The sequence below is a fragment of the Pangasianodon hypophthalmus genome, chromosome 19 (genome assembly GCF_027358585.1).
Source record: "Pangasianodon hypophthalmus isolate fPanHyp1 chromosome 19, fPanHyp1.pri, whole genome shotgun sequence".
Classification (NCBI taxonomy): Eukaryota; Metazoa; Chordata; class Actinopteri; order Siluriformes; family Pangasiidae; genus Pangasianodon; species Pangasianodon hypophthalmus.
Genome location: NC_069728.1, coordinates 4,221,287 through 4,293,375, shown reverse-complemented (window position 1 = coordinate 4,293,375; position 72,089 = coordinate 4,221,287). Strand labels below are relative to the sequence as shown.

The following is a 72,089-nucleotide window of genomic DNA, read 5'->3' as shown; positions in this document are numbered from 1 at the left end:
TAATATATATACTTTATTTTACTAACAAAATCAGTCACACATTAAAAGGAAACATAAAGTAATAGTGTGTCTGTTTTATTTAGAGGGTTTTAAACATCCCTCTGGGCCACTTGGCTTTGCAGCTACACCCCAGCATGGTTACGGCAGAGTCCACAGTACACAAGAACAGACCCAGCAGACCCACGTGCCCAAAAGCTCCACGCTTCCTTTTCTCAGGCACTGTTGAAGAAAAAACAGAAGCAGCAGAATTTTGGTTTATTATATATTGTATGTAAATATGTACCAACATCAACTGATCACATCTTGCTTATTGTTTAACCATTTATAACCTTGTACAATAGTATTACAATATTACGTTACTACATAAAACATTACCTGTTTTTAACGGAAAAGGGCATGCATCAGCAATTGAACACCATTTAGTGTCAACAGACCTCAGTGAGTGATCAGTTTTGGGGAGTTGCAATTCCTTGGCAGGGTCTTTGTTTTGTTTAAATAGAATTATACCACGGTGCTGTTAAATGCTCAATTCTGATTGGTTGGAATGTTTTCTATAACAGCACGGCACAGATAGTAGGTCTGCCAGCAAGGTTTTTCGTATTTATGGAAGGAGTTTCCAGTGTCAGGGCTTTTGTAAGGAGCTGTTTAAAACGCTATAACATAAGTCATAACAGGAACTAACTTGCCTTGTGGGCTTTCCACAACATGAAATGTAATCACACACATTTTATATATATATATATATATATATATATATATATATATATATATATATATATATATATATAAAACTCATATGAAAATAATAATGTGCCATTGTTTAATTAATAGAAATTGAATTGTTGGCAAATTGCTGTGGTACAAGAGGAATTCCGGGATGATCTGGGATAAACAACTTTGGGGTGGAAACTGCGTCACATCACTACATCATTGATTTTTGTGACCAGAGTTTTGGTATCTGGGCCTGAAGCAGTAAGAGCTTGGATACTATTACTTGTTATAATAAGGGAATGACTACAAAACCTAACACATTAAATACCTTGTTATAAATTACAGCTTTATTTTGTCCTAAGGGTATGCAAGGATTCCCATTTGAATGTAAATAACAATGATAAGAGAAAAAAAAATTAGCTACTGACCTCCAGAGGAGTATCCATATGCATACACTGCTCTACCAGCAATCCAGATTATTCCCAAAACACTGGCCAGACGCTAACACAAACACACAGAGAACATGCACAGAGAAGTATATAAATACAATATAACTATTAGCTACAGCAAAAGTCCATATTGTAAGTTTTGTATGTGATTGTACTCACTGGATGGGATATCCCTCCAGCAGCCAAGAAGAACAGGAAGGAAGGCAAGGCCTCAACACTGCAAAGGGAACAGCGAAAAAAAACCCCACTCAGACTGATCCAAACACTGCTGTGGGTTATGAACAGTGCTCTATTGCTTCTCTTACCAAACCACACTGCTTACTGCTGAAGGGGTAGTATTAAATGTTGCTCTATTAATATTACATGGGCTGCTGAGGAACATACGTATTCTGGTGAACTCTCTGGATGCAGTTGAAGATATGGCCAGTCTCTGGGTCATCGCTGTACATCCTGGGATACTAGAGACAGGAAAAGAAGCAGTATGATTTCCTGTGTGTTTTAATAACTTCAACAGTTTTATTGTAAACCAAGGTTGGTCTTGTAATGACAATAGCTTTTATATTTACATTTATTTGGAAGATCGATTCATCCAAAGTGAGGCTAGCCTATGTACTGTGATTAAAGTGCAAGATTATGTTATTTGCATATGACTACCTTTAACACATGAGCAGGGTCCTACAATTTATGTCACTTATTTTTGATGCTAACCCTGTGCATGTTCACGCTAACAAGCAACAAGTCACGCTTAATTGTAGTTTGTCTTTTGTGGGAATGTAGCGACCACTACTGTAGCGCTGTCCGGAGTTTCTTGTTTTTTTTAGTTCAGATGAGAAATGGTCATAGCTAACTAATTAAACAGAAATTAACTAAAGTGCTAATCATTGTGAAAAGTGGTTGTTTGATTTACATGTTACATGCTAGGCTTCGAGTAACAGTTTGCTATCAGGATTTCTCAGTTTATTGTCTAGTCTAAAGTGATTTATGTACAATTTTATGCTCATGACTTACAAACCACCCTTGTTTACAAGAACACAAAGTCAAAAAGGTAAAACTGGACACCAGTGGCTTCTATGGGGATGCCACCACCACCAAGTCTAATCTTTCATGTTACTAATGTGTATGCCAGAAATACCTTTAAAATATACTTCAAACAGAAAGGAAGCAACTTAAGAAAAAACTATTTCAGACATTTGACCTTGCTGTGACCTTGACCCTGTTTGGATCAATTCCAAAATATGATCAGTTGATCGGGTTACAATGATAGTTCCAGGTAAATTCTACAAACTTTCAAACACTCGTTCACAAGACATCACACTAATGAGAATTTTTGAGTTTTGTGTCATGACTGACTGAGCTACCATTTGCTAGCTAGCTGACACTGGCTAATCCATCATGTTAGTCAAAGTAATGCAAGTAGCTAATGTAATGTACAAACTGAAAATATACTTGATAACAGCAATTCACATTTACACTCAATACAACTTATTTTTTTTGGGAAAAATATCAGTGCTCTCCATGATTTTCGTCTAACTCGGACACCCATCTAAATGGAGAAGTGCATTTTCATGATCCGCTAATTCTGTTGGTGGAGTCCATTTAAAAAGAAATGACTTGCTAACCTACAGTAGCTACCTACATGAACAAGACGTTCACATAATTTACTTCAATATGATGTGATCTGGGCAATTTTAATATCCAAACTAAATCAATATTATGACGTCTAGCTAGCGAAGTCATTTTTCATTGTCCCTTCAAGGTGTTTCAGTTATCTTGCAGCTAGCTAAGTAGCTAGTTAACAAGCTAGTTTTGGAATCACAATGAGTCTGACATGGGTCAGTTAGAACAATTTACACCAGAACAAGTTGTCAACACTATAAATCTTTGGTACAAAGTTTGAAAGATGTGAAATGAAGTTTGCTGGGCTATAGTCTCAGTAAGAGCTTCGGGTGTGTGCTGGAAAGCTTGTGTGCGTTAATGAGGCTGGAATGTCATTTCAGCCCACCTCCAAAACTGCCAATCACCTCATTAAACACGCCCTTTTAATTATCATCAAATAACCCCTATAAAATGCTGTTATCATAAGGAAAAAATATTGGGCAAGATATCAGGGTCAGTGAACTTGTTTAAAAAAAAAAAAAAAAAGACAGAACACTCTCCTGAAAATAATTTGTGGAGATTTAACTTAAAATGTAAGTTTAGCTTGTTTTCCATTCACTTACGTGGGTATGGACAAGGGTTAACAAAAAAAATCTGAAAATGTAATTATTAAATCTGAAATTGTGAACATTGGAAAACTATTTGAATATACAAGGAAAGGTGAATTTTAAAATGTGAATGTCTGAACACAGATTAAAAACTACTGTGAATTTCATGCATCCATCCATTCTCTGTACCGCTTATGCTACACAGGGTCACGGGGAGCCTGGAGCCTAAACCAGGGGAATGGGGGGGACAGGACGGGGGACACCCTGGACCACAGACAATCTGGAAATCAGCCTGCAACGCATGTCTTTGGACTGGGGGAGAAGACTGGAGTACCTGGAGGAAACCCCTGAAGCACAGGGAGAAAATGCAAACTCCATGCACACAGGGCAAAAGTGGGAATCAAACTCCCAATCCTGGAGGTGCGAGGCAACAGTGCTAGTCACTAACCCATCATGCCCTCCACTGTCAAGTTCAAGGACATTGAAAACAAATAAATACAGCTGTGTGGTTTTCAAAGCAATATATTTCAATGCTGTGAATTTAATAGTGTTTGGATTTTATTATTAAGAATTCAGTGGCTTTTAGTATTCATATCATGTCTTTATTTATTTATTTTGCTTCCATATTCGACTTCCTTGCTGCTCTCACGCCTTAACAAGCCAACAATACTCGCTAACAATCGCAAAGGATTTTGGGTAAGAGACTGCTACTGAGTTTGGAGAGGGCGCATTATGAGCTTCTTTACCAATGACAAATCGGACACGGCGCAAACGCCAAGTGCGCCATTTGGGACTGGGGTAATAATATACTATTTTGAGAATATTATTAATTATAATACTATTTTGCTATTGTATAGTCTGAAAACAGAGTGTAGGAGATCCAGTTCAATCATAAAAATCCCAGTAGTCCAAAAGAACAGAAAAGAAAAACAAACAAACAAGTGCTAGAACTCTAGATAAATGTGATTTATTCTCTCACCTGCACATTGTATTTTATGCGAGCCTTCACCACAGCATAAGCCAGATAGTTGAGCTGGATAATCGAGGCTGCTCCAGTCAGCAGCACAAAGCCATAATCCTTCGATAAAACCGCCATGCTCTCAACTCAAGCTGAACAAAAACACCTGGATGATCTATACATATTAACACAGTAACAGTGACAGACTTCAAACAGAAATAACTCTTAAAACTGTGACCAGGATGTAACAAAGTCAAAGATCATCGAACTTAAACTCCAGGTACAATACACCTGTGCTAAAGTCTCTTTAATCATCAATAATAATGATAATGATAAATTTGGAAGACCAGAGAAAGCCTACCTATGCCAGCTCACCTGACGCAGCCGTGTAGTTATGCAGAACCAGTTGTGTGGCTAACAACAGGAGAAGCCTGAGTCTGGTTTCTCTTTGCAATTTCTTATCTGAATTCTCTGTTCCACCTTAAATTATTGCAGCTCTCACACACCGCCTGTAGAGGGCACTCATTAGTCTTTTCCAAATGGCATTTCCTTGGCAATGAATCTAGTTTTTGGTTGTTAGTACAATTTTACACAAAAAAAGATAAAAATTTTCCTTAATGATATTGGCCAATATTCAGCCTAGTTTCTGAGGGTTTAAAACATCTCAGGCCACCAAAATTGTTTTGTTTTTGTCTTGTTTTGATAGTTTATGTACTATCTTGTGCCATCTGCACATGTTTGCACTGTGCACTTTATGTAAATATATGTAATGTCTGCTGTAGTTCTGTGTTTTGTTTTTATGTAACACCATGGTCCTGGAGGAACGTTGTTTCGTTTCACTGTGTACTAATTAGCTGTATATGGTTGAAATGACAATAAAAGCCACTTAACTTGACAAAATCACACCACAATCTAAAGTCAGAATGACTTCCTAAAATAGGATTTTATCTCCAATCTGGTCAAGTCTTCTTCTCCCTTAAAAGTATCCCAGTACGTGGCATAAAACGACTAATTATCCTATATGAGTCAGTGTTAGAGAGACCACTGAGATCCTAAATGAGTCAGTGTTAGAGAGACCACTGAGATCCTAAATGAGTCAATCTTCAGACTACTGGTTCAGAGATTAAAACATCTTAAGCCACCAAAACCAAAGGGACTTCCTAAAACAGCATAATTTGTCTACAGTCTGTCCCAAAGTCTTCTTCACTTTTTAAAGTATCCTAATGCGTGGCATAAAATGCCTAATTATCCTATATAGGACAATGTTTGAGAGACCACTGAGACCACTAGTTGAGAGGTTAAAACATCTGGGACCTCCAAAATCTCATCACAATCTGAAAGAATATCACTATGGGATAATTTGTCTCTGCAGTCTAACCCATTTTTTTTTCTTCACCCTTAAAAGGATCATAATACATTATTTAAAATGTCTAATTTTCCATTATTAGTCCATTTTTGTGTTCATAACATCCGTAGAATGACATTCTGATAGTTTCACCTAGCAAAAATCAACAGACAAATCTACATTCATTCATCAGTTCTAAAACATAAAATACTCTAAGAAAATAAAATGATGTAGCATCAGTAAATACAATATTTTCTGCCCATGAGGAGAATGTGGAGCAAATGGTAGATACTTTTGCAGAGCCAACATTGGTTGTTTAGACTTTAGACTTTGTCACATCACAGATTACTCAGTTTATCCAGCATAAAAAGTATGATGGTTAGTTAACAGTTAATGACCACAATAAACCCAATTTTCAGTGTGATGGATGCAGAGACTGGTTATAACCAGCATGTGTTGGATATCAGAGCATAGAGGGCACATGTAATTTCTCCAAGGCATTTTCCCTATTGTTCAGTAGCCTCCAAAGTGCAGAAAAAAAAAATCTATGAAAGCAAGAAGTGATTACAGTATGATGACTGTGATAATGAAGGTCAAGACGATAATGATGATAATGGTCAGGAAGAAGTTAATGATGATGTATTACCTCTTGATGACAAGAAATGATAGGAAGTTGCATTGCATTTTCTGTTTTCCATATCCAGAGCTGAACTGGATACCAGAATACCCAGAGAAGATCTGGCTTTTGGATTCTTATGGGTGACTGGACTGACATCATTGCAGAGAAAACTGACCAAGTCAACAAATTTTACGTTCTGACATTTAAATAATTTTGAATAATTCTCTGTAACAAAAAACAATTAACTCTTACTGTCAAAGAAAGGGCAAATTTCATGATTGCACAAAATACACGTTAGAGGTCAGTGTGCAGGCCACTGAGTAAATCAAACATTCCAAGTATGTTTACAATTAAACCAATAACTTGGTGGGTTTCGTCCAATGCACCATGCACCTCATGGAAAATCTCACTTATAGAAAGATAAAATACGCCTCATCGCTGTCAGTTATTCAAAAATATTTCAGTGTTCAAAAATGGGAAAATCACGCCTTGCAACTCAGAATATTCAAAACAAAGCAAAGCCACCAGGAACCAAAACAGCTTACAATATATCAGTCTTGAGTCCTCTTGTGACACATATGTATGTATACAGATGCACCTGGTTGATGTAAAATATTCAAAACATGCCTGCTTTACCTGGATTCGAAAGGAAGTGTTGTATCTAAACTGCAGGACTAAGCACGCAATATCCTGTATTATGCACTGTGCATTTCAGCTAAATCCACAATGCAGAAAAAATTGCGGATACTCAGAAATGTTCATTTCTTATCAAAGAACTCCAGAGAACTGTTCCAGATCCTTCTACAGCCACAAATGGTAGAACTGGACTTTAGCTGAGTATTCGTGCAGTCAAACAATTAAATGTGAGGAAAGAAGTAAACATAGACGAAAAAATACAAAAACAAAATACAAATTACATGTTCACACTAAACCCTATTAAATTTGCTTTATTATGAGGTTCCTCTGTGTGTGTAATTGTGACTAGCAATGTAATTTGCTATGTTACTTATTATTACTTATACTTCTCCACTTGCTATAATTAGGCTAATGAGAAAATTGATATTGAATTTGATTATTTAACTGCAAATCCACCATTTTCAGGTTATTAAAATGTTACACTCCTATCAGATGTGAGTGTAATCATACATGTACATTAATGATTAAATTGATGAATTGATGAAACTGGAAACATTTGATCATATGCAGATCTGAATGAAACGTTTTGATCATACACAACTTGGAATGAATAAGGAACACTGAGTTGTTAATGGCTCAGTGTGATGAATATTTGAAAATATGGAAGAACATGAGAATATTGAATGGTTTGTTTGGGAATATTAGGCTTAAATACAACTCTTTAGGATAAACTTTGGGTCAAGTTTCAGATAAATTATCCAGTATTTTTTAGGAAATCCCTTTGTTTCAGATTATGCTGAGATTTTGGTGGTCCAAAATGTTTTAAACCTCAAACACAAAGCTAAACACGTCAATGAAAACATTGACATTAAAGAAAATTAAGCATTTTATACAATATAATATGATCTATTTAATGGCGAAAACTTCCCAATTGGCCAATTGGCTGATTCAATACACACCACACAGATTAAATAAGACTAATGAGTGTCATATCTGCAGTCATTTAAGGTGGAACAGTACATTCAAATAAGGAACCAACTTCAGTTTAAAAAAAAATAAAAAAAACACAAGGAATTGGGCGTGACTCACAGGACTTGTTTTATCACAAAGCCCAGTCTAACCCAGGTAATGCTAACATGTCTGAAACCTTATAGTTTTGATTAGAAGTTAATCATAAACTAAGCCACTCATCTCATTATGAAGATCTTATTTGAGCATCAAACAGCGTAAAGCTGCTCAGAGCCTGTGTTATTGATCTGTTAGCTCAGTTTGCAGTTTAACCTTTGTTTGCTGGAGTAAAGGTTGAATGATGGATTAAGCAAACACCGGCCCATTCACTACTGTGTGTGTACTTTGATATAAAATGCATACAGGTGTGTGGCTGTCATGTTTAATTAATTTTAATACGCTGTCCATTTTTCATTAAACAAAATATGCTCTTAAGGGTCATGGAAGGTAATAATATTACCCTTAACATATTACTCAATGATTTGGGGAATATGCATTTCCATTAAGAATTTTTGTGATTTGTGTATTTTTTACATCAACACTATAGTGTCCATGCTTTTTTGGTTTATTTTAGGGACATTTGTACAAAATTTGCTAAATAGCTACACCCATAGTTAATTTAACTTCAATTTGACACAGACACCTATATAATTATAAGCTACATTACATTTTATGATTGTAAGTTAATACATTACAGCATTGTGGTAGATGATTTATTGAGAATATTTCACATCATGGGGCTATTTTCTGTCTGTCCTTTAAAGGATGTTAAAGTTTCAGTTCAGTGTTTCCTCTAGTTGATGCTATTCTCAACAAAAATCTGTAATGCACAATACTGAATCAAAGCAGATTTTTACTAATCAGACCTCTTTTTTCTATCAGACCTTTTTTTGGATACTTCCCTAATGTTTCCAGCATTTTACAAGGGCACCACCTTCCCCTTCCCCCTTCATCTATAATCTGGATGACATGTCATCCATCACCACACACCTCATTAGGCCTGAAATTTAGCAGCCGGTCATTTGGATAGCTACAATTAATAAGCAATTTTGCACCTGCAACAACATACACTTATATGATCTCTCACAATCACCTTGGCAAAGCCATGTTGTCACATTTGAGGCTTGAGCAGAGAAGAGTGCTAGTTTTAGGTCCACATGCACAGAGTTTCATCAAACTACACTGTATTTGAAGTGTGTTTGAGTGTACATAAACAGTCTAGTGTATGCTGCAAGGAAATAAGAAGACAGTTAGGAACCAACCAGTTAAACTAAAGAACTTTTTAAGAATAATATTATTATTAAATAATAAGTACTAATATTAAATGAAGCCTATTCCTCAGTCCTGTCCAAAATATTTTTTTAATCATGTAGTACAAATAGTAATGAATTCAGACATAATGTTACACACACACTACCATGGGTCACTGCTGGGCTGAGAATGATCCACCAATATCTGGTTCTTTTTCATTAATAAAGAGGTAAAGGGGAACTGACAAACTGTATGGAAAGAGATGGATTATAGTTAGTAACTGTATACCTACAAAATGACCTACAGTATATGGTAGGTGTGTATAATAAAATGGCCAATGAGGATATTTCTAAAGTCTCACTGAAACTACTGTATATCGTATTCTATATTAGAATCTCTTTCTCTCTTTTTTTTTAATTTCATTAATTTTTTATAGTTACATATGCATCCTGGTTATTTGGGGTCTCTGGTTAGTGCTTTGGCCTTTTTTTGGAATAATTTTTTACTTTATGCTTGCACCTGCGAACTAATGCTAGCTGAGCAGAACATTATAAAATGTTACGCTGCACTCTGACCAGACATGAGTGTAATCATACCACAATCAGGTAGTTTTTGTATTAACTTCAAGACAAATTCAAGACAAAACTAGAAAAAGGAAAAAGGAAAGTCCAATTTAAATGCATATTATGAGGAGGTGTAGAGACCACACCCTCAAAACTGAGGTGTTGTAACAGCAGAGGCTTGTGATCATAATTTTGGTGGGGCAGGACAGTATTAATAACTACATAGCCTCAAACCAAATTAAGTAAAGAGGCTATCACACCAGACAACTGAGAGTTGACAACATAGTCATCCAGGATACATTCTAGCAGCTCATTTTGAGAGGTTTTAGACATAACTTTGTTCAGCTTTATAGAGTAGGCCAAAATGAACACAAAAGACTTGAAACTTGAAAAATAATAATAATAAAAATAATTGTGGCCTTGGAAAAGGGAGACTTTTTTCCTAATTTTTGTATGGGAAGGTCACCGTGGTGCACACACATTTCCAACAGACTACGTAATCTCCTCTTCCCTCTCCCAAATTTTGCAATATATCTTACATCACAGACACACAGTCTGCACTTTGATCCATTCATTTTCTGTACTGCTTATCCTGCACAGGGTCACAGGGACCCTGGAGCCTATCCTGCAGGACCTAGGGGACTTGGGGCACAAGGTGAGGGATACCCTGAACAGGGTGAAAACCCATCACAAGGCACAATCGCACACATACTACAGACAATTTAGAAATGCCAATCAGCCTATAACGCATGTCTTTGGACTGGAGGAGGAAACTGGAGTACCCAGAGGAAACCCCCAAAACATGGGGAGAACCTGCAGACTCCACACACACAGGGTGGAGGCAGGAGTCAAACCCCTAACCGTGGAGGTGCGAGGCAAGCATACTAACCAGTAAGCCACTGTGCCTACCCAATCTGCACTTTATTAGATTTAATTCCTATTATTTGGTAGAAAACAAGATCTTCATGGCTGTGGAGTGGTTTTAAACTAGCTAAATCTGGCAACCCTATCATTAACCGCTCCATACTATGCCCTCCCGACCCCACAGAGTGCAAAAAAAAAAGAGCATCACCCTGCTTCCCTCGACAAAAAGCCAATAGGATTTTTCCACTGGCTTTTGGATTATTGCAGAAAATAAGCTCTGTGACCAACAAAAGTTTATGATTCTTACATGTTTTGTTCATCAAGATAATTTTCACAAATGAACACAACTTGTATGAATTTTGAAGCAGACGTAAAAAGCTAAAGTGAGGTTACAAACGAACTACACCACGGTCGCATGACTTCAACGTCACCAACACTAAACTTCCGACAACTCTTTCAATCTTTATTTAAAAAACCAACCAACCAACCAAACAAACAAAACAAACAAACGAACAAAAAAAAAAAACCCAGCTTTTTTTATTTTTAATTTTTGACAGGGCTTTTACATATTGTACGAGGCTGTAGTAGATGAGTTTTCCTGTTCGGCTTGATGACGTTTAATGTCCCCGACAACCTCTGTAGTCCCATTTAGCCGTTTGTTAGCAACCGCCTTTTTCAAAACACGTAAAAGCTTAAAAATCACGAGTGGGGTTTTACTGGTGAATTTTATGTCGTAGAATAAAACGTGAAAATATCTTGAGCTTGTGTTAACCATAAACCTTATTCCAGGCATTTACCCAAAACCCCACTGACTTCGGGACGATGGAACCGGAAGTGAAAAATGCTAACCCATTTCCGGGTTTTAGGACTCATTCCTGCAGCACTCTATAGTTAATAGAGTTTAGTGTGGACATGTGATGTAAATGTGAATCAGAGGCACAGGTCACATGCGCACACCTCCAACTCAGCTTCACTGAAATATTTTCTCGTCTATGTTTACTTCCGTACTTATTTTGGTGTTACAATACTTAACTGTAGTGGACTTGGAAGTGGACTAACGACTACACAGAGCTAACTAAAGACTAGACAGCACTAACTAAAGACTAGGCAGCACTAACTAAAGACTAGACAGAGCTAACTAAAGACTAGACAGCACTAACTAAAGACTAGACAGCACTAACTAAAGACTAGACAGAACTAAGGACTTCACAGAGCAACATGAGACTACACAGAGCTAACAACTACACAGAGCTAACTAAAGACTAGACAGCACTAACTAAAGACTACACAGAACTAACTAAAGACTACAAAGACATACATACATAAAGTGCATGTGTGCAATAGTGCAACAATTACTAAACAGCACAATGGGCACAGTAAAGGACAGTGCAGTGCTGACCAGTAATAATAAATGTTGTAAATGTAAATATGACATACTAATTAGCAGCTAAATGCAGGTGGTCAATACAGTATTTTGTTTACAGTGTTTCAGCAGCAATTTAAGAAAGAAATGTGGAAAAAATTGCAGAGATAGTGGAATGGATAGGGTGTTCAGTTGAGTGTGTGTGTGTGTTGTCAGGCCAGTCTTTGAATACTGGGGAGTCTGATGGCTTGGGGGAAGGAACTGTTGCACAGTCTGGCCGTGAGGGCCGAATGCTTCAGTATCTTTTGCCAGATGGCAGGAGGGTGAAGAGTTTGTATGAAGGGTGCGTGGGGACATCCACAATCCTGGTGGCTTTGCAGATGTAGCGTATGGTGTAAGTGTCTGTGATGGAGGGAAGAGAGACCCCAACGACCTTCTCAGCTGTCCTCATGATCTGAAATGGTGCGATTTCCAAACTGCACCTCCTCTGCGTATGCTGACTCGTCATTCTTGCTGATGAGACCCAGTACGATAGTGTCATTGGCGAACTTGATGTGATTTGAGCCGCACGTTGCTGCACAGCCGTGAGTCAGCAGAGTGAACAGCAGTGGACTGAGCACACAGCCCTGCAGGGCCCCAGTGCTCAGTGTGGTGGTGTTGGAGATGCTGCTCCAGATCCCGACTGACTGAGGTCTCCCAATCAGGAAGTCTAGGATCCAGTTGCAGAGGGAGGTGTTCAGGCCCAGCAGGCTTAACTTTCCAATCAGGTGCTGAGGAATGATTGTGTTGAATGCTGAACTGAAGTCCATGAACAGCATTTGAATGCAAGTGTCCTTTTTGTTCAGATGGGTGAGGGCCAGATGGAGGGTGGTGGCTGTTGAGTGACGATACGCAAACTGCAGGGAGTCCAATGAGGGGGTAGCAGGGTCTTGATGTGCCTCATGACGAGCCTCTTGAAGCACTTCATGAGGATGGGTGTGAGTGCGACGGGACGGTAGTCGTTGAGGCAGGACACTGAAGACTTCTTCGGCACGAGGACGATTGTGGAGGCCTTGTAGCACGTTGGAATGATGGCGTTGCTCAGGGAGATGTTGAAGATGTCAGTGAGACATTCTGCACCTCAGACGGAGCGTAGAAGTTGTTCAGCGCTTCTGGAAGAGCGGCATCACTGTCACATGGCCTGGATGCCCTGCCACATGTGCTGCGTGTCGCCGCTGTCCTTGAAGTGGCTGTGGATTTTCTGCACGTGCAAAACGCGCATGGAAAAAAGGCCCATTCCTGCTTACTAGCCAGTCTGTACTGCCACTTATGATTAAAAGTTAGTTAATAATCCCAGTGATGTTTTCTTCTTCTATTTAATATATTTTGCCTCATTGCATCTTTAAAAATGTGTTTGAGTTTTGTTAATGGAATGTATTACTCTAATCTACTTTTTTGCTTAAAAAGAATTAATAATAATAAATAGGAGTAATGGGCAGAGCACAGCTTTTGAGACAGTAACACATTTGAAGTGAATATGATTTAGAGCACAGGTTCCCAAACCCGGTCATGGAGAACCCCCTGTCCTGTACATGTTAGTGTTTTCCCTGCTCCCAACACACCTGAATCAATTAATCAGCTAATTAACAGCCCTTCCTGAGCTGAAGTGGGTGTGTTAAAGCAGGAAATACACTAAAATGTGTGTAACTCCAGGACCAGGGTTGGGAATCTGTGATTTAGAGCATTGAAGTATTTGACACTCAGCTCTATACAGACCTCTGCTGGACAATAAACAATCTTACACCACTCCTGTGATCATTTTATTCTCCTACATTTCATGTCTGTAGTGACAGGTGTAATGAATGTCTTCATTATTATCAAGAATTTATGTACAGAAAACTACAATCATGATATTGTGGATATTATGCAAATATAAAGTTTGATTCTTTATCCTGGATGAAGCTCATTAAAATGGCCAATTTATCCCTGCAGGATAGTGCACTTATTTATTTATTTATTTAATCTTTTAACAGAATCCCAGCAAAGAATGTAGGTGATGTGTACAGGAACAACAACAACAACAAAAAAATCATTCAATCATTGACAGAAGTGTGTATCACTTTACAAAATTAAGTTATACACACACATTGTCTGATTTGTTTTATTGATTTATTTTATTAATAGTTTTATTCTTAATTTATTAAGGTGATTGTTTGGGTGATGTGTGTTCTACTGAGTGAATTTAAAAAAACAGTCACTAAAAAATTTACATGATTTACATTAAAGAGTAATTCAGACATCACTGATAGAATTAGATTTTAATTAACTGTCTATAAAGTCTGCAATAATCAAAACTAAATGATTAGGTATAATACTGACAATATGGAATTTCTATTCGTTGAATGTTAAAAGGACCTTTGCAATAAGTAAAAGGGTAAAGTGTATTTATGAACAAAAACATATTAGTTAGGCTTTACCATACGTGAATTGCCGATATTACTTATAATAGAGTAGAAACATAATGTACACTATGTGGCCAAAAGTAAAAAAGTGCACTTGGTAGTGGTTTAGAGCAACTCCTCGTTAGTATAGTGGACAGTATCTCCGCCTGTCACGCGGAAGACCGGGGTTCGATTCCCCGACGGGGAGAAACACTACTTTTCTCACCTTACTCTAGCTCTACTACAACTCATCATCACAACACATTTACACATCAATAGGATGATACTCCAAATATACACTATATGGTCAAAAGTCTGGGGACACTAAGGAATAATCATAATCATGTAATCTGCCAGCCGACAGATACTAGCTGTTGGTGTAAAGAGAAAACTCTGCCTGGAGAGTGATACATTTGAAAATGTATAAAAGGTTGTATTGAGATCATATTCATCAGTTACTCTGCAGACTAACTTGGCTTTGTTGCTTTTATATGGACAATAAAGTCTATTTTTTGGCATCAAGACCCCAAGACTCTGAGAAGTGTTTTATTTTCGCTGAAGAGTTGTATTTAAGCCTAATATTCCCAAACAAACCATTCAATATTCTCATGTTCTTCTGTATTTTTCAAATATTCGTCACACTGAGCCATTAACAACTCAATGTTCCTCATGTTCCTGGCAATAAAGCTCATTCTGATTATTCATTCCGTTCAAAACGTTTCATTCAGACCTGCATATGATCAAATGTTTCCAATTTCATCAATTCATCAATTTAATCAGTAATTTACATGTATGATTACACTCACGTCTGCTAGGAGTGTAACATTTTAATAACCTGAAAATGGTGGATTTAGTGTGAACATGTAATTTGTATTTTCTTGTCTATGGTTACTTCTTTCCTCATATCTAACCAGCTGAATGATTTAATTTCTTTGTCTCAGTGTCATAACCCCTACATAAATTAGAGCAGATGTATTCAGATGTATTTCTCCATGGTATTGTTACAATACTTAACTGCAGTGGACTTGGAAGTGCACTTGGTAGTGGTTTAGGGCAACTCCTCGTTAGTATAGTGGACAGTATCTCCGCCTGTCACGCGGAGGTCAGTCGCAGGTGGATTGAACGGAGCAGGTGGCAGTATTGTCACTGGGACACTGATGGTTTCGCTGCCTGATTGAAGATGCTTCCATAACTGTTGTGTCTCTAGGAGCTTTTCTGGGCTGGTGTTGAGAGAGGCATTTGTGTTTTTTTTTTTAGCAAGGTGTTTTATGTACCTGCTTATGTGCTGTTTCGTGGTTGAGTGCAGAAGGCTGTTGGGGTCAGTGCACTGTGTACCATAGCAGCATAATCAGCATCCACCCTTTTAAGGAGATCCTTGCTCCCATGGTGCTTGGCCAGGAGACCATCGATGGCATTTCTCATTGGGTCCGACCATCTATTGTGGTCCAAGACAAAGACTCGACCACCTGTCTTAATGGGTCCAGTGCGAGCTGCATGGGGAGAAGCAGCTATAGGCAGTGGTGGTGTCCTGAGCAGTTCTAAAGGAGATTCACAAAATTACTAAAGTGTTTGAGCCTTTGTATGCATATATGAGACAGACAGGTTACACACATTAGTATTAATAATGTAATTACCTGCATCTGACAGAAATTCCTCAGACCTTTGTTCCTTTACTGTCACAGGACTTGGAGTGGAAAATCGGTGAAACAAGACACTCTGTGGGGTGGTTTCTGGCTCTGCAGCAAGAGGGGTCTCAGCAGAAGAGGAATCATCTAACCATTCCTGAAATTGAGCAAAATTAGTTATCAGTTATGAAGTCATACAAATCTTTTTCTATATTATCAAATAAAAACTAAATGTAAAGGAGTACCTTAGATGGAATTGAGGACTCAAAGCCAGATGAAGACTCCTCTTCAACCTCCACATCTCCTAGGGCGGACTTCTTGCACTTATGTTTGTCAAGAGGCACTGGTCGACAGCCTGGCTCCACATACTGTAGGCCAAACTTCTCCCCTGTGTCCCTGCTGGAGATATGCAAGGCTGGATATTTGGGCTGCCCTGTCACTCACACAGGCCCTGTTTAACTCCATCAGTAACACAGGGTCAAACACTGCAGGTAGGACGACCCCCGGCTGCTTCAGGTCCACCAGCCTCTGATAATTCCAGCGTGCCACCCCAGTCATTCCCTGTGCCTGGAACAGTTCAGGAGAGACACGATTGCCTGTTACCCACTGAGCTTGGTGGAAATGAAACCCCTCCTGCTGTGAGGTGCCTCTGACAGGGATCCAAATGGGCACAGCAGCTCCTTCACCCTTTACATGATTGAGCTGTAACATCCCCCCATGTCTGTAGAGGATTCCTTCCTCCACCTCAGGGTCACTCAGGCAGCCCCTAAGGATGTGTACACGCTGAATCCACCACACCTTTAGCATTGAGGGTTTAAAAAGGAGGATGTTGTTGGGATCCTTTGCTAGATGGAAATGTTGAAGCACCTCTTCCACCCTCTGGACCAGCTCTCTGGGATGTGGAACTTTTGTCCTGCAGTGCTCTCTGATATGCTGCTTGGGGGGATTAGCAGGCTCAATACCACAGAATCTGTATGCATTTTTCAGTTTCTCCAGGTCACTCTGATCCGCTACAGAGAAGGTAAAATGGCAGAAGGAGCTATACAGAGGATGGTGCTCTGACACACACTCCCTGGTGAACCGCCGCATGCAGTGAAATAAGTCCAGCTTTACAATGATGTCCTCATTATACTTCAGGCAAGAGGCACATAAATTCCTGAGGTTCCCTGCAGTAACCTCTGCCACGATAGCTTCAGTGGTCCTCCAGGCATCCCATTGCAGGTGCTCATAAGGTGCTGGGTCCATGACTCTGAAAGCAGCACAGCAGTCCCTGAGTACATGAAAGGGAAATAAAAAATTTCAGTTAAATATATTCATTACCTTCGCTTACACTACTTGATGTGATGTGTGATGTGATGTGATGATTCATACCTGTCCACCCACTGGTACTTGGCCTTGGGGATACCAGCAGCACTATAGCGACTGGCCAGCCCACAGTACATTGACTCTAATGACTGCTCACTCTCAGACTGCAGCATCACCCAGGACAGGATCATCCAGTTCTCATTCATCACAGCATAGGATGCTGTGCATAGCAACTTTGCGTGTGTGATCAGACCTGAACACCTGTCCAAAAGTGACTTGTAGGACCTGAGTGAGAGCTGCCTCCTGCCTCTGATATTCTTGAAGAAGGCACTCCACCAGATAGTGTGCAGTCACAGACACCCCATGCCACCCATCAGTGTCCTCATAACCCCCAAACAGTGCTGGTGTGTCATCCTTCCTCAGTGCCCCAGTGATGGTCATCTGTCCATCAGCATCCCTGATATTCTGCATGCTGAGCAGGTAGGCTAGGTGGGCTCTTTCGTACTTCAGGTGAAGCACCTCAGACAGCTGGTTGGCCATATCATTAGGTGATTTACCAGAGCGCCACAGTTCATCCATCACTGTTTTACAGATGGCCTTCTTATGGGTGAGGAAGGCTGGCAAGATGTTACAGAACCACTTTGGCAGCATGTCTAGCCACTGGGGTTTATCAGAACCAGTATTTTTTGCATGCTTTACAGCACAGTCGAGAGGAAAGGATGTAATATTGCCCTCTGGTACCAAGAATCACTCTGGGCCTTCCCACACCAGAGGAAACAACCTGAGGGTTTGGACAGCTGTAGAGACAAGGCAGGATGTAGTTGTTTCTTAGCCTTTGCATTATACTGTGCTCCGGTTTCCAGATAAAGAAGGGATGGAGCTGAAAGTATTTTGGTGATGGCAGGCCTGTGTTGGTTTCTACAAGCTCAGGCTGAGGAGGATAACGCCACAAGGAAACCATGTTCATGGGCTGTCTCACCGGTCGTGATCCTGGCCAGAGCCCCAGGGCTTCCATCTCTGTTTTCATCCAGATTTTTTGATGGCAGGAGCAGTTCCAGCGGCTAATATCTTGCATGTCACTGGACACAGGGACTCCTGTCTGTGTGGAGGGCACTGGTGCAGGTACTGACTGAGCAGCTGGTAGAGGTGCTGCGGGTACTGACTGCACAGCTGGTGGTGGTACTCGGGGCAGTGATGCAGGGGATTTGCACTGAGAGGAAGTGCTAGGCACAGGAGGTGGTGGTGTGTGAGGATGGCAGACAGCATGTGGTCTTGATGGTGGCTGTGGCAGAACTGCATGGACCAACAAGTTAAAAATTAACAAAACATTCATGTAAATGACATGTATGAGACATCTTTACCTGTCTTTTCTGTCAGTTAGAACTTATAGAATATTTATTTAAACATTCCATTAAAGCAAGTTCTTATAATGTTCACTTATATGATTGAGATGTACTGACTATTTAAACACTTAAAATTATCACCAATTGATCCTAATTTGAAAGTGTACTCTTAAAAAAAAAACAGGTAAAGCACAATTTTGAGGAGATACTACACACATATTAAATAGCATGCATACAATTCATGAAGTGCAATCACCGGTATGTTCAACCTTTACCATTAGTTAGCAGAACAAAAGAACGCAATTTTTAGAACAGGCAAGAACACTGCCAAAACAATAAACAAATGTATTAAAAACAGTTATGGAGGAAAAAACTGAGGGTAATAGGATAAGCCTCCAAAACTGATGTGGAAAATAACCTCCTGCTGCAGAGAAGACTGGACACGCAGTGGCTGTGGGTGACCCTGAAATATACAATATCATTTGATTAGTATCACTCTAGTATGTGCAATTTAATGTGCCATAAACAGGTTGAACTAGATAATACTGGACATAACAGACATGACGTTCATGCAGCCTCTTGGTTCACTTACTCTGCTGTGTAGGACATTTGGGTGGAGACAGACTCAGCATCATCTTCTCCAGTTCCTCATCCTCCTCCATTACTGTGAAATGAAACAAATGTATCAGTAGACTGTAGGGATCAGTAGAAACAGATATAAATGTTGTTTACTCACCTGGATGATCAGAGGAAAGGCATGAAGTGGAAGGTGCAGAGGGAGTTGATGGTGAGGGTGAAGGTGTAGCAGAAGGGGCTGTGGTCACCTGTCTTTGCTGCTTTAAAAGATATTGCTGTAAGCGGTACATTTTACTTCCTGGAACACCGCTCTTCCCCATTATAAAGGCAGCATACCCATCAGCTCTGGTATTCCAGATCTTCCTCCAGGTGTCTTGTGCTCGTGCCCCAAATCCAACAACATTGTCATCCTCTGACAAAACTGGTACTGGGTCTGGCCTCTCTGAAAGGTATCGCCGGAGATCCTCAATTTCCTTAAAGCTTCTTGAGTATTCAAGAAAGGAAAGGAGGCTATCCTTGCAAGGACCCTCTGGGTTGAACTGTCCAGCCCGTTCTTCCTCCTCAACCTTACTGGACAAGTACAAAGAGTAGCCAATATCATTCTCCAATAGCCACCGGAAGGACTTCCCTTTGTACTTCCCAAACTAAAGAATGTATTCTCCTAACACTTCTTGCTTGTCTCAAATATCCCCTCCCCTCTGTAATACAACAGAACGGGCATTGTTCCTGACCACATCTTCTCTTTGAGGTGTTAACTTGTCTTGCAAAGAAGTATTGTCTTTAATCCTTCTCGCCTCTTCAGATGGGTCCCGACATAAATGACCCGATGGGCCTCTCCTGAAGGACACTTTGATTCTCCCAGGGAAAAAAATAGCTTGCTTCATAGCCTGAGTAGTACCCATAGATATGAACAACTGACATAAATAAATACATAAAGCATTTACATAGCTATGCATAATGTTCTGTAAAGTTAAAAATAGGGTAATCGATTCTTTAAGAATGACTAGATAAATTTCATGTTAAAGACGACCTAACATTCAATTCTACAACTATTGAAAAGATACACATCTGGTCAAATCTAATCTAATCTAATTGTGTGATGTGCTCACTTTTTGCCAAAAGACCTTATTTTACTTTGTGTTTGACTACTGAACAAACAATAGACATGATAAATTTGTAATATTCAGCTCCAATATCAGAAGACCACATTGCGTTCCACTTCTGTGAAGAACAGAAAGCTGAAGCTGCAGTGTGCACAGGCTCACCAAAACGTTTTATCAAAACGTTTCAAAATTCAATATCTAATTTTCTCATTAGCCTAATTATAGCAGGTGGAGTAGTGTAAATAATAATAAGTAACATAGCAAATTACATTGCTAGTCACAATTACACACAGAGGAATCTCATAATAAAGTAAAGTTAATAGGGTTTAGTGTGAACATGTAATTTGTACATTTGTATTTTCTAATCTATGGTTACTTCTTTCCTCACATTTAATTTCTTTGCCTCACTGTCATAACACTTAGACAAATTAGAGCAGCTGTATTCAAAGTTTTCTACTTGGTATTGTTACAATACTTAACTGTAGTGGACTTGGAAGTGCACTTGGTAGGGGTTTAGGGCAACTCCTCGTTAGTATAGTGGACAGTATCTCCGCCTGTCACGCGGAAGACCGGGGTTCGATTCCCCGACGGGGAGAAACGCTGCTTTTCTCACCTTACTCTAGCTCTACTACAACTCATCATCACAACACATTTATACATCAATAAATAGGATGATATGCCCAATATACACTATATGGCCTATATAGGCACTATATGTATGTGGACACCTGTCCATCACACCCATATGTGTTTCTTCTCCAAACTGTTGCCACAAAGTCTGAAACACACAATTGTATAGAATGTCTCTGTATGTTGTAGCTTTACAGTTTCCCTTCACTGGAACTAAGAGGCCCAAACCTGTTCCAGCATGTCAATGCCCCTGTGCACAAAGCGAGCTCCATGAAGACATGGTGTGTGAAGGTTGGAGTGGAAGAACTCGAGTGTCCTGCACAGAGCCCTGACCTCAACCCCACTGAACACCTTTGGGATGAACTGGAACACCGACTGAACCCCAGACCTCCTCACCAACATCAGTGTCTGATCTCACTAATGCTCTTGTAGCTGAATGATCACAAATCCCCACAGAGACACTCCAAAATCTAGTGGAAAGCCTTCCCAGAAGAGTGGAGGCTGTTACAGCAGCAAACTCCATATTAATGCCAGTGGGTTTGAAATGGGATTTTCAACAAACACATATGGGTATGAACATATATGTGTCAGGTGTCCATATACTTTTGGCCATATAGCTTTTGTAATCATTACCACTGTGTGGATCACTAGTTGTAAGTTTATTCATAACATATTTGAAGGCATTTGAGCATGGTGAAGATCTGCTGTTGTCTTTTTCAGAGAAGTGACTCTTTCTGTGCTTTTAGCACTGCAATTTCTTGTTTCAACTGCTCTGTTTCATCCCTAAAAAATAACCTCCCTGGCTTGGTCATTTTTATATGATACAGTAGTATCGACTTAGGAGTACAATACCTTATTTTCACTTGCAAGAGGTTGTCTCTGCATCCACTCTTTATATCCTTTTTTACTGTATCAGAAAAATCCACAAATAGAAAAAAAATAAAATAAAATTAAGCAAATGAGAGTGTGAATCGTTTTGAAGAATTCACTGTGATCTGATTCTCATTGCTTGCAATTTCAAAATATTTTTTTACATTTTGAAAATTGATATTTTGCTTGTGGTTTTTTATCATTTTATTTGAAACTTTTGGCACAAAATGAACTTCATATCAAGTTCTCACACTCTCTATAGGTAAAATGTTTAAATTAAACAATGTTTTTTCTGTCAAATATAAACCACACTGCTTCAGGTTTACTTTATAATTTAAATGAGAAAAAAAATTCTTAGCCTACTTTAAAACACTGCCATGGTACATTGGGCCAAACCACACTACTTCTGGTTTTATACTTTATTCTGGTTTTTAAACTTTACTTAAAAATTAATTAAAAAATTTATAGTTTTAAAATTAAATAAACACAAACACACACACACACACACACACACACACAAGCAAACCGAGCTTTGGCACGTTGGACTCAATACAATACCACTTCAACACTGCTGGTCCAAACCACATTATTATGGGTTTAGATCATTTAATTTTTTTTCCTACCTGTTTTTTTTTTAAAACATGAATTTTAATTACCTGAATTTTCAAAAACATCAATTTAAAAAAATAAATAAATAAATGAAAAAAAATTACAAATTGAATTTCACGTTCTGCCCACTCTGATTTCATTCCATACTTTTTGGCCTGGTATAATTTTGGTGTATAATGGTGTTTAAACTGCATAATTTCTGTCATTATTTCAGCTCTGTCTTTGCCTGGTTTTACATTGGCAGTTTAAAGAATTTTAATGCGGAGATGATTTACAACAGGAAATACTAATAAGATAGCCCTGTTGTGTACGTGAAGGGGGGCAGGGACGGACTGATTCCCCTCTTTAACCACTACCTCTGGTGTGTGTGCATGTTTGTCCATGTTTTATAGGTAGAGACCCCTGAAGTGTTTGTTGCCTGCTAGAAAAGATGGATTTCCTGTCTGTGGATGTGTATTCTGTTTCCTGCCCCTCCACCACTTCCTCGTTAAGCTCAATGGTGAACCCTCCTGACCTTACTTGTGTCACATATACATCATTCCACCTCTTCATCCTCGTATATTTCCCCATGGCATTCATCCTTCAGTTTACAATCCCAAAATGTTTTTTTTTTGACATATACCTTTCTAAAATATTGGAGCCTCTCTCTGTACTATACTACTTTGAGAGATAAATAATGGCACTGACTTTCCAATTAGCTGCTATTAAAACTAAGTATTTGTGTCTGGTATTTGATCATTCTGTTTTGAGAAGAATCTAAGAATCATCAGTGAATCATCTGCAGCACTGCGTGACTCAGCTTGACATGTGATTGACCTTTGACTCCTGCTGCTGACCAACAGCAATATTACGAATCAAGCCAAGATAAACTCTATGAATGTGGCTTAGATTCACACAGATTCTTTCCATTATTCCTGAACAAACTATACACAGATTTGATATCTTTTTAACCAGATTAATGTGGGAGCTTCATCCAGGAGGCTTTATTTTCAAATTGGCCAAGCCTTTGCTGGCTGTTTCGAAAACTACTTGTTTATGGAAACAATTAGATTTTAACTCAAAGAATACTTCTTTTAAGCAAAAACTAGTTATGAAAATAAATTTTGATTCATAAATAAATTTTGACTGTATGTAAATGGATAAATGGCTTGTTGAACACCGAATACTTAAATAAGAAGCAGGGGAAAGTCAAACTCTACACAGAGAGTAACCAAGGCTCAGGATCAAACTCTGTGCATGAATACATGCACTAATCTTTAGTGCATCAGGAAATAATGGAGCATATACAATTTATTATGAGCACTTTATTAGGAACACATGAACACCTACTCATTCATGCAACTGTCTATACAGCCAATCATGTAGCAGAAGCGCAATGCATAAAATCATGCAGATACAGGCCAGAAGCTTCGGGCAATGTTCACATCAACCTTCAGAATGGGAGAAAAATGTGATCTCAGTGATTTTGACTGTGCCATGATCTGTTGGTGCCAGACGGGCTGGTTTGAGTATTTCTATAACTTCTATAATGTCCTGGGATTTTCACACACAACAGTCTCTAGAGTTTAGTCAGAATGGTGCAATAAAGAAAAAACATCCAGTGAGCAGCAGTTCTGCGGACACAAACACCTTGTTGATGAGAGGTCACTGGAGAATGGACAGACTGATTCGAGCTGACAGAAAGGCTACAGTAAGTCAGATAATCACTCTGTACGATTGTAGTGAGCAGAAAAGCACCTCAGAATGCACAACGCATCAAACCTTGAGGTGGATGGGCTACAACAGCAGAAGACCACGTCGGGTTTCATTTCTGTCAGCCAAGAGCAGAAAGCTGAGGCTGCAGTGGGCACAGGCTCACCAAAACTGGACAGTAGAAGACCGGAAAAACATAGCTTGGTCTGATGAATCTCGATTTCTGCTGAGGCACGTAGATGGTGGGGTAAGAATTTGGCACCAACAGCATGAATCCATGGACCCAACCCGCCTTTTGTCAACAGTCCAGGCTGGTGGAGGTAGCCCTTCATGGCCACAGTTTACCCATCTTCTAATGGCTGCTTCCAGCATTATCATGCACCATGTCACAAAGCAAAAGTCGTCTCAAACTGGTTTCATGAACATGACTGTGAGTTCAGTGTTCTTCAGTGGCCTTCCCAGGCACTGGGTCTGAATCCAGTAGAATACCTTTGGGATGTGGTAGAACGGGAGAGTCGCAGCATGAAAGTGCACCTGAAAAATCTGCAGGAATTGTGTGATGCAATCATGTCAACACGGACCAGAATCTCAAAGGAATGTTTCTAACATCTTGCGGAATCCATGCCATGAAGAATTGAGGCTATTTTGAGAGCAAAGCAAGGCCCTATCCAGGATTAGTATGGTGTTTCTAATGAAGTGTTCAGTGAGTGTACATTAAGAGCATCTGAGTCATACAGTGGATATATATATATATAAAAAATCTAAACACCCCTGTTAATGTACAATAACATGGTTGTGTAAGTGTGCACACCCCTTAACTAATACTTTGCTAAAACACCATTTAATACAGCACTCAGTCTTTTTGGGTAAAAGTCTACCAACTCAGCACTTCTTGATTTGGCAAGTTTATTCCTCTCTTTCTTGCAAAAATGCCCCAGATATATCAGCTTGCAAGGAGATCTCCTGTGCACAGCCCTCTTCAAGTCAGTCCACAGGTTTTTGATAGGATTTAGATCTGGGTCCTGACTAGGCAATTCCAAAACGTCAATCTGCATCTTTATTGACCTGGATTTGTGCTTTGGGTTGTTATCATTGCTGGAAGGTGAAATTTTTCTTCAGCTTCAGATATCTAACAGAGGCCTGCAGGTTTTGTGACAAAACAGATTGACATTTGGAGCTATCCATGATTCCCTCTATCTTGACTAAAGCCCCAGTCCCAGCTGAAGAGATCCACTTTTATTTCTTTATTCTAAACACTCCATTCTTTGTGATTTTGTGTAATCTTCTTAATATTGCTCTTATTACTATAAATCTTAGTATCTCTAGGCACTGATTTATTATTAGGTTATATTATAGTGTGTAGTAGATTTTAAAGTATCCATAGCAGTAAAAGACTCACCATACATTTGTATTAGCCTACATCCTACTGCTTTGCCCAAGTTTTCAGCGGTCATGCTCCGTCAAATTATAGGCAATGCAGGCATATTTACATTTAGATCACCAGTTTTAAACTTAGGACATCTGTAACAAAGAAAATGTGGTGAAAATAAAGCAAATTACAGACAACTGTTTTGGGTCAGAGCTGCATGTCTCCACAGATTTGGCTTATAAGCAATTTCTGCGTCTGCTAATGTAGCATCTAGGTAACTGTTAAATATCACTTCTCCATTCCTCTCTGCATGTGTGTTCTCTTTCTGTCTCTCCAGAAATAACAGTGGTCAAATCCTTTTTAAATCAAAGTATGCTGGCCAGCTTCAGCAACCCTACTGTTTATTTCAGCTGTGTAATACAATACATGTGCTACTATTAACCAAAAGGTGGTTCATTGAACAGATAAGACACAAGAGGCTTAAATCTGATCAACAATTAGATGTTTTATTTAGAGCAATGTGCAAATGTATGATCGTTTATAGTGTAAAGAATGCTGAGCAGCGAAAACAATTCAAATGAAAAAGCAAAAACACTGGTGCCTTGTTAGTCCTCATAGCAACATATTCAATATGAAAGCAGCTACTTGGATGTATATGAGTTCTCACCTTCAGGATTTGAGCCCCTTCCCGTCTCCTTTGGGGAATTTAAATATAAGGGATATCTTGTTGAGGGAGGAAAAATTATTTTAGCGGCTGGCTCTCAAACGTGTGTTTACTTTTTGCTACACCTGTAAGAATTCATGCTAATTGGAGTGGACACTGCTAATGTATTAATGGCATTGAATATGGAGCAGTAGCATTTTTGAAGCTTCTGTGGTGCTTGTGAAAAGTAAGACAAACCACACGTGGGAATTAAAACATGGTAGGGTTCTAGAGACTGTACAGTGTTGTTTATATGAGCTGGAGGACAGGCTTTGGCATATGCAGTGTCTTACACATTGCCACGTTTTGAAATGGAACTGAATGGAGTTGCCATCAGAAATCACAAAACGGTCCAATTAAAGTGTCGTGTGATCTCAATATAAATACACGTACTTCTGGAAGACCCTGTATTTTGTTACTTAAATGGATTTATCTTAAAAACCGAGGCGCTACCAGTTCTAGAAAAAGTTCTAGAAAAGTATCAGTCAAACTGTTTAGTTATTAAAATGTCAGTAACTTTGAGCATCCCACAGAGAACCATTAACTCAATTATTAAAAGATACGAGTCTACCTAGAGGAGGCCGTCCACCAAAAATCAGTAACAAGGTAAAGAGGGGATTAGTAAGGGAAGCAACTAACAGGCCAAGGATAATGCTCAGCATGATGCTACCACCACCATTCTTCTTTGTGAGGAAGGTGTTCTCAAGTGTTTCCACCAAACGTAGCACTTTGTGACACTCAAATGTTTGTTGAGTCATTTAGCAAACTCCAAACAGGATTTCATTTTATGTCTAAATAATTTATTGTCAAATTATATTTATTGCCCCAATATTATGAGCTATTTTTATAGATTTGTGACATATAATCACAATTAAGTCAATTTCAGTTACAGGTTGTAGCACAACAACATGTGGAAAAGATCAAGGGGGGTGAATATTTATGCAAAGCACTGTAAAAGCATACACTGTCACATTAAATTATGGTCATAACGAGTGAAAATTCACCTTACAGATCCAAAGACGTTTAACCGGACAGTCCATTAAACAATGGTGTTAAGTTTACTAGACAGGGCACAGTGTTCCACTGCATAACTGGAACATTTTAAAAATGTCTCTCACAATGACGTGAATATGTGCATATTTAAATTTGCCTCTATGTGTGTTAGTCAGATAGCGAGCTCCCTGCTGGCTGGCCCTAAAGAACATTTCCATCATTCTTTCTGTTTTCATTTCCAGTGCCCTTCTCTGGTGACAGAACAGGAACTGACACACCTTGCACACTTCCATCAAATATATGGATTCACTGCCATCATCATTGCCTAACCACCAGTGATGGCTCATCATGTTATTGAATGGCAGGGCTAAAACCTTAATACTGCCTATCAGTCTATGAATCACTTGTTATTACTAAACTATATGACCAAATGTATGTGGACACCCTTCCTAATTATTGAGTTCAGGTGTTTCTGCTTATTGAAATGGGTTTCCACAGCTGCGCACAAGCCTAAGATTACTATGCCAAGTGTCAGCTGGAGTGCTGTTTAAGTACATTGGCACTGGAATCTGGCACAGTGGAAACATGTTCTCTGGTGTGGTGAATCATGTTTCACTATCTGGCAGTCTGATGGATGAATCTGAGTTTGGTGCCAAGAGAACATTGCCTACTGGAATGCATAGTGCCAACAGTAACGTTTGGAGGAGGAGGGATAATGGTCTGGGGCTGTTTTTTAGGGTTTGGGCTCGGCGCCTTAGTTCCAGTGAAGGAAGATGTTAATGCTAAAGCATACAAAGACATTTTCAATAATTGAATGCTTCCAGTTTTGTGGCAACAGTTTCGTTTAGGCCCTTTCCTGTTCCAGCATGGCAAGGTCCATAAAGATATGATTTGATGAGTTTGATATGGAAGAACTCCAGTGGGCTGCACAGACCCCTGACCTCAACCCCACTGACTACTTTTGGGATGATATCGTCTAATATCAGTGCCTGTCCTCACTAATACTCTTTTGACTGAATGGGCAAAATTCCCACAGACATACTTCATGTAGAAAGCCTTCCCAGAAGAATCATGTAGAAAGCCTTCCCAGAAGAATCATGTAGAAAGCCTTCCCAGAAGAGTGGAGGCTGCTATACTTAGCTGCAAGGGGGTAGGGGGGTTCGACTCCATATTAATGCCCATGGTTTTGGAATGGGATGTCCAACAAGGACAAAGACTCATATTAGAGTGTTGGACAGGCATCCACATAATGTGGGCCATATATATTGTCACCAATTCTAGGGGGTGTCTCACCATGTGTAATGACATGACTGGCAGTTATACATTTAATGCAGAGGTGTAGCTACAGGGCAGGCAATTGCCTGGGGTCCCGCATTCTGAGAGGGCCCCCGAGGGCTGATCATTTAAATAATCAGAAATTTTCCTCTTGAAATAATGCATAGCAACACCTCAGAAACCCTCTTTGCAGGGCGCTGTCTCGTTTAAGACTCATTTATGCTCCTGCACCACCCCTTTACACTTGAGTTGTGCGAGATTTAATTCCTGAAAATAAAGAGGACATACCACATGGCAGCCAGAAGCGCAAGAGAAAACAAGGAGAGGAAGAAAAGAGGGAACAGGACAGCGGTAAGTGATGGAGATAATGAAGAATGAATTATTATTTTCAAGATGAATTATTGGTAATAGTTAGCTAGGGTGAGCATGTTTTGAGTAGCGTTAGCAGTTCTTAATGTGGGCTGAAATGCAATACTTGGTGCAGGGAACGATGCGTACAACACAGACGGCACCGCTTGGCAAGTATCAGTACTGTGTCACTTGCTCCCGTGAATCAATACTTTACATTAGTTACTACATTAGTTAAAATTTGTTAACATTAACTAACAATGAAAATACCTTTACAGCATTTTTTAATTTTGATTAATGTTAATTTCAGCAAATACTATTACATTTTTAACTAAAAGTTAACATTAGTTAGTTACTTTTAAATGTACATTGTATAATTGTATCTATGGGTAACATGAAGACATAATAACAACAAAAATCAGTCAGGGCCCCATGCATTTATTTGCCCACACATAATCTAGGTTCACCTCTGGTTTCATGAAACTACAGTCTGGGCTAGAAAAAAAAATCATCCCCAGCCTGTGCTTCATACATTTTCATTACAACTGCTGGTGTTTTGTTCTTGATACCACAAAAGTAGAAAAAAAATCCACTTCAAACCATTTGTTCACAGCAAATAAAAAAAAAACCTTCTTTAATTAATTTTATTTTTCCCTTAAAAGTGAGGGAGACCTCCCGAGTATTAGCTCAAGCCTCACACTTATGGCGTAAACAATTTTGGAGCTCTTTGCTAATTTCCAGATTAGAAATAGAAATATTTCTTTTTCTATTAGAAGTATTTGACTTCAGTCATGAAAGGGTTTTTTTCAGTTTATAACATAAAAACATCCTGCTTCCCCTTCCTCACATAAAGGCACCTAATATTCCTTTGTTTTTTCACTAATCTCTTAAACTCGCTTCATATATATTCCACCTTTTTTATTTTCTTCTATCTATCTCTCTCCTCTTTTCTCTCTTTAACCCTCTGTCTTGTGCCTGGTTCTACTTTCTCCCGTTACCCATCCTTCAATGGATCTCCCAGCCTGCCAGTGAATCAACATCACTCTTTGTTTTGATCTAAATTCAGGACAGACCATGAGGCCCACACAGTGCAAAATACACAAAGAAAGGAGAAAACAACAGTTAGAAATGAAAAATGTTCCTGTCGGGACCTTTTCCATATTCACCACAGGGACTGGAGCAGAGCAATAGGAAACACGCTCTCTTTTTTTTCCTTTTCTTCTGGTGAGTAAGGGAGGAGGTGCAGGTGCTATGGCTCCCAGTAGAAGTGACCAGGACAGGAAACATGTGGAGGTTGAATGATTGTACTCCCCCACCCACACACTCCCACACACACACACACACCAACATAGGAGAAGGGCCAGTATGCACAGTAACACAGCACACCAAGTTTGTGTGCCGTTGCTGTCCTTGAAGGAGAACAATATGAACAAATTCAGAGTTTAATGTAGGATGAGCAAAAATTCAGAAAGTCTAAGATATGAAATATAACAATTTCCTTTATAATGATCATATTTGGGAACAATGTTGCACTACCCTGTTTCTTCACAAAATATCACAAAATATCTAAAGTGGCTCTACTTTTGAAGCCTCCACCCTGAATTACTAATGCAAAATCACAAATACAATGCCTTGGAAAAGAACTCAACACCCTTAAAAGTCATCAGATTTGGTTGGATAACTGTTGAAAATACTGCATCACCATTTTTTTTTATTGCAAACCAATATGCTCGTAAAGTACATTTTCAAAGTCAAAATTCATTATTTATCAGTGGATCTTTATAAAACAATTAAAAATGAAAAACTGCTTAAGTATTCAATGCCTTCAGACTAATACCTGATAGAACCAACTTGCTGCAATAACTGCAATAACACCTTTAAGTCTGTTGGGATAAATTCCTACAAGCATACTGCACACTGTTTGGGAATGATTCTCACCCACTCTTAATGGCAGATTTGCTCCAGGTTCTTCAGGTTGGTTAGATGTTCTTTGTTGACTGCAATTTTCAAACAGATTCTCAGTGGGATTCAGATCCGGACTTTGAATTGGCCACTCTAGAACATTCACCTTTTTGTTTTTAACCAATCCTGCGTTGCTTTGGCCTAACGTGTTGGACCACTGCTCTGCTGAAAGGTGAGGTTATATAACACATACAACACATCTTCATAGGGTCACTCTCATGCTTTCATATGGCTCTTCTTCTCTTCTGTCCAGCCACCCTCTTATACACTCCTCAATTATACACAGGTCTTGAAATGGTTGTCTGGTGCACCTTCACTCCACTCTCAGCCACTGTACTCTGTACACTCCTTCAGAGTGACTGTTGGCCTTCCTGTGGCTTCCCTCACTAGACTCTGTCTTGTTTTTGAGCTGGGTTTTGAGGGACAGCCTTGACCAGGTAGTGCTTGGGTGGTGTGATGCAGCTTCCACTTCCTCCCTATTGATCCAACATTGCTTACTGGGATGTTCAACCTTTTAGATAAAATTTTACACCCTATTCCTCAGTTACAACATTACCTTATCTTTAACTTCCTTAGAATGCTCCTTAGTCCTCATTTTCACCCCTGCTTTCAGACTATCTCTTCAATGGCAGTCCATCTGAGGTGTTTTTGTTGAGAAATTGGGAGCTGTTTTAATATTTCACAGGTGAAGGCCATTTATAAGTCAATTGTGACCTTGTTAAGACAATATCTTTCATCTGGAGCTTCTGGAACCTGGGGGTATTTTCTTTGAAATACTTGCTGATCAATAATTAATGTTGACTTCACTGTAATTCACTGTTAGAGAACATGAGTTTGCAGTAAAAATACTGACAGGAAGAATATATGTATTTATCATTTGTTATGCAGACAATTCTGATGATTCATTGTATGGGAGTCTGTGGCTGTAATTGAATGTGGAAGTATGAATATTTAAAAGAACTATACTAACTTGTTTGCATTTTATAAATATTTGTCTCTGTTATAGCTTTTTGGTGTAAAGTTTTTACATTAATAATTTCATCAGCCTTGATATTATAATGATTCAATCAAAATAAAAAAAGTGGAGCTCTTCTTTTTTTTTTTTTTTTTTTTTTTTACATTTTTCTTCCAGATAGCCTTTAAGAATGCCTTAGAAACAGAAGAATGTATAGGTGTACCAAGAAAAGGTACAGCACAAAGATGTGTTAACACGAGTTCATCATGAGTGCGAGAGACAACTCTCTGTGTGTTTACAGAGTAAATAAAATTACATTTGTTTTGTACATATGTTTTGTAAATAAAGTTATATTTTGCTAAAAAGTGTTAATTTCCCCTATGTATGGAGATTTTTGGGACACGCTGTAGTAATGCATAAGTATGAATATATTATTAATAATATTATATTAAAAAACATTATGCTCACTTTAATAGGAACACCTGTCCCCCTGCTCATTTATGCAATTATTCAATCAGCCAATCATGTCTCAGCAGTGCATTGCTGAGTCACTTTAATGATGTCTATGCGGATCATTTTTCATAATTCGTACCAGGGCACTGATGTGAATTGTTTTTATATTTGCGTTTGTGTATAAATTATAATTTTTTTTGAAGAATATTTCTTTTCAGAGAAAAGATTAAGGTTCGATTTTTCCTTTAACCTCTGACTCTGTGCTGTTTATCACACGTTTACTCCAAGCTTGATGTGCTGAGGTTTGAATGAGTGGCATGGTCTCAGGCGTGCTCCTCCCTCAGCCTCTCAGTTTGTCCTCCTCCCACTTTGTCCTCTTTCCTCATCCTCTCAGCTGCTCCTGTTCAGCTTTCCCTCAGTGGATACACGGTAAAAATCAGTTTGCTTGGAATCTTTTCGTTTCTGAATTGCGTGGATTACACTGAGGTACTTTATGGGAAAGTGATGCACAGTTGAGTTGAGTATTCCTGTCCTGTGGGAGAGTTTGTCCAGTGGTTTCATGTGGGGACACGATGGCGAAGTCGTTTTCAGCTCTTTCTCTCATCGGCATTATTTTTGGAGTCAGCTGGGTGACAGGTAAAAAAGACATAAACTTGTATTTTGATATAGTGTAACACCTAGCCTAGAAGATAAAACAGAAATAATGTTTTTTTTTTTTTTTTTTTTTTTTTTTTTAAATTTCCTGACCTCTTAGTTAACTCGGTAATGGAATCTCTTTATGTTCCTTATTATTATTATTATTATTATTATTATTATTATTATTAATTTGTTATTTGTTTTTTATTATGTTGTGTTATAGGTTTTGTTTTGTAACTTACTTAAATGGTCTTCTAAATATATCTGTTCTGAGCTCTTTCCTGTTATTCTCAATGCAATCACCTCAGGAAAGGAGCGACTGTCAGTCTTGTACTCTGAAGTGGTGTGAAATTACAAACTTTCCATTAATTATTTTTTTTTTTACATTTTATATCTCAGCATGACAGTTTGACAAATGTCTCTTTTATGAGTATATTTCAGTCTTTTATAATAATCAGTAATCAATCAATCAGCCTATTGGGGTCTAACGTGTTATGACATCACAGTTTGTTTTTCTTTCTTTATTCTTCTTTATTATTTGATTTCTTTTTTCCCACTTATTCAAATTTTGCCCTTTCTATTTAACTTATCCCGTATCGCCTGGGCATGCTGTGGCGCCATTGTTTTAAATTTAAATATTAGTTCCTAGCAATTCTGAGATCGGATCTTGGCATGTCTCAAATCAAGTTGTGTTAGCAGGACTCCAAAAGGGTGTGTACATTATAACGCTGGGTCTATGTTAGTGAGCGTATGTGTGTCCCTTGCCCTGGTTCCTCTGGAGCAGGAACCCCACCTCAGGGCTTGGAGTGTGGGGCCATTCAGGCCCATCTGCCTGAGTTTCCTGTTTTGACACAGGCCGCTGTGCTGCTGTTCCAGTGGAAAAATAGCCTCAGAACTTGTACTTTATGTTCCTGACTTACTCAAAGTGTGCTGATCTCGAATCAGCTGGGCCATTATTATTATTATTATTATTATTATTATTATTATTATTATTATTATTATCATTATTATTAATGTATTTGTTTGTTTGTTTATTTTTTAACCTTTTCTAATAAGTAATGTACATAGACAAGATCACAGCACTCTTACTTCAAGATGCTTGATCCATATGAGCACAAGATCCTAAACCAAGGCTCATATTTGATGTCATTTTATCCGTTCTCTATTCACTGAGTGAATTCCTGCTGATTATCTTGTCTAGTATTATCTGCATTTATGTGAAAAGGTTAAATAGGCATTAATGTTCGTAAATGTTTTGTTTTTTTTCTAGGGTTTTTCCCCCACAAATCTGTGAAACTGCTTTTGTCACTTAGCAAGGGTCACTATACAGTACTACGATAAAGAACTGGGGATCAGATTTATTTTGATGCACAAAAAAACAAAAATCTGGAAAGGACAGAGTCTGTGATACCTAATTATGACTTGTAGAGCTAAGATTTAAATACCATCATTAATCTAATGATGGCATTATTTTTACTTAATGGATAAAGCTTTTGTAATATCTTCTGTTTACAGCTAGGGAGCACAGGTTTGTACCTGACCCTCCAGTGCTGAACATCACAGATAAGACATACAAAATCAACACATCTGATACGTTGGAGATTACCTGTAGGTAAGAAAGCACTACAGTAACTGAGGAGGTGGATGTAATGTGAAATGCAGTCAGTAGATTATAATGGAAGCTATGTAACAATTTATATCACTCATCATTTACTGATAAATAAGAGTTCAATGAGTTGAATTTGTGCGTTGACTTTATATGTACATTCTTAGATAAATTAATGCTTAAGCATCCTTTGGGTGTGCCCAAATATTCCAACCTAGAAATCCTTTACGGAGCTAAGACCCCTTAATTAAACAAATAAACCTTTGAGGCACCCTTGAGGAACCATTTTTGTAATTCTGTCTTATAGAGGACGTCAGATTTTGGAATGGTACACTCCTTACAACCGGACCGGCTCTGAAAGCAGGATTGTAACATCAGACTGTAGTGGACATGGACTGTTCTGTAGCACCATCACACTCACTGGGGCAATGGGAAATGAGACTGGAGAGTATCGCTGTTCTTACAGAAACCTGTCTGTGGAGGAAGGGAAGACCTCTGTGTCAGTGTACGTCTTTGTGCAAGGTGAGTTCCTCTTGGTATTTTTATTTTTGTGGATATGCAGTACAAGGTAGCATTTCTAAAATTTGGCACACTAGTTATTTAACAAGTATTGTATGTTTTATTCAGGTGTGGTCAGTTCTTTAGTGTTCTGGTATTGGTTTCTTTTAGAGCTCTGCTGACGGCAGTTCTTTCTTTACAAAGTAATGACTATACTCTAGGTCTGATTGTAGGTTTATGTTTAAGGACTGATACATATAAAGCTGAGAGACAGACTAAGAGAGAGAGAGAGAGAGAGAGAGAGAGAGAGAGAGAGAGAGAGAGAGACATATCAAGCCTTAGCACACTTCCTGTCTGATCCTCTAGTGTGACCTGTGCACATGCATGTCCTCTGTTACCTCTATGTTCTACTTCCTGTTAGAATCATACAATTCCATGCTCCCACATCCTGTTGCCTTTAACCCAGTTTAAGGAGAGAAACGAGACATTTCTCTAAGTTTGTTAAAATGTTACTGCAAAAACAAGACAAGACAATTGGCAACAGACCATAATAGTAAAATGACGTGGATTAGATGAATTAAAAAATGCTTTCCTGTCTCCAGACTACCGCATGCCTTTTCTCCGGTTAACTCAAGACTTTGAGGTGGTATTTATTCGAGAAGGAGAGCAAGTGGTCATTCCCTGCCTGGGCTCCTTGGAGGACCTCAACGTCACTCTGTTCACGGTGGGAGAGATTTGATGATGATGTGTGTTTGGTCCAGGCTCTAGTCATTAGGTTTTGTGTGTGTTTACGTTTTGAGGACAGATGCTGCTTTAATTTTCAAATGCAATTATTTAATTTCATTGTATCTGCCATGTCAGCTAGAAGACAGTACACACTGCAGTGAAAACAGAAAAAAAATTTTCCACATCATCAATAATAATCTGTCCTGAGCATGAATAGTACCATGTTGAATGATTTCATGGCTAGGTTTCTAGATGAATCTAGATTGGGGCCTATTGACATTGCCTGAAAATGAGGTACCAAATAAATCTCATGGTATTTGACTTTAACAGAAATATCCAGTGAAGGAACTAGTAACTGATGGAAAGGACGTGTTTTGGGACAGCAAAAGAGGTTTTGTGCTCCCTAGTCATGTGATCAGCTACGCTGGTGTAGTCCACTGCCAAACTCGCATCCAGAATGAAACCTTCCAGTCCTTGGCCTATGTTCTGGCTGTTGTAGGTAAGGAGGAGTACACTGACAAGGACCACTACATATATTTGTAAAGCCAAAACATTTATGTGATTGATGGACTTTGTTCATTGGTTTGTTCTTTGTTCATACAGCTACTGTTTAGTCATGGTGATCAGGCGTGTTTCCAGCAGAATTTAATTTCAAGCGCATTTCCAAAAAGCTTCCAGGAGCTACTATATGCAAATATTTTAAATAAGGTCCAACATGGTCATGTGAATAAAAGTCAAATACAAGCATTTTACTGTACCAAATAATCTGCCAGCTATTAATACTTTAACAGAGTTAGAGTTTAACAGCCATAATTAAGCTTTCCTGGTTACCAGTGGTGTAGTTCACTTTGACTTTGCCATGACTAATCCCACTTCACCACAGCCTACTTTTAACTGCTCAAATTCTGCCCTAGTTTCACATTGCTGACATTAGCTAGGAAACATTACTGCTAACAATCTGCTGTTTTTACCTGAAATAAATCCTGGTGGTCTGTTCCTCCAAAAACCCAGATTGGTAACACTTAAAATAACCTAAGTTAAGTTTGACCCTTGTGGTATCCTGTGTCCTGTGGTATGTGTTCTGGTGTCTGTGTAAAGTAGGGATGCAACCGAATATGAATACATTACACAGATTGAACAGGTGATCTAATAGGAACACAAATACAGATATGAATTAGAGACGCTCTATTCAGTTTTATGTTCATTTGTTTTTTTTTTAGAAAGCTAAGAGTGGATTTCTAACTCTTAGGGATGCAACTGGATATGAAAACATTTGGATTGAACAGATAATGTATTCTAAGCAGATAGAAACAGGCTTACTGAGAAAAATAGGAGGATTTTTTTTTTTTTTTAGAAATCTTGCACATGTGGGAGGTTTTTGCTTTTATGAGATGTGGGCTTGAGCTTTTTTTTTTTTTTTTTATCAGTGGTTTGGTCCAGTAGCCAGACCTAAACGTTGCCTTAATGAATTGAACTAGGAGCTAAACTGGCCTGAAATTCACAAAAGAAATATGCTTTTATTTATAGAGCTGCTGCTCTATATCGACCACGTTCTGTACACAGGGCAGCATATGCTTGCTGCGTCTCCAAAATATAATCATTTAATTTATTTTAAAAATGTTAATTAGTATGTTCAGAACGCATGTTTTTTTGTCATTCTTAAATGAGCATTTTTCATTGTTGTTAAAAGAAAATCTTCCTATACAGGAATTATAATGAAATGCCACTTAAAGGACCCCATTTTGACTCGCAGCAGCACTGCGTCCAAGCTTCATAGTAGGTTCTGCTTACAGGTTCAGCAATCTTTTTGGAATGTAACAAACCTAAAACTAGTAAATCTTACTTTTTTGAAAGGTAGTTCCCTAGCTTACTCATTCACATTAGGTAGAAATTTTGCCAGAAAGTTCTACAGGGTGTCTGGTTGGGACTGATTATGGCCAGTTGAATTATTATTGAGTGAAGTTGAGGTTGAGGAACTGTACAAGTTCAGGAGTTGAATTAAGTTATGTTTTGCAAATTGCTATTTTTTTGTAATATTTTCAGAATTACGTCTTTTTTCAGTGAATTTCCAGTGTTTCTAGGTGCACAGGGTTCACAAAAAAAAAAAAACCTAATTCCAAGATAGACCACACTCACTTCTGATTCAAATACAGATACAAATATTTGGAGCAGTAAACAGAGACAGATAAAGACATTGTGCTGCAGATGGTGGCATTGCCATACACCCCTAGTGTAAATGACAAACTGACAAATGAACCAAAAGTTAAATTTTGCCCACTCATGGACATATTTCTTCTCTCTCTCTGGCCTGTAAATGACGTGTCTGGAATACACCACTGCTGTTTACCATGACTAAACCTACCTATGAATATACTAAATGTTACAGAATTCACACTAACATATTATCACACTTTCTATAGTGGTACATACATAGCACATCATCACTTACTTGAGTGATTCTATAACGATTTAACAAAGCCTCATTTTGTATAAAACATGTGAACAGAAAGCCTGCTTGTAATCCCTAACATGTATGGGAATTGGTATGTGTAGAAATTTAGAAGTAGCTGTTTGAAGGGAGCTATTTGGTGCTCACACAAGAACAATACCACCCTCCCTTCTCTTCCGCAGGATACAAAATCTATGACCTCAGAGTGAGTCCTGTTCAAGAGAAGCGAGCGGTTGGGGAGAAGGTGGTGCTCAACTGCACTGCAATCACAGAACTTAATGTAGCCCTTGAATTCCAGTGGAGCCTCCCTCAGGACAAGGTGAGTGTGTGGGGAGTTTGGAGCGGAGATCAGTAAGCAATGTGCACACAAGCCTGTATACTATACCGTATATCAGACTGTGCATATAGGTGCTCAAATACACAACAGCCCATTAATCTAAGTCATGATACCTTATTCTCCTGGCATAGCATCATGTGTAATTTATACCCTTTCTGCCGTGTCAGAGAAATCCATACCATTCCCCACGAAGGCATTATGAGACTAAGCCCTCCAAGAAGAAGCTGTGGAACTCTCTGGAACTGTCGAACATGCTGATTTTGGAGAATGTTACAATCAATGACACAGGGGAATATGTGTGCACAGCGTCCAGCAGTAAAATGGTCAAAAGCAGCCGAGCATCCCTTATAGTTTATGGTAAGTGACTAAAAGAGTTCTCAGCTTTCTCTTTGAGATGTAACTTCAAATCATGAAGTTTGGCTCTTAACAGGACAAAGTGGCATTCCAAAGTGGTATTGGAAAGACATTAAAGCTGCATTTTGTGTGTTTTAAATACCAGGGCTATAATCTCTATACATTCTGACAGCTACCAATAGAAGTAGATGCTTTAAAGAAAAGCCAAGTAGATGCTTTATTAAAAAATGTCCACTCTCTATTCCAGCTTAATATTAAAGATTTTTAAAATTGTGTATGATTTTTTAAAAAAAGACTTTTTTACATTTACAATTACACTGAATATGTTAACCAGTGGCACATAGGGGCATCCTTACAGGCCTGTTAGTTGTTTTGTACCGGACAGGAAGACAACAGTGTTAGCCCAATGCAAAAGCTAGGACATATATTAAAAATCAGAGCACAAAATATATGCCTATGAATAAAAAAAAAGAATATTTATTGAAAAACAAACAGCAGCTAACCAAATGAGACAGAATTTGCAAAATTGTCCAAAACCTGCATTAGAAATTAGATTAGAATAATATTAGGTTAGCATTTATGCAGTGATGTTTTGTATATTTATTAATTACCTTAGTTTTTTGTACTGTACTAATTGCCAAACTAATAATGTTTACAATGTTAATGTAGTGTAAACTCACTAGCCACATCATCTATTGAGGTGTTACAGCTGCATCTCTCTGTGGGACTGAATGTTCATACATTTATAATCTAAGAATGAATGCTTGCCACATAATGGCTATGTCTTCAGCAAACATACATTTGTACTTATTATAGTATTTATTATAAGAACGAAAAATGTGAGTTAATCATAAGTATTAATGTTGCAACCTAAAACCACAACTACAAGTTAACACCAAGGTTAGCTACTAAATCCATAACAAGCTAATCCAATGCTATAAGTGGACAATAAAAAAATGAAAGATGATAATATGTTGTGGTCTTAGCTATGGGATTAATTCATTATAAAAAAAAATAGTGAACCCAGTCATGCTTAGCTCATGTTAGCTGGCTGACTCCACCATCATCTTTAGTCTCTCTTAGCTTGGATGCCTACTAGTTTATCAATAATTTAAATTAAATTAAAAAAACTCTTTGATTGAAAACTCTTAACAATCCATCTAAGAGTTTCCAACAAAAAAGGCTCCTCATGACCACAACACACAAGCTAAAACGCCATTTTAGTTTCATTTCTTTGCTCATGTTGATAGATCTTTTTTCTTTTAAACTTGCAAGCTAGCTACAGAGTTAATCAACTAGCTGACTGAGAAGCTGTTGCTTGTTGGCCAGATAAACTGTCATACACTATAAAATAGGCCAAAAAGATTTCAGACCTCCTCCCTACTCCAAAGGCTTTCATCAAACATATGTACACATGCTGCCAATTTTGCCTCATACTTGCAAATTCATAACAATTCACACAGCCCATTATGTATGGAAGGTTATACAGTTTAAGATTAAGATTAAGGGCGGGATTAAGTTGCAATCTCTATCTCTGGTTATCCCTGGAATAACCAGGTTTTACGCTCTGGTAAACACTCTGGTAAGCCATATTGTTTTATTTTATAGTATATAAAGCAAATTGAAAAGGAAACGAATACACACCATGTCCCAAAAGTCTCCTTTCGTAGGGGAAATAAACACTTTTTAGCAAAAATGTAACTTTAATTTGAACACATCTGGTGTTATGCGTGTAGTATGAAAAATTTTGGAAGACATTTTACTAAAAATGTCTGTTATATATGGAGACTTTTGGGACACCCTGTAGAATGAAACTGAAAAACAACTAGTTTCCGGTGGTCTTCTGGCACAATCACACAGTGCAGCATTATTTAATGATTTAATGTTGTTTTTTTTCTTTTTTTAACGGTTCGACTTGCCCAAGCTAATCAGGTGTTAAGCTGAACATTTGTTGTTTTGTTTTCTTGTCATATGATTGAAAGATCTTTTGATAATTCTGGTATTACAGAGAAGCCTTTCCTAGTGCTCCATGATCAGTCATTTCAAACTGTGGATGTAAACAAAGGTCAACGAGAAGCAAAGATCCCTGTTAAATACCATGCTTATCCAGAACCTAATGCAAAGTGGTGAGTTACAAGATTTTGTGTGTGTGTGTGTGTGTATGTGTGTGTCTGTAGTTTACTGTATCTGTATGTGCATCTGCATGTGTTTTTGTGTATTTAAAAAGAGCCAAATTTTTAGTTAGAGCTGAATAGTATGGACAATTCAATTCAATTTGATTTATATAGCACTTTTAACATTGGACACAAAGTAGCTTTACAGAAATCCAGATATAGATTTAAATTCACCCCTAATGAGCGAACCAGAGGCGACAGTGGCAAGGAAAACTCCCTGAGATGACATGAGGAAGAAACCTTGAGAGGAACCAGACTCAAAAGTTCTGGGTGACACTGGATTGTGCGATTATAAATTAATACTCATCCATATAGAGTCACATGTGTTGAAAGGATCTCGAGTACTAGCATCTGGGTAATTTTTGATTTCATTAGAGTTGAGAAACCACTTGTGTGGCAATGTATACCAAAATGTAGTTATTTGAATTGAATTCTTTAATTTGGTGAAATACAGAGAACATATTAGCACTGTTTGAGATTTATCAGGATGTTTACAGCACACAACAACAGCAACAACAACAACAAATCTTATTTGTGCTTATTGTGACCTATAATAAGTTTAATTAGTTTAATTAGTTTAATAAGCAATAAAGGTCCAGGCTATTCTTCCTACTCTATTAAAAATATTTTTTATTATTACAAAATGCTCTACTAATATAAACCACACTCATTCATTTTTTTTGTGACAGTATGACACTCTGTCTTGTTCGAACAGGTTAAAGAATGGCCAGTCCATCACCAATGAAGAGTACAGGATGAAGCCATCCAGAGATTCTCTCACTATATATGAAGTCACAGAAAAAGATGCTGGGAATTACACTGTGGTCATGACCAATAAAATCACAAGAGAAGTGCACAGCCAGACATTTCAGCTATTAGTCAATGGTAATGTTTCTATCATCTCTTCTTCTTCTTCTTTTTCTTCTCTATCATCTCATCTTCTCTTCTGTTCTGTTCTCTTCTGTTCTCTTCTCTTCTCTTCTCTTCTCTTCTCTTCTCTTCTCTTCTATACTTGTCTCTTCTCTTCTCTTCTCTTCTCTTCTCTTCTCTTCTCTTCTGTCCTCTTACATTCTCTATATCTTGCCCACAGCTCATCCTAAGATCTTTGAGAAGGAGGTACCCTTTGATCGAAATGTTCACATGTTTGGCAGCAGCCCTACTCTCACCTGCACTGCTTTTGGTGGCTCCAGTCCTGTCTCTATCCATTGGCAGTGGATGCCCAGTGAAGACTGTCCAGCTAAATTTCAGTAAGTCTACATGAAGGTCATCTGGAGAGGGAGGAGAGAGATTTGGTCCCACATTGTATTCAGGTCAAAATATTTTCTGAAACATTTTCCCATTTTTCTGAAACACTAAAATACAGTTTTCCCGCAACCCGGAAACTTTCTTGGATCATTGCTTCTGTGTACACAGCAAAATCCCAAGTGTTGAATTAATAACCAGAGTGTTGAACAACCTACAGTGTTTATATATGTCCAATTGGACATCAATGAACTCTGAAAGAGTTAAATCAATACTCTCTCTCTCTCTCGCTATATATATATATATATATATATATACATACATATATATATATATATATATATATATATATATATATACATACATATATATATATATAAATTGTTGACGATAGCGATAAGATAAGGTATATTAAGATTTTTAAAAGTGTATTGTTGTAAAATCAAAACCTGCTGACCTGAGTAAAAAGGACCTCCACTGATAAGTGAATATTTTTTAGCAAGCATTATTGTGGATAGTAGCAGTTCAAATTTGCACTAATTCATTAAAACCAGCATGTTCCTATATTCGGTTCTAAAAATAACAGCAAAGTCATGTGATTGAATTGTGCTGGGGTTAAAAAAAACCCAAACAAACCTGTCCTTGTGGCGCTGTGCCACTTATTTTTTAAATGTGTATTTATACATACATATGTGTGTTGCTGTTGTTCCTACAGAAAGCAAGCACTGGGTGATGGGTTAAATTGTTAAATTAAGGTACACAGTGTGCTGATGAAAAACAGATTCAAGACAATGGGTGTGAAATCCAGCCTCTAGCAGATAAGAGGATGTGATTCAGACACTACACAATGCAGTGCAGTGGGTAAAAAACAGCATTCTCATACTGTCATTCACAGTGATTTTGAAATTCTAGTTTATAGTTTAAACTTGTGAGTCCAGTTTTAATGCAACAGATATCCTATAAGTGGGATACCGTTATTTTCTAGGAAAAACTGAATGGTGTGTGTGTGTGTGTGTGTGTGAATATGTGTGCAGCGAATTATTATAATTTTTTCTAAAAAAGGTCTGTTTTACAATATTTTCTTAATTTTGTCATGTATGAAGTTTTGTGAAGGAAAACTGTAAGATAACTACAAATAATAATTGAGGCTCCACTGAATATTGAGTCAGTCGGTACATCGATTGACAGGCCATGATTGAAAAACAGCTACTCCGGCGATCTCGTGACTGCGTACTGAACATTTTTGGTGGGACACGCAAGCCTTATCTTCAGACTTCACCTTTGGCTGCTTCCTCCCTCCACATTACAACTTCCTGTTGTTCTAAAAACAGATTTGTTCAAATGTAAAACATCCGTGTATCCTTGATCAAAAAACAACAGTGTCACAATGACTGCATCTGAAACGGGGGACAATTTGAATACTACGTCGAGTGACCTGTATGTCAGTAAGCAAGCCTTTAAAAATGTCCACATTTCCATTGTTCATGAAGGTTCAATTGTTAACCTTTTTGTCTCTTATTTATGTTTATTTCATTTTTCTTGTTCGATTTCCTCTCCTCTGGTTAACCCTGATGAGACTGTTTGCCGACATTTCCTGTCATATACTTTGCTTGAAAATATATTGTGTAACGGGAACCGAAACAGTGACATAAGATAATGAGTAAGATTGTTGAGCATTCCAAATGATAACAGTCAGGATTCAATGTTTTTGTTCTTCTAGTCTGTGATACAGGTGCAGACGTGCATCCAGATTGCTGTGTATATGCCTCACACTGTAAGAATGTGTGTGTGTGTGTGTGTGTGTGTGTGTGTGTGTGACTCATGTTGTACTCATGTTATTGTATGTCTTGTCTAAGGCCCAGGTCAGATCAGAGTGCAGAGTGTGAAGGGAAATGGAGGGAGATTTCTAACAACACAGGGAAAAACCACTTTGGGCAGCCCACCAGCTTCATCGACAGCTCACTTAAGGTAACCACAGTGAACATAACCACTATATATAACTATAAACGAAAATCCCATGTCTCCTATGTCGATAGTTTGAGATGAAGTCTGCTGCTACAGACAAAGTCGTCTCAGTAAACTGAACCAGAAATGGCACATCAGGAAAACTTTTACACATTGGTTAAAACTTAAACATTGTCAAATGCAGTGTTCAACATGCTTCCTGTAAAAATAATAATAATAATGATAATAATAATAATAATGAATATAGCTGCAAGCAGCAATTAAGGGGGCCAAGCACTTTCTGTTCCCACCCCTTAGACATAGAGGAAGACCAGAAGCCACTGGGACCATCAACACTTGTTCCCAATGAGATACACTAAATCTGAAGGCAAATCGTCAAGCTGTTGCTGAAATATTACATCACATCATGTTTTGAGTAGCCCTCTCAAGTTGCAAATAACTTCAAATCATGTTTATTAATTGTACATCATATCACTGAATCTATGTGACAAGTTTAGTTTCAACAGGTAAAAGTGTTGCTGACATATGCCCTTACTTCCTGTTTGGCAGCTTAGCCGTCAAATTCATTTGCAGGTTATGGAGGAAACGTCCCACATATAAAAAATCTGAAAACCCGTTTTGTTTGGGCTGGTCTCGTGATGCTGTGATCCAAATTTCGTTATGACTGGACAAAGGAGATGTAATTACATTCTAAGTTCTCATATGTCTCTTGTTTTTCTTGGCTGGTGTGCGGTTTCCTGCAGACCATCAGCACGCTGAAGATCCAGAAAGCTGTGGCCCATGCGCTGTTTAGATGCATTGCCTCCAACAAAGTAGGAGTGGAGGACAGAGTCATTATATTTCAAGTGGCACGTAAGTGATTTCCAGAGGTGGTAAAAGTACCCAAATTATTTACTCAAGTTAAAGTGCAATTACTCATGTAAACAAATAGCTTCAAATTCTTTAAAATAGAAAAGTACATGAAAGATACAGGACATGAGGAAGTTTATGATATCTGTGTTACTGATAGTAAATTAGTGTTCATTTCACCAGGGAATATGTGAAAACATTAGCTAATGCTAAGTAACAATGATTTATTCCTAATATCTCACATGTTAGCTAGCATGGTAATACATCTTACAATACAAAATGGTTGAATGCTGATAGCTAAATGTCACACAAATACAACATTTTTTTGCTATAAATTTTTTTGACATACAGAGTGTACATAGCCATTTTAACACATAGATTACAGTTTTGGATATTAGATCTCATTGTTGCTGTCACATCTGTTAAATTTAGATTTGTTAGTAATTTGGATCAGATCCTTGAAGCTGTCTGATGCCAAAGAGTTGACTTATGCCTTTACAAATATAGGATTATTAAAAGTTTTAGGTGAAAGAAAAACCCAAGTAGCAATACTTTAAAACCAAATTTATGTACAGCAACAAAGTAATAAATGTGGTTTTTGTTACATATACTGCACATGAGACTTCTGGGAAAATTCTGATTTGGGCAAATAGCTAAAATTAAGAACAAATTATTTTTGACCAATGTAAACTAAATGCAAGCATTACTCCAAAAAAGTCTATATTGTGTGTTGCACTATTTAGAAGTAGAAATCTTAGCAAGTATTTTTAAACGAAATTTAATATTTGGTGATGTTCGATGCAGAATGGAGGGTCTTAAAAAATACATTTAAAAATAAGCAAATTTTAGTGCAGAGGAATTTTTAGATTCCGCAATTTCATATACAAAATTTCACCATTTCACACAATGAATTTCCATATGTGTAAATTATATAAACGATGTCAAAAAATTATACAATAATTTGGAGATGCTAGTACAGTTCGATTTATTAGAAGATAGACCTTGTTGATCAATTAGAAGGGAACTTCTCTCCATTATTACTAATGTAAGTGACTAATATGTCCTAATAAGTCCAAAAATGAGTCCATTTGAAATTATTTTTATGTAAGACAATTTTATTTCTATTCCTTAAAAGAACATGTTCTTCCTTTGTAATGTCACAATAAAATAAATAAATAAATAAATAAATACTTATATATATATATATATATATATATATATATATATATATATATATATATATATATATAATGAACAATTTTATGATATTTCTTGCTAAATGCTAAAAGTTTAACAAAGTTCCTGTTAGTAAACATGATCATATGCTATACATTCACACAATCTCTGTCTTCCTCTCCAGGTTTCCTCAACCTGAGTGTATTCCCCTCCAGCATGCCCATAGAGGAGGAGGACGTGCTGCTGCGCTGCGTAGTCGACCGCATGCTGTACTCCAGCCTGAGCTGGTATCGGGTACTGAATGTGTCCAACCCGGCCGAGATCCCTACCACCGTGCCCTGTGCCAGCCTCAGCCTAGCGCCCCTCACCAAGCCCAACGCCACTATCGCAGGCCTGCAGGGTTCCAACGTAACCCTGGACCTGTCCTTACCCAGGGTGAGCCGGCAGGATGAGGGTTTGTACACCTGCCGCATGGAGAACGCTGACAGCAGTGAGAGAACATGCTTGCTACACAACCTGCGTCTCCGGGGTAAAGAGTTTTCAAAGAGCTTTTTAAAATCTTAGAGTGTAGTTATACAGTATGTGATATCTTAGAGCATAGTTAAAATATGTCGTTAAAATATTTCTGCTTGTAACTTTGCTCTTAGCTCTGGAGGCACCCTGGATTGTGACCAACTTGAGTGATCAGAGGGTGAACGTGAGCGATTCCACCATGCTGGTGTGTGAGGCAAGGGGCACGCCGACCCCCATCATCACCTGGACCAAAGACAACCAGACTGTCATTAAGGGATCTGGTGAGAGACTGTTTAAATTTGGTCAGATCTTTGAGGAAAATGTGATTATGAATATATCAGACTTGTTATCAAAAGTAGTTTATGAATCAGCACTATGTAGCACTGCTTTTTCTATACCATTTCTAAACACTGGTCTATTTGTCATTAATTACAACTGCCTCTAAGTTGTCATAATCATGCTGATTATGTTTGGTGACCTGTGATTTCTGAAATTATTTTTAGGTGTTATTCTGGCTCAATCAAATCGCATCCTGACCATCCAGAGAGTAAAGAAAGAGGACAGTGGTCTATACACATGCACAGCCTGCAACAAACAGGGCTGTGACTCCATCCAGGCCCAGCTTATAGTGGAGGGTAAATGTTTTGTTGTATATTATGGTTTAGAGTTAAGACTCAATTGCAGTCAAAATTAGTGGAGATTAATTCTGATTCATTATCATCAAATACAGTGGGGTCCAAATGTCTGAGAGGACTAGAACATGCTTCTGTTTGGCATTCTTTTTCAACTTTACACCAAGGTTTTCATTACAAATAACATTATCAGCAATAACTGATAATGTGAAAAGTAGAATCTTAGAAATATTTACATGAATTTCAGAGTTTGTTAGTATGCCGTCTGAACACATGCTTCAGTAGAAGAGATTAGACATGAGGAAAATCTGACGGTTTGTACAAAGCACTTAACATGGTCAATATCACTAATTTGTGTACATTTAAATAGTGACCTAGTGAATATTGAATAGTCAAGATGTTACACATTTCCCTTTTTCTTGTTTTAGAATTTTCAAAATTCATTTTCAGTTTTAAATAAAAAACAAAAATCCCAGATTTTAAATGTGGTTTCAGACTGTTGGACCCCACTGTGTATGTAGGAAATGGCTGAACAACAGTATTTAGCTTCCATGTCTGTCTTTTGGTCTTTGTTTATGGAGTTATAAAGTCATGTAGTGACTTTGATTCCGGTGATTTGGTATATCGTCGAAAAACTCATTCATTCATCTTCAGTAGGTGCTTTATCCTGGTATACTGGGCATGAGGCAGAAATACACCCTAAACAGGATACCAGAAGCACCTTTCACACACTCATTCACACCTAGGGGATATGTAGAGTTGCCAGTTCATCTACTGGCATGTGTTTGGGAAGTGGGAGGAAACAGGAGTACCTAGAGGAAACCCACATGAGAACATGCACAAAAACTACACAGACAGTAACCCAAGACTGAACCTGGGACGCTGGAGCTGTAAAACGGTAATGCTGCCCACTGTGCCGCCAGGAAATTAGGGCTGGAATATTGACGAGCAATTAGATTGGTTGTTTTTAATAGAAGATGTTAACTTCACTTTAAGAAAGAGTACTGTTCTATTAATGTAAAAAGCTTGTGAAAGTTTGCTCGTAATAGTAAGCAGTAGACAATAACGCTGTTTGATGGAATGACATGACCAAAACAACAAAGACTCAGTTTTGACAAAATTGGCAGATACTTTCTTTTTTATTATTGGAGCAATGTAGTATGGACATCCTCTGTAATACAGGAACAATGTTGTGTGTTTTTTGCTTTAACATTCTTTGCATATGTAGGATTACCTGGCAAGACAGGAAATGCCATTATATAATAAACAAGGAACCCTTATGGACAGGTAGTCCTGTTTATAACTGAGTAGTAGCCAAAAATAGAAAAAAACCCAAAAACACAGCAGTAGAATTTTGCTTCTTTTTGGATCGACTGACTAACAGAACTCTACTCAGCACTGGCCATGGGCTTGATGTTAGCTCTTTCAGATTCTGGCTCTTGTCTGAGATGGGGGAATTGTTTTAAAGTCTTGAGGTAAAAATAGCACTATTTTCAGTCAGCCAGGAAGAGGGCTGTATGGACGCACATCCTTTTGGGAGCACTAAAAAAAAAACAGTACATAGTCCCAGAATAGAAAGACCGAGTTGAAGCACCCACCTCCTCTCTAGAGGGGCCTGAGAGAGAAAGAGATCACAAGAAGACTCACAAACAGGGTGAGTAGTGTTAACAGAGACACGCTGAGTGTACGTGACTTGTCTCTCGACAGCATTGCTTGTCACCGTCACAACTGCTCCAGCTAGCTAATAAACGAGGGTTTTCATCTTTTAGAGATTAGAAGGAAGAGTATGGAAAATAACACATGCAAGTGTTACTATAAAAATTACAATAAAATTGTTTAGAATTGCAGGGTACATGCAGCTATAATAGTTTAATAGTTTTTAGAAGGTTTCAAGCTTTTAAATGAACTCACATAGGAGAGAGAGAGAGAGAGTGAGAGAGAAAACCAGCTAGCCTGTAAGAAAGAAGACTTGAAATAAAGAAGAACAGGTGGAGAAGAGGGGTGTCAGTAATTAACTGATTAGCAAAGAAAATGTAATAATATGAGAGATAATTAGACACCGAGCCAGAGGCTGAAAATGTGGACGGCAAACGGAAAAAAAGGCAACGATAAACTTTAAGGTGTCAGCAGAAAAGGTTCATGCAAGCTTATTTTGATTAGATAAAATGTTGGGTCAAAACCTGCATTTCTCACAGAGTTGCAGCTACTGTAACTCCCCCACCACCAACACATATTCATACCTGTATTTATAAAAAAAAAATAAAAAAATCATATTTATTGGAATAAATCACCAGCTATATAATAATAAACACATTTATTTTTCTTTTTGGTGTATAATTTTTGCTGAAAGCTAAAACTGCTGTGACTATCAATACAGTTTCGATATTCGTTCATTTCACTATATCTTTTTAATTTTATTATTGGTTTTAGTCTGTAAATGATATAATGTCATATGAATTACTACTCCATTAGGTGTTTTATAGTCTGGTTCATGAGTATAATTGGTTTGTTTACATATTAGGTGCAGAGGAGAAGATGAATGTGGAGCTGATTGTGCCGATTGGTGCTGTGGTTATTGCCATGTTCTTCTGGCTTCTCATTGTCTTTGTCATACGCAACAGAAAACGGGTAATATTTCACTTTCAATCTTTCAGTCACACACACTCTCTTTGCCCACATGTGAAAGGACTGCTTAGGCCACAGCTCCCTTTTTCCTTTGTGAGTTCCTTCAATTATACGCCCTATTCAGGGTTATGAACCTTCCTCCTCCCTGGGTCCCACCATGCTTGCTATGTGTGGGACAGCCTGGGTGGGACTTGGTATCTCATTGTAACTCACAACTAACGAGGGAATGAGGGTCACTCACTGGAGCTCCTAAAGGGCTAAATGCTTATGTACATGCATAGAGTCATGTCTTTTTAGTCACTCCCACTCACTGACTTGTAACTAGATTGTCCTTGAATTTCCTCATGCAATCTCTCATTTTCCTTCTATCCTTGCCACTCTTAGCCCACTGATGGAGATATGAAGACAGGCTACTTGTCAATTATCTTAGATGCAGAAGACATGCCAATGGACGAGCACTGTGAGAGACTCACCTATGATGCCAGCAAGTGGGAATTTCCCCGTGAGCGTCTCAAACTAGGTGAGCTTGAGACCCATAACTCAGAATGTGCCTTCAAACATGGAAATCTATTTTAACTCAAGAACAATATTGAAATAAGAGTAATAAAGGTAAATAAAAATGTGGTATGTTTAATAAAGGGTTCAATAAAGTGCATACTGTAAAATATATAATCAACAAATACAAAATGTAACACTGAAATCGGTGACTGTAGGGGAACCGCTGGGTCGAGGGGCATTTGGTCAGGTTCTGGAGGCAGCAGCGTTCGGCATTGAAAAAGCCACCACCTGCACTACAGTAGCAGTGAAGATGCTAAAGGGTAGGTGGATTTCTTTCACTTTTTACATCTTCACTACCATGAAGGACAACCAGTTCTGTACCATTTAGCGTGATCTTATTTTCATAAACTAATTGGGCCCTTCTAGATTTCAGTACTTAATAACATAATAATAAAATTAGCATTTCTGGGTGAGGTATGCATTTCAAATAATCATTTAATTGATCTATCCATCTGCATCCAAGCTAGGCAAAGTGAACATTTGTTTACACTGAGCATGCTTGGTACTTAAACTTATTCTAGTAGTTACAGGTGATTTTTTTCCCAAGCAGGAAAATGCAAGCAGCCTTCCTGGCATCTGTTTTCCTTCTTTATTGCCACTTTATTACCCAGATGCCTTTATAAGGAATCAGAGATCCAAAAAACATTTTACAATGGAGTGTTAGCGTTTTATTCTGCATGCTGGATGTAGTGCTAGATTAAGCTTTCCAATTAGATAAACCATTCTTTCATCATGTAGGCTATGACAGCACATCTTTGGTAAAGTGTTGGCTTTTATACTCTGTATATTCTTGAAAAATTCACACTATCAATACAATTTAAATATTAAATTAAGCGCTCCAAACTGAATGCCAACTCCTAGCTAGATTCTTGCTTCTCCTAACTATGTTTGGACAGCAATAATTTGTGGCTTAGATACTCTAGATAAAGATAATCTCTACCACTTAGCACAGTTCTGCTTCCTCTTTCCTCTCTTTCCTTCTTCTTCTTGTTCTTGCTTTCTTTTTTGGCTTCCAGATGGGAAAGTTCTATTCGTTTTGAAAAGCGTGACAATTCAAAATAAACTTGGCGAGATAGGCCCCCTTTGGGATTGTTCCTTGTAAAGCATTGTACATTGCCCTTCAGAGGATTTGGGGGAGTTTAAAATTTGACATTTCCATGGACTTAGTGTTGGCCTTCAGGGAGCCTCTTCAAAACTCAGGGCCCCAAGCAATTGCCTGCCTTGCCTGTCCTGTAGCTATGAAACAATTGTAATGTGTAACATCTGCCCAACTACAGAGGGTGCTACCTCCAGTGAGTACCGTGCCTTGATGTCCGAGCTGAAGATTCTTATCCATATTGGCCACCATCTCAATGTGGTCAATTTGCTAGGTGCCTGCACCAAACCAGGAGGTGAGTCCACTTTATCATATCTAAACACATGTGATATTCTTAATGAAAAACACTCCAAACAGCAGAGTTTAAAGCCACACTTATGAACTGCACACATTTGCCTGTGTCTGTATGCTCTCTTTAATAACAGTACTTCTAGTACACTCTAATCACTTTGTAGGAAATGTCCAAGTATGTTTATTTTTTGACAGAGCCATGGTTACAGTCTAAATTCTCTGTTAAATCTGTACATATCTCTAAACCACAGAAAAGCTGCCATTACTTTGAAACACTGTAAAAGCTATTTAACTTCTCCCTCTCTCTCAGGTCCATTGATGGTAATAGTGGAATACTGTAAGCATGGTAACCTCTCCAGTTATCTGAAGAGCAAGCGTGGAGAATATAGCCCCTTCAAGGTAAATGAACCCTGGCTCTTCAAAACATGGGGAAAGATGTCTTTAATCTGGATCCACTGATCTAATTATGTCATTTGGCAGGCCTTCAAAGTAACAAGCTTTAAAATAAAAACATCATGATTTTTTGGTTCACATGCACTCTTCCTATGTGTTGTTTCAGAAGCATAGGCCTCGGCTGATGCAGGACAGGGCTGGTGGAATGGAGGAGGACCCGAAAGAAGGAGATCTGGGTACGGGCACTACTGCTCGATTGGACATCTGCACTGGCACTGCCATCTGCTCTGGACTGAGAAATGAGTGGACTGCCAATCCTCAGCAGGATAAGCAAGGTACTGCCAATCTTCCACAAGGCCATAACCTGCTACTACTAGACAAATTGATCTATCTGACTGAAGATCTTGATAATAATAAAAAAAAAATCTAGGATTGTATCACTCTTAGCATTATACAAATGCCCATTTTCCTAAGCTAGTACTTAGTTTATATTCATAAATAGACACTCGGATTGTCAGAACGAATGTCAGTGTGAATATTTATGAATTTGAAAGCAAAACATCCCCAATGTTTAAACCCTTAAGCTCCCAGAACTTCCAGACTTACATTTCTCTTACACTGGTGTAACTACATACATTTCCTGTATTTTCATAGTAGCTACTGATTAATTCATAGTAGATACTAATAAAGTACTGTATGTTCTGCTTTTATTTGCCCTTGCAAATTACATAGATAGATATACACTATATGGCCAGGTGTGGACACCTGAAGTTCACACCCATATATGTGGCTCTTCCCCAAACTGTTGCCACAAAGGTAGAGGCAAACAATTGTACGAATGTCTTTGTATGCTGTAGCTGAAAGGAGCATGACAATGCCCCTGTGCACAAAGCAAAATCCAAGACATGGTTTACCAAGGTTGGTGTGACATTCCAAAATCTAGTGGAAAGCCTTCCCAGAAGGGTGGAGGTTATTATAACAATTAATTATAAATCTGGAATGGGATGTTCACGTATGAGTGTGATGGTCAGGTGTCCACAAACATTTGGCCATATAGTGTATATCACTTATATGATTTATGCCACTTTATTATTATTATTATTTACACATTTTTAAATTATGTATCAATTTTTAAAAATTTGATATAACAGTTAAATGAAGAAAGCATTTCTCCTAGTAGTGTTATTTCATTTAGCACTAATGGTAATGTTTGCTTAATCTTTTAAAAATAATTCGATAGCCCTGATAGACACTTTTACATTTGTTGGTGTTTCTTCAGTATTCCTTTGCCTTTATCAGCTCCATAGAGATTCTAGACCAAAAGGTCAAATGAGATCATTGACATTTACAATGACTTCATTTAAAGATGTAATACTTTAGTGATATGGTTCTTCTTGCTTCTTGCTACATGACTATAATGCAGTTGTCAATGTTGTTATGAATCTGTGTGCTGCAGAAAGTTCAGACTGGGATCAATTAACTATGGAGGATCTCATCAGCTATAGCTTTCAAGTGGCCAAGGGAATGGAGTTCCTCTCCTCTCGAAAGGTAAATCTCAAAAACATTATTGTATTTGTGTGTATATACAGTATAAGTGTGTGTGTAAATTTACAACTTTTCCTCCGTCAGTGCATTCACCGGGATTTGGCAGCTAGGAACATTCTTCTTTCTGAGAATAACATTGTGAAGATCTGTGACTTCGGCCTGGCCAGAGATGTGTATAAAGACCCAGACTATGTCCGCAAAGGAGATGTAAGCACACATATATGTTTTCTCATGAACTATGACTGCACATTATGTATATGTAATGTCTTCTGTGGAACTATTGAAGAGAACTTCATAGTAATGCCAAACCTAATCTCCCTCTTAGGCACGTCTCCCTCTGAAGTGGATGGCTCCAGAAACAATCTTCGACCGTGTGTATACAACACAGAGTGATGTGTGGTCCTTTGGAGTACTACTCTGGGAGATCTTCTCCTTGGGTGAGGGAGTTTGCTGTCTTACTATAATTCATTAAACAATCACTTTTTTGTAGGTAAATCTATTTGAAAAATTGACCACCCCTTCTCTGTCCCTAAAAATTGCAAAACAATGTATGTAAATTTTACATTTGATGTTCTAATAAATTTGATTATTGTTGTAAGCTTGAGTCTTTATAATTAGAGCATATTGTAAGCATATTATAACATTTTAACAATTACTATACCCACTATATATTACAGAGTAATAATCCTGTACTGTACCTGTTGTTAAATGCAGGTGCGTCTCCATATCCGGGAGTAAATATTGACGAGTCGTTCTGCAGGAGGCTAAAAGATGGTACCAGGATGAGACCACCTGACTATGCCACCCCTGAGATGTAACTATACTTCTCTTGCAGTCATAGTATTGATATAAATACAATATATATTAGGTATACATTAAATATACATATAGTATACCTAATAGGGAATTCCATCACAAATCTTTACCTTTATATGTCCAGTGCTAGCTATATCAAATTTTTGTAGGCTGGTATGAGTATTTTGGCATTTCCTGTCATTTTCCTAGTAGACCCTAGTAGATATTTTATTTTCAATTTTTTCAAAGATTTAATACACACAACAAAATGGAAGAGTGAAAAGAAAAAAGGAAGAGAAAAAAGGCTCATGTTTAAAAAAAATCTCATGTTTATGGGCTTCAAAATTGAGAGTAACTGATGTGCAGCTCCAATGGTGGGCATCGATTTGGGGGCTTTGGCCTCTTCTAGAGCATTTAACAAGGTTCCCCACACAGTTTGTTTAAGCTCGGTAGCACGTAGCTGTTCCATTTGTATGATGAAAAGCATCTCAATTAACCATCTCTTAAAGCAAGCAGGGTCCAGGACCTTCCAATTTTAAGAATATTATCTTTTTGGCTGCAATCACACTAACCATTGGGGCCTGTTTGTGTGTAAGAGGGTAAGGTGATTGTCATATCAGAGCAACCAAAAAAGTGTGAAATTATGATCTGGCTGAATATTTTTTTATACACTTTTGAAAACAATTTGAAAATGTTGGATCAGAAATCATGCAGCGCAGTGCAGAACCAGCATAAATGTGACAGAGAGCCCTCTGCAGTGCTGCACCTATGGCACTGTGGAGACAGACAATCAGACATTTTGCTTAACCTGGTTTTGGAATAGTACAGCCTGCGTAGACCATTGAACTGATTAAGTCTGTATCTGGGATTTATAAAACAACTCTAGACAGCCTCTCTTCATATAATAGAGTCTAACTGTTTAAAAAAAAAAAGCTAGAGGCAAGTAAATGGGGAGATCTACGTAGCTGTTTTCCCAGGTACTAGATAAACAACTTTGATTCATTCAGGGGATTCTGAATTATTATCTATAATTATCTATATTTCTATCATTGATGTTGCCTGGAATAGCAATGTTCAGTATTTGCTCGCTCTTCCCAGAGACTCAGTTACCCCTCCCAATATTTAGGCTCTCTGTATTCAAGTTGAACATATATGACTCAATGTCCCTGAATTGTGTATTAGAAACAATATGGTTCACTGGAGTTCATACAGACTCTTGAGCAATGCATCAAATTTATCAGAAAGCCGGAAGCAAATGTGTCACATAGCTGAGATCATGGGAATTACTGTTTTAGGAATTAGGAAAAATGGTCAAGAGAGAAACTTCACAGAGAGCTTATATGTGACTTAACTGATCAAGAACAATCATATCTACATAGATGCTGATGAGTTGATGAGTGCAACAGATAAATGTCTTGATTTACAGTATATTAAGATATGCTTGTCCAGGATTGATTGAGCCATTTACTCTGTGTGAACTTCATCTCTGCTGTACCATAGATATAAATGAAACATTTCATTCATTTTTATAGACAACTAAGAAATGCTTCCACTTGATATAATAGGGTTGAGGTTCTGCAGTAAATTCAGCAAAGGTGTCAGTAACATCAGTAAGAATCTCAGCAAACGCTTTGTAAAGTTCCACAGTGAAAATTTGTTTGTACGACTTCTATATTTGTGAATTTTTGTTTATGAGGCAGTGTGTAATATTGCATTAACACTGTAATTTATGTACAATTGTAATCCAGTTGTGCTTTAATTACAATCTGTCATGTTTCAGCTATCAGACCATGTTAGACTGCTGGATGGATCATCCACAGGACAGACCCACTTTCACAGAACTAGTGGAGCATCTGGGCAACTTGCTACAGGCCAGCGCTCAACAGGTTCACTATGGTTTTCAGTATTTCATTTTATGTGTTTATTGGTAACAGGGATTTTCCGTGATAATGACAGCATGTTTGAGTGTTTGGGTATGTATAGCCACAGATCTCAGTGCATATTTTTTATGATGTAGGATGGTAAAGACTATATTCCACTGACAATGGGGGATGTGGATGGGGGATCAGGAATCCCCCAGCTCAGAATGACATCATATAACAAAGGACCAAGTGCAAAAAGCATGGAGACCCAGCTTAACTACGATAATGCTCCATCAGTGGGGTTAGTATACACACACACACACACACGCACACACACATATAAAGGCATATATACATGTACCTGAACCTGTGTTATTATGTGTCTTTCCTTTCAGATATGCTCAGCATAAATTTGAAGACATTCCACTGGAACAGAGTGCCATAATGGTAAGGTTTATGGATAAATGAAGACTGAAACCAGTTCTGGCAGCATTTTTGAAAGACAGCTATGATGATTTATTAATGATTTCTTTCTGCAGAATGGTCACATGGACTGTGATGTTGGATTATCACCTGATGAGATGAAAGCGCTAAATCATCAAGCTCAGAGGATGGCCACATTCAGGTGAGATTCCAGCCATTTCCCCTCAACTGTACATGTTATGATATGATATGATATGATATGATATGATATGGAGGTGCACTAACTTTAATTCTTCCCTCAGCCCCCTGCTACGATGTAAGAGTAAGGAATCTGTGGCATCTGAATCATCCAATCAGACCAGTGGCTACCAGTCGGGCTACCACTCGGATGACACAGAGGCGCCTGTGTATGCCAATGAAGAGATGATCCTGAAGAGGGACATTTTGAAGAAGCCACCATTCCCCAAGAGGGATGACAAGTTTAGCACTGAGGTCCGCTATAGTACTCCCCCTGTTTAATAGGAACCACCCATAAACCCACAACTATATGACTATACAAAGTGTTGGTCTTTCTTAACTTTCGGCCTGGAATAGCAGACTCACCCGTTTTCACCGAAAGCAATAAAAAACAGACAAGGTTCTGCTTATGATAGGTTGGTGCTTAGCCAGAGATTCTAGTCCATGCTACAAAGCAGTTATTTGATTTAAGCACAGCTCTCCTCACATTCTCTTGATCAGTGGCATTATAGTTTTCTCTATAGTTTTTATTTAATATGATTTAGTCAGGTACATTTATTAAAGTCAGTAAATCTCCTTAACACTAAAGTGCTGCATGCACATGCCTGTAACTGTATGTTGAGATTTGAAATTATAATCACTGAGTATAACACACATAACATATAGCATTCAACTGACCACTGTGCCTTAGCTGAAACCTACAATTCATTTCTATTTATCTTGCAATTTATGCATGTGAAACACTCATGCAGAGTTCTAATTTATCACACAAATGACCATGTCTATTTTATTTCCTCCCTTCAATAAAAAAAAAAAAAAATGTAATATATTTTGTGGGTGCAGATAAGCTGTATGTGTCTGCTTTGCTGTAAATGCATTCATTTTAATTGATTTAAAGGTCACACTTTTTGGAGAAAGCTTTGGAAATGTAATCATTGTTTACACAGACTGCAGAGCAAGAGTAGCTGCTCACTGAGACCACTCCCACTTCCTGTAAAAAGATACACCCACTTTCTGGTCACTTTCTGAGTGACCTAATGTTTTTTTTTGTCTGTATTTATGTTTTGTATTGTTTTCCTCTGACATTTGGCCAGCATCTTATCAAATCACGAGCAACAATGTCTCTCGAATGTTCTTTTCCTTGCCTCTTGTCCTTCTTTACATTATGCTTTTCATTTTTCAAGGTTTGCTTCCTGAATGTACAGGTTATTAAGGGAGGACCTTAATGTAGGTTACGTAAGAATGATGTATTTTATTAAACTTGTCCTAAACATAACTAGTTTTCTAAAATAAACTTTTATCGAAAATATTTCTACTAAATGTAGTTGTCAGAATTTGTTATCTTCAGTTACATCTCCTTTGGAAAATTTTAAAGGCAGAGTATAAAGGACCGTGTGTGTGTGTGTGTGTGTGTGTGTGTATGTGTGTGTGTGTGTGCGTGTGTGTGTGCACGCCAGTGTTTGGGTGTGTGAATCAGGTTATGAGACTCCTCTCTTCCTGTATCTGTTTTGCAATGACCTTGAAGAGACAATGCGCTCAAAGTTATTTTCTAATGTACTGTATGTGTGTGTGTGTTTATGTGTGTGTGCGTGTGTGCATGCGTGTGTGTGTGTCTGTCTGTCTAAATCAATAAAAAAATATTAACTATATCTGTGTATGTGCATACATGTGGTTTTGGGTGGGTGTGAGAAAATAAGACCAGCAGTTTGTGCATCCTATTGTTTCATTGTTTTTGTAGATATGTGTGTACTTTTGTGTAGGAAATAACATCCTTCCATCCTTGAACTTTTTCTTAGAAGCACTCAGCTCAATATGGCTACCCAGAATAGCCAAGGCCTGATATACGGCGGTTGCCAATTTAATATGAGTGGATTGGCATTGCATGAAAGTAGGTTAGTTCAACTCAAAAATATGTTTCACTTCTACGTGACTATATTTTACCACCATTTGTGGCAAAGGGAGAATGGTGAGAATGGCATGACTGCTTCACTTCATATTTCACTGAAGTTCGTCTCAAAAGAATCAAGCAGTAGAAAGCAATAATAGACTGGATTGAATTTTAGGATATTGTCAACATACACAACATAATCCTGAACTTCCTGATTCTTTACTGCTGCATGTACCTTTCTGAACTTGTGACTCACCTTCTGCTGCTGTGGATAGTCCCACATACATACCTTACATTTTACATTTATGGCATTTGGAAGACGCCCTTATCCAGAGCGACTTACAATTGTCTCATTTATACAAGTGAGCAGCTGAGGGTTAAGGGCCTTGCTCAAGGGCCCAGCAGTGGCGGCACCAGGATTTGAACTCACAACCTTCCAATCAGGAGTCCAACATCTTAACCCCTGAGCTACCGCTTCCCCACCTTAAAGCAGAGCTTTTCAAATCCTTTTTTTCCTGGGTGCAAAATTTTTAAACGCTACATTATATGGGGGCCAAACATTTTTCCATGTGCCATTATTCTTTCCATTAAGTGTATGTAAACTTGACACAAAAGCATTTATAAATTTAGTTAACAGGACCCTTTCTTTTACAAGGATCCATGCCACTCAGAGAGATGCTGTACTTGCTTTCACTTGGACAGAGTAAAATCGAGTGATGGTGACCTGGCTGTGCTCATAGAAAGCTGTTAGACTTTGAATTTTGTGCCGGTGAACATTCAAACCCACTGGATAATCGGTATGGTATAATGTATGGTATGGTATAATGTTTGAGTGCTTTGACTTGAAGCACCTCCTCGGGTTATAATCCTTTATCACAGAAATACATTCGTTACAAAGCAAACACACTGGCTCCCCCCTTGCGATTTCAATGAACAGATACTTTCAGTCTGCTTGCTGTTGAATCTATGATTTTTGTTGACAATTTTTCTTTTAAGTGTTGAAACTGTCATTTTGCTTTTTAGGTAGCTTGGATTCATTGTTTTAATATGAAATATGTGGTGCCCAAAATAATCTCACCTGGATACTAGGGGTTTAACGATGCATCTTGACATGATGCATTGCGACCCAAAAAATTTAATGATGTGCGTTGCGGGAATCAGCATTCTATTAAATATGCCTCGAATTCTGCAGCTAACCATAACCCCAAACATTATATGTTATATGGTTACAGGATCACATTAGAAGAGTTAAAAAGAGCTCTTCATTAGATTTCAAATGACACCAGCTCGGCACCACTGTGATCTACAGCGCCCTAGAAAGAAGTCACATAACCGGGCATTTTACCCACTTTGGAGCTCTATTTCTGATTAAAATGATGCCTCAGGCATCGGAGCTCATTATGTTTCAAGCGGTCATTTTCCTCAGGTCAGATATTTTGTTTATTCAATTAAATTTTTGCAAGAATTTATGCATTTATTTTTAAGATGAACCTGTAGTACAATTTATTTACAATATTAAATCACTAGCAATTTTTAATTTATTTAGTTTTATACAGACAAAATGCACACTGCTTTGCACTGTTTATGATTCAGAAATAAAAAAGAAGTCTTTTCAGTCATAATTGTCAGGTGGCCGAGGGAGTGGCAGTTGCAGGTTGAAGTTTCTTTATTTCTAAACAGGCTAACAAATCAAAAACGAGGAGCAGGGTCAAAGTCAACAAACAGGCAGAAGTCATGTGATGGACAAACAGAGTTAGTTGGACAAGAGACAAAGTCATGAACCAGAAACCCAGTCATAACCATAAACACAATAGCACTGAGATATAAGGCTTGGTATAGACAGTACAGAACATTGAGTGTATACTTCACAATCAGCAAGTGGATTGAGACTTAAGTAGTGTGGTTTGATTGTGACATTGAGTCCAGGTGTGTGCAGTCAGAATGACGGTGAATGTGAATGTGACAGAGTTTGTGATGGCTGGGTGTTGTAGTCCTTGGCGGCCATGTTTGTAGGCTGTGTTGGCCATGTTTGTAGGCTGCTTTGTACGCTGAGAGTAGGGTGTTGTTTGTAGGCTGTTCTGTTTTTCTTGGCCTGGAAAGCAATGCTGAAGATACCGGAGTGTATCTTTACACCCCTACTAGATATCGTAGACTTGCTCCATCTTAGACCCGGGGATGTAATCATGACGACTGTCCTGTGCTTATCCCAGAACTCTTATTTACAATCTTATTCACTTCTAACACACTTAGTAATGTTTGTCTTTACTTTTCTACACCTGTATACTGTAAAGATTTATAATCCCACTAACCCTTTTGAGTCTGATTCCTCTCAAGGTTTCTTCCCCATTTTGTCTCAGCGAGCTTTTCCTTGCTACTGTCTCACCATTTGGGATTTATTGTTAAATTAGGATTTATTGTACAATAAGACATAAAATACCTCATATGGCATTCCATAGTTTTTTAAAGCATATTTACAGGCCAAAATAAACATTTCAGAGTGACACATTGTGGTTACATCAAACTGTCAAACAGTGGCATTAGACTTATTGCTGATCCTCACTCAAATTAATATCACACAAGAAATCACATGCAACTGAGACACACCTCTGTTTTAGGAAACGTTGTCCTGTATGTGTAAATCTCGCTTAAGTCTGTAGTTACCTCTGAGGTTTGAATCCTGATGGGTGCAATTTTGGTATTTCAGTATATAGCCCTTGGGGCCTATTTAACTATTTAAATACAATGTATTGATGTGGTCTACTAAAATATGTGATTTGTATAACTGATTTTGCCGGCCCCAACAATAGTGAGTCTTAAGTAAACAGGTTTTCTGTTCTTCTGACATCAGTTGAAACCCTTCACTGGGATCTGAACCAAAATCCGAAAACATTCTCATGCAAAATTCACTTAGAATTGAGTGAGAATGAGTTAACTGGGTTTTACATTATTTTATCTGAGTTGTAAGAAAAGCTTTCATCTTCTTAATCTAACCTTAACTCATAACTTTTGAGTCTATCTTGTGAATTTGAATTTATGAGTCCATATTTGTGAGGCACAGTGGCTTAGCGGTTTGTCTCACACCTCCAGGGTTTGGGGTAAAATTCCTGCCTCCACCCTGTGTGCGTGGAATTTGCATGTTCTCCGCGTGCTTCGGGGGATTCCTCCGGGTACTCCAGTTTCCTCCAGTCCTAAGACACGCGTTGTAGGCTGATTGGCAACTCTAAATTGTCCGTAGTGTGTCAATGGGTGGGTGAGTGTGTGTGCGATTGTATGCCGCAATGGGTTGGCACCCCGTCCAGGGTGTCCCCCACCTTGTGCCCCGATAGAGACAGGCTCCCCATGACCCTGTGTACGATAAGCGGTACAGAGAATGGCTGGATGGATGGATGGATAGATAGAGTCCATGTTGGCAAAGCAGCTCTTTTTGTCAGTGCAATGGATTTTGAATGGATTCCTGGGTTCCTATCATGATATTAAGACCAATAATCCTGTAACAAATTTGCTGAAATGTTCAGAAAATTCATCTCATTCATTCATGTTCAGCAGACTCTTCACACACACACACACACACACACACACACACACACACTACTTGCTGTACTGCTTTGATCATTTTGATTGAAAATAAATTAAGAAGTAGTTTAACAGTTTTTACAGGTTTGTCTTTGTGTGTGTATGTGTGTGTGTGTGTTTGCTGATGAACACCCTGCATTTTTTTCCTGTAATCAAGGCCACGACGAAGCTTAATTTTTGTGCAACAGAGGAAATAGCTGCAAGTTGAAAGAGATTTGTTTCCTACAACACACTGTTTTCCATGATAAATATAGACATTCACACACACAAACATACACAGCTGTGTTATATCCCCTCTCTTAAATAGTGGATATTCCTCACTAATACGCTTGGGACATGCCTATAAGATAAAAATAAACCATGCTTTGTTATGATTGTTCCTTCTAAGTCCATAAATCAAATAATCACTCGTAGCATTCTTGATTCTGTCCATTGATTAACTGCATTTATGTATGTATTTATTTGTTCAGGTTATATCTACAAGCAATCTGTGGTGTAGTGACAAGCGTTAATAAAGAGGAAGTCATTTGAGTTTCTGTGTAAAAAACACATCGAAGGGTTTTTTTTTTTTATACACAGATTCAAGTAGTAGCTTATTCTAGGGACATAAAGAGAAATGAATATAAAACACTAAAATAAATATAAAATTAATACATTTAGGTGTGCTAACATTAATATTTATTAAGATTATTATTATATTTAATTATTTTAAGTAATTAGAATGTAACATTTAAATTAATTTGCCAGCCCTGCTTTGTACCATTATAGCAGCTTCAAGCTATATGAATAATGTAAGAATGTTGCTTTGCATGTATTTGAACTATATGGATATGAGTATAAATAATAAAGTAGAACTCATTACTAATTTCTGAGGTGTTACTGTGATGTTCCTCAGTAGTTAATAATGATCTGGAACAGTATTACACATGGCAATGTATTAAAAAATACTGAAGTGTTAGAGTTTAATGAATTATTTACAGTTTTAAAAATATTTGGTACTCATTGCTACATTAGAACATTGTACCTTGGCTGGCTAAATAAAAACAACACACTGACCCTGTGCTCCGAGAAGACATGTTTTGTGGACAATAATCATACAGATATTTACATTTTAGACACTGTGGTACTGGAAAAGGTATATTAGGCAGTAGAATTTCATGAGGAGGGTAAGGCTTAGCTATTGAGAAATAATACCGATGAGATCAGCAATTAATCGTTATTAAAAAAAGCCATAGTTAGCTAGTAGTTCTGCAAGAGAAATGTAAGACAAAATAGTAACAACAATAATAATACTACAGCTGATAATAATAGGTTTTTACAGGGCTAATCAGGTCCACCGAAAGTAGTCCTCCTCCTAGTGTATGTCTGGTTTACTCAAACTGACAAAGTGTTATCGAAGAATAATAAAGAGTAAGAAGCAAGGATAAAATGCAGGAAGAATAATACAGAGCAAACATGAAACAGTAATATACTTCTGGTGTGTAAGTTTAAAAAAAAGAATAATTAGCATTTCTTTCAGGAAATGCAAATTTTGTTAATAATTAATTTTACTCTGACACTGAATCGTGAATGAATCCTATTTAGGCACAAAGTCCATGACCAGAATCACATGTGCTGTTCCTTGGGCATTTTTATTTAACTGCACAGTTGTGCAGTTAATAATCCATCGAGAAAGTCACTTCACCAAATGATGTTGCAATACAACTGTATATGACATATGTAAAAGATTATGAATGTGTTATACAGACCCCCATTTTCCATGTTTTGAAATACACTCACCTTCCACTTTATTAGGAACACCTGTACACCTGCACATTCATGCAGTAATCTAATCATGTGGCAGCACCACAATGCAAAAAATCATGCAGATACAGGTCAAGAGCTTCAGTTAATGTTCACATCAAACATCAGAATAAAGAAAAAGTGTGATCTCTGTAACTTTGATCATGGCATGGATGATGGTACCGGATAGGCTGGTTTGAGTATTTCAGGAACTGCTGATCTCCTGATCATTAATTTCAAACACAACAGTCTCTAGAGTTTACACAGAATGGTGTGAAAAAGAAAAACATTGAATGAGTGACAGTTCTGTGGGTGGGAACGCCTTGTTGATAAGAGAGGTTCGAGCTGCTAGGAGAGATATAGTAACTCAAATATTTACTCTTTACAACCGTGGTGAGCAGAAAAGCATCTCAGCATGCACAAAACATCCAACCTTGAGGTGGATAGGCTACAACAGCAGAAGAGTGCTTTTGTCCACTCTTGTCAGCCAAGAACAAGAATCTGAGGCTATCATGAGCACAGGCTCACACAGACTAGATAGTTGAAGATTAGGAAAAAAAATCACCTGGTCTTTTTCCAGTCTTCAACTGTCCAGTTTTGGTGACATAACTTTTGGTGACATAATTATGCATTTCCCTGCTGCCACATGATTGGCTGATTAGATAACTGTAATAATATGCAGGTGTACAGGTGTTCCTAATAAAGTAGACAGTAAGTGTACAGTGTAATTACCACACATTTAAAAAAAAGCTATTTCCATTGTACTTGTACATGTATTTACCTGTAGTTACAGCATGAACATGTTGTGAGCGATTACTAATTACAAATACTGAAACTTACCTTGTAATAAGGCCACAGTGAAATAGTTTATTTTGAAAGATCAGTCGACATCTGCCCAGCCTGAGGCTTTACGTCATCTGCAGCTGCAGCTACACACTGCTGCTGGTTCTCTTTTCTCAGAGGGAGACTGGTGTGTGATGAGTGAAGTGCACCACAAATCAGCCGTTCTAATGGTTCTCACTAGAACAAAACTAATACTCAAGTGGCCCAAGAAACACTCTGTACTGAATACACACTGCAGACTGGTGTTCAGCTACACAATATGCACACAGACACACACACACGCAGACACACACACAACAACAACAACAACAACGACAACAACTACCCCCTCACTTCATTCGTATAATCAGTTTCCCAGTTGTAAAACATGTTATAGTGAAATTTTGAAAGTTTCAAATGAAATAGAAAATGGCATGCACATCATACTTTTGTAATAATTTGTAACAATTAACCTTGGAGTTAGGAGATGATCACTAGCACCATCATGAGGCTGCATAGTGTTATATGTCTACAAAGGGTTATGAAGACTATTTAGTATATAGGAATTGTGCTGACAAGAGATGTGTCTATTTATGGCTTTCCACTGAGTTGCCAGTAAAGTACTTAAAACTTACAGTTAATAACTGTAGAACATATTTACAGTAAAATATTTTTCAGATCTTTTCAGATAATTTTTTATTTTCGTATTATATTACTGTATGTTTCCAGTAATATACTGTAAATGCTGCAAGTAAATATAATCACAGTATAAAATAAAACATAATCCAGTACATTTACTCATTTGCCTTCTCATCTGTAACACAACAACTAACATAAAAGTCACCACAAGGAGAATTTTCACCACTCTGTCCCCTGACACACTATGCATCACTTTTGAAGGTCTAAGTCTGAAGGTCCAAAATATGTTTTTTGTGACACAAAGATTAATTAAACAAAAAACCAGACCTTTATTACACACACTCTTGGCAGCAATTAGAAAGATATAATCACATTGCTTTTTTCTTTTTTTTCATATTTTCCCCCATTATTTAGGGGTTTCACAGCAAGGTCTTTAGTCCAGACCACCACAGCAAAGTCTAAGACCAAGAATAGCTCAGCCTCAGAGTCAAGACCGAGTCTTATGCGGTTTGAGGCAAAGTAAAGATTGATAGCAAGACCGAGTCAAGGTTGAGACTGAACACCTGGAACTTGAAATGGAGATCATATGTCATGAATCTACACAAAATAGCCCATAATAAGTGGGCAGAAAAATCAATATAGTTTGCAAAACTATTTACCAATAAAAATGTAAAAGATTGTGTAAGTATTCATCTCTGTTGCTGGGAAACCTCTAAATAGGTTCTGTTGCAACCAGTTGCCATCAGACGTCACATAAATAGTGGTGTGGAGTTGATGTTTGTGCAATTAGTGTGATAAGATCTCAATATAAATACACCTGTTTCTGGAAGGCCCTAGTTTTTGTTAGAGAACATACTTAAGCTCTACAAAGTTCTGGAGAAGTACCACATCTTTTTATGTTTTTTATTTGTGAAGAAAAGGTGGCACAGTGTCACAGGGTATAGCGCTGCTGCCTCTCAGCTCCAGGGTCCCCAGTTCATTCCTGAACATGGTTTACTGTCTGGAGTTTCCGTGTGGGTTTCCTCAACGTTCTCTGGTTTCCTCCCACGTTACAAAAACATGCAGGTATGTAGATTAGCTATTCTAAATTGCCCCTATGTGTTAGTGAGTGTGTGGATGTGTGAATGCATGGTGACCTTGAGCCCAGTATTCCTGGGATAATCTCTGGATCTACTGTGACCCTGACCAAGATAAAGCAGTTGAACAAGATTAATAAATGAACTTGTAAATAATTTTGCTAACCTATTTTGCAAACCTTGTCATTAGCTAATGACAAGCTGATTTAATAAATGAAGAATTCTGAATAATGTCATAGTTTATCATTATATTATAATACATACATTTGTCTATACTTGTAATCATTACTTGCTTAACTTTAATGTGCTATATTTGCTATACTGCCATTATCTATGTACCTTTGCTTATTGGTGTCTTCTACTAAATTTGCTGCACATTGCAGTTAACTTTAATAGTAATTCTCAGTTGGACTTGCCTTTGTAGACTATTGATATTTCGTAGACTGTGCATATAAATGAAACAAATTACAAAAATCATAAACATGATACACATAAACATTGTTTACTTTCACAGGGTTTTCATCAGTCCTAAAGATTAAAGAAGCTCAATCATGGCTGTAAGACCACCAGGAGGCGCTTCAGTCCATCACAAAAATGCTCGGGCCACCACTAACAAGGAAGCTAGTACACATTGTAGACGTTCTTAAAACATGCATGATGATGCTTTGAAATGTGATGCATGTAATACAAGTAGATCGATTAATTACAGAAAATGTATATGCACATTGCAGATGCTTTTATCCAAAGATGCTTAAAGTCAGGTAGACCCGAACACTGAGTGAAACAACTGGTGTTTAAGGGTCACATTCATGAACACATGCTGGTGTGATCTTGTAGTCACCAGCACAGAATCTAAACCACTGAGCAGCTGCTGCTGCTCTGGCTGTACAGAATGATTCTCTTCATTCATCATTCTACATAAGAGCTAAGTATAATGCTTACCGCTTGACTGTTGGTTCTTGTGAGCTCTGGAGGCCTCAGGCTTTTGAGTCACACTTCAGAGTAAAAGGAAAAGGTTTAAAAAAAAAAAATATATATATATATATATATATATATATATATATATATATATATATATATATATATATATATATATATATATATATATATATATATGTTTGTGTGTGTGTGTGTGTGTGTGTGTGTACAATGAAGAAATAATAGTCATCGTATATATGTTTTCATGGATCAGGTGTTCATTCACTAGACACTGAACCTGTTTAATAAGCATAAATGTCAACCTTTGGGAGTGCATTTAATTACAATCTAAATAAATTAAAAAAAGGTACTAAACAGTGTCATTTCTTGTCACTAGGGCCGTCCCCTTAAGCGTAAACCTTTAGAGTACATTTTTCCCCTGAGGAAAGTGAATGTAGTGCGCCTTCAAATTTATAGTAAATAATAACCACTACTGTACCCTGGAGGAGTTTTAAAGGGAACTACTTCCACATTCTCTGATGAAATATGCATACTAAACACATACCATAGTTTTTTTTAAAGAGTGTATAACTGAAGTGTAAATCTCAAATGTCACTTCTGCCCCTCTCACTTGTGTTCCTCCAGAGGGACAACTGAAAGTGCTTTACATAGATAAAGCCTTTAACTGCATAAAACACTATAGGTGAATGCCCTGGACACAAATTACATGCAAGAATGTGCCGTCTGGTCTGAATCTGACTCTGAGGTTTACAAACACAGAGAAATCTAACTGCAGAGAGGTCAGACTGCCACACTGAGGGCAGAAGGGAGATTAGAGAGAGGTGCTTTGAGAAGCTTAAGCTCTCATATTCTGTGTGTTTGATGTGTGTTAAAAGGTGTCAACTTTACTTTGTTTTTCATTTGCTGACAAAAACCTGTGTTTCTTACAAGGTTTTGAGTCACTGCAGCACAAATATCCAAACAGATCAATATAAATTGAATAAGCTTTAATCCTTCATGGATTAGGCTTTTTGTAATGAGTGGATATTGCACTAATTGACAAAATTTCATTTATCCAGTGAAAAATTGCTCTGTGTGTGTGCGTGTGTGTGTGTGCTGGGGATGGGGTGGGGTCTAAACTGCATGGATAGATTTCAAATCCTCAGATAGCAATATAATCACACTGAATAGTAGCATTGAAACAAGCAATAATTTGATAAAGGTAAAAAACAAATCCTGCAATAGAAAATTAGGAAAATTAGGAATCTAACCAATTGGTCAGTGTCACCAAAATATGGTCCATTCTGTCTGCTTTTACACAAATACTTGAGAATAGGAAAACCATCCGGTACAGTAAAACTCCACATCTTATCACATTGGTAAAAATGATAATCTCATTTGAATATAATCTTTTAAAAACAAAAAAAACAAACAAACAAAAAAAACAATGAAAGTAAATTGTGTGGATTTAGAACAAAATGGTGGTGTTGCCACTGTATATAAATCAAATAGGTCTGAACTAAAATTCAAATACAGCACTGAATATTCAAGGACCAACAATTAAAATGTATGTATTTATTTTATTAGGTATTTATATATGAATGATTATAAACAAAGAAATAAAAAAAATCTGCATAATGAATAAGTCTTGAAACATTTCACAAACTTCACACTTCAGTTACAGACTCTTAAAAAAAGATTATATTGAGAAGTCTTCAGGTTGTCTTGCTTGGGAAACTTTAAAGTTCTGTGCAAAAACATACAGTAGATTGTCTCCCAATTAGAAACCATTTAGAAAGCCTAGAGCCAGTGGCAGCTTGTCCACAGGGGCAGGGGGGGCAGAGGCCAATCATATGCATTATATCAGCCATTCAACAAATCTTCATAAAGTCCTCATTCACAACCCCATGCATTTTAAATTCTGCTGAAGTACTAATTACCTCTTCTGAGTGACGAACAATTTTTTAAAAATGTTGGTATTTGACAGATACACTTAAGCTGATTTGGTTGCCTTTGAGGATGGTGTACAATCATTGCGGCAGAATGCTCAGTGCCCCATTTATCTCCATGGAGTTATTATTTCACCTAGTTGTCAAAAATAGGAACTGCATCAAGTGCTAACAGAGGCCCCATTGGGGCAGGAATCACTCCACCCCATGCTCGCTCTATAGGGAGGGGCAACGGACAGGACAGTTAGTGATAATTCCTGTTCTGTTTACATTGTGACAATAGTGACAGGAACCACATCTGCTGTATTGAATTTCTTTTAAAAAATAAATTTGAACATAAGTTATCAAAACAAACACTACCATTACAGTAGGTTACAGTCCTTTCCCTGATTAAAAAGTATATGATTAGTACATTTAATCTACTCTATTATTTAGCTAGCTAAGTAAATTGGTAGGTTGTGAACCATCATATTTGCACCAACTTTTTATAAAATTCTAATGTATGATTTCAATAAAGCAATATATCTGCATAACTGAAAGTTAAACTAGCTAAATTTCTACACAAATAATAGAAATGAAACAGTGAGCTGGCCCTGTCAGAAATGTTCAGTTTGATCAATTAAGGGGATTGTTTATATTGTTTGACGTTTAGTTAGACTATTCATCTGTGCTTGGGGCACTGGATTTTAGACCAAAATTCTACTTTTTTTGTTCTCTTATGAAAACAAAGGTGTGTATATAGTGTGTTTGCATTCAAGTCTTATTGACTATCAACTGCTTTTTATGGGACTGGTCAAAAAATTCACTAAGTCTGATAGCCTCACTTAATTTTATTTGAGACTATGTTGCTACTGAATGTCGTCCTCATCCACCAAAATCTATGGTCAAAAGCTGCCCCTGCTTAAAACTCTTAACTGTCCAAAGACACTTTATGCCTCTGGGGTTCCAAGGCTTCAATATATTTTGGTAATGTTAATACAGGCAAGCTGCTATGATATCTGTAGGTCAGTATATGGCATATAAGTGATACTATAGTATATTCTGGCATAAAAGCAATTATTTCTACTTGGGGAAGTGATGAAAAATTTACAGTCTCTGCAATAAATTGAAATTAATGACATACAAGACACACTTCCACATAGTCTGAAGCTCTGTTCAGAGAGTTAGAACAATTAGCACAGTGCTATTATGCTCCCCAAACCGTAATCAGTCTTGTCACTATACTGTTATGAGTTTCAATGGGATTTGTAGTCTCCCTTCAGTAATAAAGCCTAGCTACATCACATTTATAAATATGATCTCATTAGGTTTTGTGTGTGTGCGTATGTGTGCTTATGCAAATGGCAGGGTGTTGCAGGATGTTTTTCGTTGCTTCCATTACTCGCTGTGGTTTCATGGTAATTTTTTTTTCCTTCTGGGGAAATACTCCAAACCTGATGAGCAGCTTCTAGGCTGCATGTATGGTCTACCCAGCTCACTAACCATTTATTCTTTATTGGACTGAATTGTGTGTGTGTGTGTGTGTGTGTGTATTATCGACAGAATTTCTTGTGAAGTGTGGTGCTGTCTATATCAGATATATTCATTTGGCCAGTGGTCACATCAGTTTATACAAAATGATGCATAGTCACAGTAAAACAAATTATTTTATTAAACAGTATTGAGACAGATTATTAACACAGATTTCAACATTGAGTACAAACTATGCATTTTCAAACATTTCAATATTTACATTCGTTAACCATATTATTCTGTACCAAACACAGTGTCTGTTGGAGGGTTGGCAGTGTCTTGCTCAAGGGCCCAACAACAATGCTTTGGGATCTAAACACACAACCATCTGGTCACTAGTACAGACTCTTAACAGTTGAACTCCCACTCTAGGAAAAATTGGATAACTTTTGAAAAATTAACTTAGACTCGCATTCTGGCTGAAATGCCTCCCATATCACACACCTGAGCTTACTCTCTCTGAATCAGCTCAACCCACACAATGTTCACTGAGCTTGTGTATGTGTGTGTGTGTGTTTGCATGTGTGTGTGAGTGCCAGAAGCCAGTTGTGAGGTCCAGCTGTAGAGGAAACTGCAGTGTTCAGGTCATCGGCTGACTTAATGGGAATCTCTAATCTCTAGCGTCACTATTTGCTCTCCCACACAGCTGGACAAGAGAAAAACACTTGCAGACAGGAATAACAAACACACTAAGCACCAGACAATAGACCTAAAACACACACACGCACACATACACACACAATGTA

General features: G+C 37.9%; 3 protein-coding genes and 2 non-coding genes across 9 annotated transcripts in view; 4 read left to right on the top strand and 1 right to left on the bottom strand.

Moving 5' to 3' along the window:
* mmachc (metabolism of cobalamin associated C) overlaps window positions 1-62 on the top strand; it is a 2,613-nt gene extending 2,551 nt beyond the window's left edge. For both annotated transcript variants that reach the window (XM_026946991.3, XM_026946992.3), the window contains exon 4: window positions 1-62. This exon is cut by the window's left edge. The gene's annotated coding sequence lies outside the window, so the exon portion shown is untranslated.
* Window positions 1-4,853, bottom strand: part of mgst3a (microsomal glutathione S-transferase 3a) — a 4,863-nt gene extending 10 nt beyond the window's left edge. The window contains exons 1-6 of one of the 4 annotated variants that reach the window (XM_026946996.3): window positions 4,698-4,853; window positions 4,344-4,474; window positions 1,545-1,618; window positions 1,320-1,377; window positions 1,140-1,212; window positions 1-219 (exon numbers count right to left, since the gene is read on the bottom strand). The exon at window positions 1-219 is cut by the window's left edge and continues 10 nt beyond it. In XM_026946996.3, coding sequence (XP_026802797.3) covers window positions 80-219; window positions 1,140-1,212; window positions 1,320-1,377; window positions 1,545-1,618; window positions 4,344-4,460 — 462 coding nt within the window. In that variant the 5' untranslated portion in view covers window positions 4,461-4,474; window positions 4,698-4,853 and the 3' untranslated portion in view covers window positions 1-79. Of the gene's footprint in view, window positions 220-1,139; window positions 1,213-1,319; window positions 1,378-1,544; window positions 1,619-4,343; window positions 4,498-4,683 lie in introns of all 4 variants that reach the window. The other 3 variants (XM_026946995.3, XM_026946994.3, XM_026946993.3) reach the window with 3 other exon arrangements.
* Window positions 4,854-14,527: 9,674 nt separating this feature from the next.
* trnad-guc (transfer RNA aspartic acid (anticodon GUC)) lies at window positions 14,528-14,599 on the top strand. The gene has a single exon. It is a non-coding gene; the product is annotated as a tRNA-Asp (tRNA).
* A 6,267-nt stretch (window positions 14,600-20,866) lies between these two features.
* Window positions 20,867-20,938, top strand: trnad-guc (transfer RNA aspartic acid (anticodon GUC)). Its single transcript has one exon. It is a non-coding gene; the product is annotated as a tRNA-Asp (tRNA).
* An 11,640-nt stretch (window positions 20,939-32,578) lies between these two features.
* On the top strand, window positions 32,579-58,833 carry kdr (kinase insert domain receptor (a type III receptor tyrosine kinase)). Its single transcript, XM_026946909.3, has 30 exons — window positions 32,579-32,838; window positions 34,354-34,450; window positions 34,752-34,966; window positions 35,545-35,666; window positions 35,999-36,167; window positions 38,300-38,436; window positions 38,622-38,811; window positions 40,817-40,934; window positions 41,698-41,867; window positions 42,073-42,229; window positions 44,081-44,192; window positions 44,933-45,041; window positions 46,399-46,743; window positions 46,862-47,008; window positions 47,231-47,362; window positions 49,881-49,987; window positions 50,369-50,504; window positions 50,698-50,802; window positions 51,820-51,933; window positions 52,240-52,328; window positions 52,489-52,657; window positions 53,779-53,870; window positions 53,952-54,074; window positions 54,193-54,304; window positions 54,582-54,681; window positions 56,443-56,548; window positions 56,680-56,825; window positions 56,920-56,971; window positions 57,064-57,149; window positions 57,250-58,833. The coding sequence occupies exons 1-30, from the start codon at window positions 32,775-32,777 to the stop codon at window positions 57,464-57,466; spliced, it is 4,038 nt and encodes a 1,345-aa protein (XP_026802710.3). The 5' UTR covers window positions 32,579-32,774; the 3' UTR covers window positions 57,467-58,833.
* Window positions 58,834-72,089: the final 13,256 nt, after the last annotated feature.

Coding starts and splice junctions, on each gene's coding strand:
- kdr (XM_026946909.3), top strand. CDS start 32,775: ATGGCGAAGTCGTTTTCAGCTCTTTCTCTCATCGGCATTATTTTTGGA. Junction 36,168..38,299: donor CTATGTTCTGGCTGTTGTAG/GTAAGGAGGAGT, acceptor TCTCTTCCGCAG/GATACAAAATCTATGACCTC. Junction 56,549..56,679: donor TACAGGCCAGCGCTCAACAG/GTTCACTATGGT, acceptor TTTATGATGTAG/GATGGTAAAGACTATATTCC.